This window comes from Lithobates pipiens, unplaced genomic scaffold (assembly GCF_037356315.1).
Source record: "Lithobates pipiens isolate NorthernLeopardFrog02 unplaced genomic scaffold, aLitPip1_a1.2 Scaffold_16, whole genome shotgun sequence".
Lineage (NCBI taxonomy): Eukaryota > Metazoa > Chordata > Amphibia > Anura > Ranidae > Lithobates > Lithobates pipiens.
The window spans coordinates 580463433-580535521 of record NW_027507748.1 but is presented as its reverse complement, the minus strand read 5'-3'; the positions used below and the strand labels follow the sequence as shown (position 1 = coordinate 580535521).

Below are 72089 nucleotides of genomic sequence, written 5' to 3'. Positions count from 1 at the left end.
ATGAGAAAAGTCCTGTGCCTATGGGGAGTGACTTTGAAGGGGCCGGCACCCCTCTACTCTCTTTTTACACAAATATGAGTCACCTTATTGATAGCCTGGTGAAGAATGGGCCTGGAAATGCTAATCAGAGTTATCAAAGACTTTGATTTTTCTCGGGGCAGTTGCCAACGCTTGTGAGAGAAGATGAGTTTGAAACATGGATGAGTCAAGCTTTACAGACTATGGAGGAGTGGAGTGTTTCAGAGGCTGTGAAATTACAATGATTTAGTGAGAGCCCAGTGGCCGACGTGATCCGTAACCTAAGGATTGGCAAGAAGACTTGTGTTGCCAATGACTACATTGAGGCTTTGTGTGCCGTTTTTGGAAGAGTTGAAACAATCGCTGATCTAATGTACAAGTTAAACCACACCCATCAACAGAGAGGGGAGAGTCTGTCCAAATACATACTGGTAGACTGGATGCTACACCAAATCATCCTCAAGGAAGGTCTTAACCCCAAAGACGCTGATCAGGCCCGACTGGATCGGGTGCGGCACGGGGCTCGGCCCAACCGTCTGTCACGTACCTGATGGTTGAGCCCACGGATGCAGGGAGTGCCTTCTCGTATTCCTCTGGCTCAAGAACTCCTGGTAGAGCAGACAGATGTTAAGGAGCACAGAAGGGGCACAAGTGCCTGGCAGGTCACAAATGCAAGGGCTGGTCCGGACTCTGAGTAGCAGACGGGAAACCAGATGCAGGCTGGAACAGGGATCAGTGGAGAGCAGGAGCAGCAGGAACACTGGAACAGAGAGGAAGGTGTCTTGTAGATCAGGACACTAGCAGATCTTCAAGCAGGCTGAGTTGGACGCTGGTAGGCAGGAACAGCACCAAGGCGGCAGACAAGGTATAGTCGGAGACAAGCCGGGTCATGCACATGCGGACTGGTTAGGTACCAAGGCAGCAGGCAGAAGAATCGTCAAGACAAGCCGGGGTCAGTGGAAGGCAGCAAACAGAGGATAGTCAGAGGCGAGCCAGGTAACAGGTATCAGGTAACAAGTAAAGTATAGCAGAAGGGTCTCTCAGGAACGCTGTAGACCGGACAGCAGGGAGGCAAGGTGACAGGTCCCTTTAAATAGCCCCTTTGGCAACAAGATCCATCATACTGCGCAACCGCACGCGCTCACGCGCACCCCCGCACACCTGTGCGCACGCACGCATGCTCACATTATCATTAGTGTGCGCCGACAGCGTTAGCGAGCACCCACGTGCATCCATATGCGCCCCGAGTTATTGTATGCAAACTCAGCGAGAGGTAGGAGCGAAACCCAATCATCCTGAGAGAAAGAAGAAAAACATTGCAGGTACTGCTCCAGTGTTTGGTTCGTCCTCTCTGTCTGGCCATTAGTCTGCGGATGGTAGGCTGAAGAAAAGGAGAGATTAATCTCCAGGGAACCACATAACGCCCTCCAGAATTTTGAGCTAAACTGCACCCCTCGATCGGAAACAATGTCTGCGGGCATCCCATGAAGTCTCACAATCTCTCTGATGAAGACCTTGGCTGTTTCGGCAGTACCCTTCATAGGGAGAAAATGCCCCATCTTAGAAAGTCTATCCACAACCACAAAGATTGTAAAGTGGTCTTCAGAAGGAGGCAGCTCGACGATAAAATCAATTTAAATCATCCTCCATGGCCTTTCAGGAACGGGCAGAGGCTTCGGCAGGCCCCAGGCTTTGGATATGCTGCCCTTATTCTGAGTGCAGACAGTGCAAGACTCCACGTAATTCCTGCAGTCCTTTGTTAACTGTGGACACCAAAACATACACTGGAGCAGTTCAGATGTCTTGTGCACCCCGAAATGGCCGACTAACTTGTGATCATGGCAGGCACTGAGAACAGCAACTCACACCTCCTGGGGTACAAAAATTTTATCCTGATGCCACAACAGATGCAGCGTGACATCAGATGGAGGAGAGGCACAAACAGAAACTCGTTTGATCTGGGCCAACAAGCCCTCCTGAAGCAAAAGGAAGTTTCCTGGAGACAGGATGGTGTCTGGAGATGAAGAGGCCTCGGACTCGCTGAACATTCTTGAGAGGGCATCTGGCTTGGTTTTCTTTGACCCCGGTCTGTAAGTAATGTGGAAAGAAAATTGAGTAAAGAAGAGTGCGCACCTGGCCTGACGTGGTTTCAATCTCTTTGCGACCTTCAAATACTCGAGATTCTTGTGGTCAGCGCAGATAAGGATTGGATATGCTGCTCCCTCCAGAAGGTACCGCCATTCTTCCAGTGCAGACTTGATGGCCAATCGCTCCCGGTCACCCACGTCATAGTTCCTCTCAGCTTCAGATAATTTACGGGAAAAGAATGCAACTTGGTGTAAAAGAGCCTTGGGTTCTTGTCTCTGAGAAAGTACTGCCCCTACTGCAATCTCGGAAGCGTCTACCTCTAGAATGTAAGGTAACCCCGGATCAGGATGCTTAAGGACTGATGCAGATGTAAACAGGTTCGTGAGGGCTACAAAGGCTTTCTGGGCTTTGGATGACCAACGGAAACTACTACCCTGCTTCGTGAGATTCGTGAGATCCGTGAATAAACTTCCGGTAAAAGTTTGTGAAACCCACGAAATGCTGAGCGTCCTTCTTATCCGTAGGAGCAGGCTAGTCCAAAATGGCAGAAACTTTCTGAGAGTCCATCTGGATACCCTCCATAGAGATGATTAATCTCAGGAATTGAATGCTCTGCTGCTCGAACACACATTTTTTGGGTTTGGCGTATAGGCCATGGCATCGCAGTCTTGTTAACACTTTCTTAACGTGTTCATGGTGCTCGGGCCGAGAAGGAGAGAAGATCAGAATATCGTCTAGGTAAACGATAATGAACAGGTAGGCTCTGAAAATATTGTTCACAAAGTGCTGGAATGTGGCGGGAGCATTACACAGTCCAAAGGGCATGACCAGATACTCAAAATGTCCGAACCGGGTGCGAAAGGCAGTCTTCCACTTGTCGCCACTCCGGAATGCGGACTAAGTTGTAGGCCCTGCGAAGATCCAATTTGGTGAATATTGCTGCTGTCTCCAGTCTTTGGAATAGTTCAGGTACCAAGGGAAGAGGATACCGATTCTTGATTGTGATTTTGTTGAGCTCCCGATAATCCACGCAAGGACGCAGGGAATGGTCCTTCTTCTCTACAAAAAAGATTCCTGCTCCTGCAGGGGAGGTAGAAGGCCGTATGAACCCCTTTTCAAGGTTCTACTCAATATAAGTCCTTAGAGTCCCCATCTCCAGCTCCGTTAAGGGAAAGATTCTCCCAAAAGGAATATCAGTTCCAGGGAGGAGCTTGATCGGGCAGTCGTATGGCCGGTGAGGAGGGAAAGTATCTGTACCCTTCTTGTTGAAGACATCCAGGAAACCGTGATAGGTTTCGGGAACAGATTGGCGGATCTCCTTGTCTGCTTCCAAACAATATAAGGATGAGGGATCTTCAGCAGTCTTTAACAGGCAATGTTGGTTACAGTAGGGAGAAGGGAAGCTGATTCTCCCAGTAGACCAGTCGATCTGTGGGTTATGGGCCTTCAGCCAGGGCATGCCAAGGATGATGGGGAATAAAGGGGATTCAATAATGTCCAGGCACAAGAGTTCTTGGTGATTCTTGGAGATGGTGGTTAAAGAGGCCTTGTTTCCTGGGTGACTGGCCCGGATTTTAGAGCCGAATCGTTGGCCAAGTGAACTGAAAGTCCTTTCGCTCTGGGCTCCGGAATCAATAATTGTGGTGACCTGGATATTCCCTCCTGGGAGCTGTAAGGCCGCGTACACACGGGCGGATTGTCTGCCCAACTAAGTTCGTCAGACAATCCGACAGACAGTCCGTTCAAAATTTGAATGAACGGACTTGACCACACACGATGAGCAGACAGTCCGCTGAAAGCGTGCGTGATGACGTGTACAGCACGTACGACGGGACTAGAAAAACGACGTCCTATACACTGCAATGCAGCCTTCGGCCGTGTAAATCCTTTCTGAGCATGCGCCATACTTAGTCCGTCCAACTTGCCTACACACGAGCGGACTGTCCGCTGAAACCAAGTTTGGACGGACAAAACCAAGTTTGAACGGACAAAATTACGGAAATTCCGTAAGACTTTGTTCGTCAGACAGTCCGCTGAAAAAGTCCGCTGAAGCCCACACACGAGCGGATTGTCCGCTGAAACACGGTTCAGCGGACTAAGTTGGACAGACAATCCGCCCGTGTGTACGCGGCCTTAGAGAGCGGAGACAGCCAGGTGAGAAGCATTGCTACACAAAGTGGAAGTAGGAACAGAGGAAGTAGCGAGGCACTTTTGGAGCTTGGCAGGACAGGTCCTCACATAGTGCTCAGGTTCTCCACAGTATAGACAGGGTTTGTTAGATCGTCTGCGTTGCCGTTCTTCCGGTGTAAGAGAAGGATGCAGAAGGCCTAGCTGCATTGGCTCGGAGGAGTCTGGAGTAGAAGTTACTGGAGCAGGGGAGGCCGACTGCGGAAAACTGGGTACACGAGGGAGCATCCAGACTGGGCGAGAAGGACCAGCAGAACGTTCAGATCTTCGCTCCCTTAGACGCCTATCTATCTGGATGGATAAGTCAATGAGGGCATCTAAAGTCTCTGGAATACCCATTCAGGCTAATTCGTCCTTCAGGAATTCTGAAAGACCCATGCGAAATTGGTAACGCAGATCGGCGTTGTTCCAGTTGGTATCGGAAACTCCAATGCCTAAACTCTGTCACATAGTCCTCCACTGGTCTGCGGCCCTGCTGTAGAGAGTGCAGAGCCACTTCCACAGTGGCTGTCAGTTGTGGGTCTTTGTAGAGCTGAGACATGGCTTGGAAAAAAGAGTTCAGATCATTAAGCGAATCGTGCTTCTGCTCCAGAAGGCGGTGGGCCGAAGACTGTGGTTCTGTGTGCCAGCAGCAACGAGATGACAAATCCTACTTTAGTGGATTCAAGCGAAAAGGTCCGGGGCTGCAAAGCAAAGAATAGTTCACAAGCTTTGCGAAAAGTCCTGAATTTGCTTTGGTCCCCTGTGAACCTCTCGGGTGTGGGGACCCTTGGCTTGGGTGGCAGCATTACTAAAGAGGAAGTCCCAGATGAAGATGGTGAAGGTGCAGACAGGGCCTGAACTCACTCCTCCAGTCGGTTGTAACCTTCTTGCAGGTTTTTCACAGCTTGGGTAAGTCCGGCAAGATGGCGGCACAGTTCATTCATTGGAGAGGCTCCCTGTGTGGGCTCGGACATGGCTGTCCGGTACTGTCACGTACCTTATGGTTGAGCCCACAGATGCAGGGAACGGCTTCTCGTATTCCTCTGGCTCAAGAACTCCTGGTAGAACAGACAGATGTTCAGGAGCACAGAAGGGGCACAAGTGCCTGGCAGGTCACAAATGCAGGTCCGGACTCCGAGTAGCAGATGGGAAACCAGATGCAGGCTGGAACCAGGATCATGTTGGAGAATACAAAGAATGATGGAAAATACAGTGGGTGATATGAGCCTGGTAGAAGTAATAGTCTACCTTTATGACATCATCGTGTTTGGCCGAGCTTTGGAAGAACATGAGGCCCGATTGGAGAAGGTTTTCCAGTGATTACACAAAGAGCTGTTGAAGCTGCCACTGGAGAAGTGTCAATTCTATCAGACCTCTGTCACCTACTTAGGACATGTGGTATATGCAGAGGGAATAGCCACTGACCCACAAAAACTAGAGGCGGTCACTTCTTGGCCTCGTCCCAATAGGTTTACCGAATTGAGATAGTTTTTGGGCTTCTGTTCTAACAGTTTGTGAAGAATTTTCTCAGATTGCTCAGATAGCCATTGAATGAGAATAAGATAACAATGTTGATATTGCAGAGTTGGGCACCTGTACACAACAGGGTGCACCCCGATATTTATTACCCTACGCGTTTTGGAGGAAAAATACACTCCTTCATGAGGGGTAAATAAAGGTTTTGTAGAACGGGATTCTAGTGAAAGACATAAATGACAGGATATTAGGGAAAAAAAACACAAGTAGTGCAAAATAAAAAGACAGAACGGCAATAGCAGTGTGATTTCCATTACTTACATAGCAAAATCAGTACAACCAAGTCGGCAGATATAGGCAAATGGTATCTTATGGATTTAAAAGCAATTAGCTCAAACAGTCAGAAGGTGTGACTCTCCAGTGTATTGGATCTCACGGATATGACTTAGTGGCTGAATACCATGATTAAGAAGATATCCATGTAATTGGAAGGCCCCGTGGGGTATACTCTACTCCTCCTCCAAGGATGGAAAAATGGCACTAGGAGGGGGTGGGAGAAACACTGAGGCGAGAAAGAGGCAGGAAACCCTAGAAAATAAAAAGAAGAAAAAGGGAAAGGTAGAATAGAAGAATTTCTTAGGGCTGGCGAGAAATAATAAAAATTATTTTTAAATAGACACAGGTGTATAGAATTGTCCTAATAAAGTCTTTTATATATCAAAATCCTTTTTTTCCCTCCTGTGTATAATCAACTATTTTAAACGAAGTATAGTATCATAAAAGAAAAAATATATATATATATAAATATATATCTGTCAAGTATATTTCTCATTTAATTATTTTTTAATGCATATTTTGTGCATATATATAAAAAAAAAAAAAAAAAAAAAAAAAAGGTAAAACCAATCTCAGGGATGAAATGGTTAGAGTAGATCTAAAATAAATAAATATTATAATGTCAGTAATATATATGAAACCCAGCAGAAAAACAGTGAAGGCATAGGAATAAGGAAAGGAATGTAGTAGGTATTTACCTCAAGATTAAGGCAGAGCAGAGCACCTCACACGTCCATTCGGCATCCCACAGCTGACAGCCGTAGAATGCCGGCGGACAATACAAGCAGGGCTTAAGACTAAGAGTCTCTCCAATCAGCTGCCGCACAGCTGATTGCGGCAGCTGCTGGAGGGAGGAGAAGAGACGGGTTAGCTGCCAACACGCCCCCTGAACGGTGGGAGCGGGGTCCCGTCCATGGCGCGCATGCGAGCCCACGTGTGCCGGAGCGGGGCCCCGCCCACTCCACCCACCGACACACCAAGCTTCCCCAGCGGACAGTGCATGTCCGCTGGAGTCGCAAAAGATGGAGTGCGGCCAACACATAATGCATCAGCCGCTGGCCCCATAGACAATGCCACGGGAGGAGGAACCTCCCTGGTGGCTTTGTGTGCCGGGTGCTCTCCCCACCCCGAATATGGCCAGAGGAGGGGGAGACACACAGAGTGCCCTAAAGCCAGGGCCAGATCACAAAAAAGTGATAATGCGAGCAAATTGGTTGATGAGTTCCTGAAGCCGCTGGTCACGTCCTTACCCTCATACATCAAAGATACATTACACTTTCTTCAAATCTTGGAACATTTACAGATTCCTGACAATGCCTTAGTGGTCACGGTTGATATAGAATCCCTTTGTAGTTGCATCCCCCATGACAAGGGTTTAGCGGCTATTCAGCACTGTATATGGAAAAAACAGCAAATTGACCCTAGATATGGGGAATTTATTGTGTCTATACTCGACTTTATCCTTCAACACAATGTCTTTGCCTTTATGGGTTCTCACTACCTCCAGGTGCAGGGGGTAGCGATGGGGACGTGCTGTGCCCCGTCATATGCCAACCTGTACCTGGGGGAGTGGGAAGTTATAGTCCTGGACGATGAGGACTTATCGATGTACTCGGAACACATTTTATGTTGGTACCGGTACATCGATGACATCTTCATCGTCTAGGATGGCCCTCCCAATCTATTGGAACAATGGTTACTAAGAATCAACAAAAATTAGTTCAATTTGAAATTTACCATGTCTTTTAATTTACAACACGTGACATTTTTGGATGTCGAGGTGTATCGAGGAGACAATGGCTCTGTTCTAAGTAAACTATACAGGAAATCCACTGCAGGCAATTCGATTCTCGAAGCCTCCAGTTTCCATCCGCAACCCCTCTTAAACTCCATTCCCTATAGTCAGTACTTAAGAATACGACGCAACTGCTCGGACGAGCTGGTCTTTAGGGAGGAGGCCAATAAGCTCTACGACAGACTTCTGTTGCGGGGCTATTCGCATGCCTCCCTTAAATGGTCATTTAAGCAGGCTTGCACACGAACTAGAGAATCCCTTCTGGACTCTGTGAAACCCACGCAAGAAACCAATATTACGAGAATAATCACCAAATACAATAACCAACACACCCATATAAGAAAAATCATTGACAAATACTGGTATTTGCTAGTCTGTGATCCGACACCATGGAGATTTGTCACCCCGACACCTCGCTTTACTTTTAATCGAGCTACGTCAATTGGTGACAAACATGTACACAGCGAATTTCGAGAAGGAAACAATAAACATTGTAAATACAGAGGAACTTTTATATGCGGAAAGTGCCATTATTATAAATTTATGTTAGTACAGAAGAATCCCACTCTACCTAATGGTCAAGTTTTCTACCCAAGGCATTTTGCCAACTGCCGCACTTCTGGTGTCATCTATTTGTTACTCTGTGAATGTCAATGTTTTTACGTTGGAAAAACTAAAATTGAATTTTGGAGAAGAGCCTACCGACACATTTCTAGTATGATGTTGTGTGACCCGGACCTCCCCCTAGGTCGACATACAACTCTAGTACATAACGGAAAATTCCCAAAAATGTAATTCTTAATTTTAGAATTTTAGACCCTAATCCTAGGGGAGGTGACTGGAACAAGTCCCTCCTCCAATTAGAGTCTCGATGGATATTTAATTTAAAAGCTACCCAACCACCTGGCCTCAACGAGAGTATTTGGTTTAGACCATTTCTCGAAGGCTTCTCCACAGGAACCATGGAAAGAGGATATTAATTACTTTTCCCATTAGCACTATTCCCCTCTTTCTTTTATTTTATTTTTTTCTGCATTAGAATTTAATTTTTTATAAGATTACTTTTTCTGTACATATTTTTATATTATGCAATGAATGTAAATTATAAATCAATTAGGTACAATATCATAATTATTTTATTTAATTTTTTCTTAATCCTACTTTGTGAATCTTTTTTTGTTCCTTGATGACTCTCCATTTTCTTGGACCTCCTCTATGTATTTTTTTATGAATTTTCTTTTTTGCTCCTTTTTGTGATCCGGCCCTGGCTTTAGGGCACTCTGTGTGTCTCCCTCTCTTCTGGCCATGTTCGGGGTAGGGAGAGCACCCGGCACACAAAGCCGCCAGGGAGGTTCCTCCTCCCGTGGCGGCGTCTATGGGGCCAGCGGCTGATGCATTATGCGTCGGCCGCACTCCATCTTGCGACTCCAGCGGACATGTGCTCGTGGGCTCGCATGCGCGCCGTGGACGGGACCCCGCTCCCACCGCTCAGGGGGCATGTTGGCAGCTAACCCGTCTCTTCTCCTCCCTCCAGCAGCTGCCGCAATCAGCTGTGCGGCAGCTGATTGGAGAGACTCTTAGTCTTAAGCCCCGCTTGTATTGTCCACCGGCATTCTGCGGCTGTCAGCTGTGGGATGCCGAATGGATGTGCGAGGTGCTCTGCTCTGCCTTAATCTTGAGGTAAATACCTACTACATTCCTTTCCTTATTCCTATGCCTTCACTGTTTTTCTGCTGGGATTCATATATATTACTGACATTATAATATGTATTTATTTTAGATCTACTCTAACCATTTCATTCCTGAGATTGGTTTTACTTTTTTTTTATTTTTTTATACATGCACAAAATATACATTAAAAAATAATTAAATGAGAAATATACTTGGTAGATATATATATATATATATATATATATATATATATATATATATATTTATTTATTTTTCTTTTGCGATACGATACTTCGTTTAGAGTAGTTGATTATACACAGGAGGGAAAAAAAGGACTTTGATATATAAAAGACTTTATTAGGACACTTCTATACATCTGTGTCTATTTAAAAATAATTGTTATTATTTCTTGCCAGCCCTAAGAAATTCTTCTATTCTACCTTTTTCTTCTTTTTATTTTCTAGGGTTTCCTGCCTCTTTCTCGCCTCAGTGTTTCTCCCACCCCCCTCCTAGTGCCATTTTTCCATCCTTGGAGGAAGAGTAGGGTATACCCCACAGGGCCTTCCAATTAGGTGGATATCTACTTAATCATGGTATTCAGCCACTAAGTCATATCCATGAGATCCAATACACTGGAGAGTCACACCTTCTGACTGTTTGAGCTAATTGCTTTTAAATCCATAAGATACCATTTGCCTATATCTGCAGACTTGGTTATACTGATTTTGCTATGTAAGTAATGGAAATCACACTGCTATTGCCGTTCTGTCTTTTTATTTTGCACTACTTGTGTTTTTTTCCTTAATATCCTGTCATGTATGTCTTTCAATAGAATCCCGTTCTACAAAACCTTTATTTACCCCTGATGAAGGAGTGTATTTTTCCTCCGAAACGTGTAGCATAATAAATATCTGGGTGTACCCTGTTGTGTACAGGTGCCCAACTCTGCAATATCAACATTGTTTTCTTATTTTTAATCATTTTGTATTACATTGTGTTTCTTCTTTTGGAATTTTGTATACTTAGATTTTGTATTAATAAAAATATAGTTTTACACTTAATTTTATAAGTGGTACGTGCCTTTAAAGTCCACCCATAGGGAATTCTCTCTTCTTTTCTGCAATCATTATAGGATGTGGCACAACTAATTTGCACAGCTATGCCTTTCTGTACCCCTGCTTAGCCATCGAATGAGATGCTACAGAAGCAAATGGATGAAGAACAACAGAAAACCCCGAAAGGAGGAGGCACAAAGCCAAGGGAATCTATCCAGGACCAGTGGACAGTGAAGTGTGAGAGGTCCTTTGAGAGGTTGAAGGGGAGCTTGGTCGAAGCTCCGGTGCTGGCCTACGCTGACCCTTCGAAACCATTTGAATTGCATATGGATGCAAGCAGAGATGGTTTTGGGGAGTGTTGTACCAAGAGTCAGAAGGTAAACTCTGCCCAGTAGCATATGTGAGCCGTAGCCTTACCCCTCTTGAGAAGAATTATCCGGTGCACAAGTTGGAGTTCCTGGCCCTCATGTGGGCTGTAGTGGACAAACTTCAAGACTACCTGCATGGAGCCACCTTTGTGGTGAAAATGGATAACAACCCTCTATAAACTTTGTGAAACAAAAAGAAACCAACCCCCTGACCTATTTGTTATTCTCTGCTGAGCTGGACGCCACTTGACATCAGTGGTTAGCCGCTTTATCGGAGTTCCAATTCAGTTTGTAATATTGGCCAGGAGTAGGAAATAGAGAAGCTGGCCCTCTTTCCCGAAGACCACACTTCACCCATAATGATCCGAGAAGGTGGGTTCGTTTACCTCCCAAAGGAGTACAAGCAGTGTGCAAAAGGGGTGGAGTATAAGCACAGGGGAGCAATAGGGGCTGAAGCTGTGGGGGTCACTCCTGGGGGAGTACCGAAAAACATTATTGCAACCTGTTCCAAGTACGCAGCCAAGAATTGCCTCAGCTGACTAAGGAGGGCATGATGAGAGATCAGCGGCAAGATCCGCTAGAAAGCATAATAAGAAAGTCACTATCATCTAAAGACCCTGGAATACCGATGGATAGTCCCATTAAGGGCGCCAAGGTGATTCATAGAGAATGGGAGAGAATAGAAATAGAAGAGGGCATCATGTATCGAAGAGGCCCCTCGGAAGAGGCCGAAAGTGTAAGCCAGCTGTTCCTTCCGGAAAAACATTGCTAAATAAAATCTATTATTATTATTACCTCTAAATTGTTGCCACAAGTGCACAATTATCTAACATTTCTTTGTAGGTTGTAAAATTAGCAGTACCCTAAAACACCTAAATTCAATAATCTGGATAGACATCAACATGATTTAAAAAAAAAAAAAAAAACAGACACTGATCCTAAAATCCTGCTGTCTTCTCCTCCCTATCGGGTGCACAACTAAAAAGGAGGTTGTTTATGCTCCCAGCATATGCAGTAAAAAGGCAAAATAAATTGGTTGCACTCCAAAGTATCCCAAGTACCGATAAATTCTTTGTTCGGGTGCACAACATGCACCTTGCAGAGACTCAATAAAATACAGTGAAGAACGATGGATCGAGGTGGAAGGTAATTGTCCAAGTTTTAATATATAGCTTACTAAGTTTCAGTATAAAAAGAGATGGAAGAATTCCTGAAGAAAAAAAAAAACATGGCCATACAAAGTATGCACATTTATATATAAGAGTTATTATTAATATATAATGTAAACATGTTGCTGTTTCCCCATATGAATTTTAACACAGAATTACATGTGTAAAGACAAATTACAAAATTCTGTGATTTTAGATGGTCCAAAATTAGAGAAAATGTATTCTTTATTCACAAGATTTATAGAGCACTCATATTTGTGAAATTTCTTGAATTCTTCTTTTGGTCTTTGAACCTTGAGCCCACATTTCTCACAAATTTGCACATTATCCTTTTTCCTTTTAAACCTGGATTGCGAGTAACTTGGTCTGCGAATGTTTTTCAAGATGACCAAAGATTTTTTAAAAATGAATTTGATAAACGACCAAGGTCTTTCAATACGTTTTGTCTGCCGAACATCACGTCACAACTGAGCTGATGGTTCTTCTCTCTCTTTCTTGCAGCGGGATTGCGGATAATCTTCTCCTGGTCTCAGACGGCCTGCCTCACTCGTATAGTCAACATCTGTACTGCAATAATGAAGATGTTTAAAATGTGAGAAAAAGTGCAACATTTTGTAGAAATCCACCACACGAATAAGGCTGTAGCAGTGAGAACAATAAATCTGTTTAACAACAATGCAATATCACATTTCCGTCAAATCCTCAAAAGGAGACAAAAACAAGTGTCATTGGATAGTCGCACTAGACAAGAGTCCAGTGAGCCAACAGATCCTGTTAGTGACAGACATCCTACACAATACATCCTAGACAATAACCCTTCTCCTCCTCTCATCTTTCTTGTCTCGTCTCCCTCACACCAGCCACAAATCTATTCAAAGGTAAAGTGCTGGTTAATTTGTTTTATTTTTTACTTTATACTGTATTTTGTATTGCTGTAATCATTTTTATATGAATAAATGGTTGTGGAATGAATCATCTGAGTTTCCATTATTTCTTATTGGAAATTTGCTTTGATACATAAGTGCTTTGGATTACAAGCATGTTTCCGGAAGAAATTATGCTCGCAATCCAAGGTTTTCCCATACTTCAGTTTTACACTGCTAGTTGACTCTTTCCTTATGTAATTTATCCCATTTTTACTCCTTCAATTAATCTGAAAAGTCAGAGTTCAGCTTTACAGCAAATCGGTCAATGCAGAGTTTCACTGCTAGCTTGCCTATTAAAATGATGGTTGCCTTTATGTATTTGGCTGCAATATTTTGAGTAACTGGCCTGTAACAGATATGCTGCAGATAAAAGTCAGAACTGATCAGTGACTTAATAGGTAATAAAGTCATCAGCATGACAGCCAGGCAATTAGTATCTTCATGAGGAAGGGTCAGCAATGGAATCGTATTTAAATCTGCAGAGATATCCTTATGTGCAGAGATTATCCATAATTTGTGTAGTGTTCACAAACTAGTTCACAGTCATGATCTTAATGTATTCTAAACTCAAAAAGCACCTTTTGCTCTCAACCTCCTGATAATTTTTTTTTGTTTGTTTTACTGCTGTGATATGACTTACTGTTAGAGGGTGGCTACATTCGTCCTCCTCTGTCCCATTGTACAGTATATACGAACATGTCCACCCTCCTTTGTTCGCTCCTGAGATGGACTAGGGACCACGGATTTGGGATTTGTAGTGTTCCTAGAGCAGTTCTCTTGACCACAACTAACATGCACTTATTATTCCAAACAAACAAAAGTGTGTAAGAAAAGGAGAGGTTTGGGAGAACACAGTACATTACAAAAGTGGCAGAAAAATACAATAAGAAACGAGTTAACAAAAAATAGATTGTAGGCCCATTATTTAGTAAATGTGTATGGATTATTTTTTGCAGAAAAAGGATATTGTTTAGTGTCACTTTAAATTGTCATGTAACACATTAACTGAAAACAAAAGATATTCATTTCTATCCTGAAGAGTTTATTTCCAAAGAAAACAATTAGAAGCCAGCTGTGACCAACATGTTGCCTTGAAGAGAACACAGTTGTGAAATGGACCCTGATTTAGCTGTTAAAACGTTTGTAGTAATTTTGCAATTAGGTATAACCTCTTAACTTCTCCATGGCAAACCACAACTTATCTCTCACAATCTGTTACCAGAACATAGTACATCCTCTTTCCATTCCAAATGCTAAAAATTTGAGATATGCCAGAATTTTTTCTTGTTTAGAGAGATGTGGAAAGATGTGGGGGACAGGTATTTAACTGAGTTTTACTTTCTGTCAAGGACTGAATGCTGTATTATCCATTAACCAACCATATAGCCAGGCATGTACTGGCCATTGGGACTACAGGGAGTTTCCCGGTGGGCCGATGGCTCAGTGGGCCGGTTTCAGTGACAAAGTAATGGCTGCGCGGCTTGCCCTCAACTTCACACAGTGATGTGAGAAAGATGAGAAAAATACACAGGAGAATAAATGAAATAATAAAAGAGGTTATTGAGGACTACTTACCGTATATACTCGAGTATAAGCCGAGATTTTCAGCCTCTTTTTTGAGGCTGAAAGTGCCCCCCTCGGCTTATACTCGAGTCATCGCCGTCTGACTGCTCGATCAGCGTATCGAGCAGACAGACGGCGGACATACTACAATTTGAAAGCCGCGCCTCCTTCTCCGCCTCCGCCTGTGATAGGCGGAACACTGAATTTCCCAGCAGCCTGTGTTCCGCCTATCACGGACATCGTCTCATCCTCGTCCGTAGTACGAGGATGAGACGATATCGGTGATAGGCGGAACACAGGCTGCTGGGAAATTCAGTGTTCCGCCTATCACAGGCGGAGGCGGAGGCGGGGCTTTTGAATTTTAGAATGGCCGCCGAGGCGATCCTGGCAAGGCACGGGACGGAGGCAAGGCAAGGCACGGCACGGGACGGGACGGAGGCAAGGCACGACACGACACGGGACGGAGGCAAGGAGGCAAGGCACGGCACGGGACGGAGGCAAGGAGGCAAGGCACGGCACGGGACGGAGGCAAGGAGGCAAGGCACGGGACGGAGGCTCGGGACACAGGTAGGCTGGACACACACACACACACACACACACACACACACACACACACACACACACACACACACGGACACACACACACAGGGATGGATGGATGGAGACACACACACACAGGGATGGATGGATGGATGGAGACACACACACACAGGGATGGATGGATGGATGGAGACACACACACACAGGGATGGATGGATGGAGACACACACACACAGGGATGGATGGATGGATGGACACACACACACACAGGGATGGATGGATGGATGGACACACACACACACAGGGATGGATGGATGGATGGACACACACACACACAGGGATGGATGGATGGATGGACACACACACACACAGGGATGGACGGACACACAGGGACGGACACACACACAGGGATGGACAGGCATGTCTCACCCTCGGCTTATACACGAGTCAATAAGTTTGCCAGTTTTTTTGGGGGTAAATTGGGGGCCTCGGCTTATATTCGGGTCGGCCTATACTCGAGTATATACGGTATGTTATGCTACTTATGTTTTTTTACACAATTACGTATAGTTTTATATACTGTTTTTGTGCTTGTTTGCAAAATTAAAGTGGGCTGGTCTGGATGAAGTCCAGGGCCAAATTTTTGTCCCAGTCCAGCCCTGCATATAGCACAACTATGCTGCAAAAGAAAAAACGTGTAATACAACAAGTATACAGCAAGTTATGACTGTACTCTGACTTGGCCTTCTGCATGCCTGTTCTTTGTCACTGACTCACAAAGCATTGAGGAGTTTGAAAATTGCACCCCAGGTTTCTTAAAGGTTTATAAAAGTGTATGTATACAAAACAAAACAAGCAAACAAATATTCAGTGCATGCATATGTATTATTGCTTTAAAAATGACGAAAGTACGGAAAATAACCGCCAAAAAACCATTATGTTTCTAACTGTTTGTTGAGGCTGATAACACAGTGCTTCTACTGAACTGAAATCATAGCTCAGTTCAACCTTATGCACTACAGAACACCACCCTCTCCCCATTTCTAGATTGTAAGCTCTAATGAGCAGGGCCCTCTGATCCCTCCTGTATTGACTTGAATTGTAATTGTACTGTCTGCCCTGACGTTGTAAAGCGCTGCACAAACTGTTGGCGCTATATAAATCCTGTATAATAATAATAATCTCATAACATAAGGAAGGGGTTTTCTGTTGCCCATATAGAAAAATTGGGCAGAGCTAATAACTACTGCTTGAAATTTCAGTGAAGCAGAGGCAGCATTGTCAGCTCACTACAAGATTGTTTACTGAATTTATGGAAGATCAGAATGTATTTTTCTGCACTTGTAACTATGGAAAACATGTGAATGTTTTTTTTGTTTGTTTTGTTTTTTTGCCTAGACATACACTTTAAAATCTTAAAAATCTTTAAAAGCTTTTTTTGGCCATACTTTGCTTGTTGGTCTCAGAAGTGCACTTACTTTTGCTGTCCTGTGACCCAGAATCAGCCGACAGGGGGCTATCACCCACTCTCAGGGGATGTAGCAGTGCCACTCCAGGCTCTGGAAGAATCCTGACAATGTTGCCTCTCAGTGAGTGGCTGAGAGTCGGAGCCAGCTGCACCTTCCCTCTCTCCTGCCCAGTGCTCCAGTGAGAGCTGAAGGGGCAGAGCATAGAGTGGTGACTGACAGTCAATACTCTTCATTCCTAACAAACTGAGGACTGAGCGATCATTGGTCATGTGATCACTCAGTTCTCAGTCTTATGCCCCATACACACGGTCGGACATTCAGAGTTTTTCAGACGGATTTTGGCCAAAACTAGTCTTGCATACACACGGTCGCACAAAGTTGTCGGAAAATCCGATCGTTCGGAACAAGGTGACGTTCGCAACGTACGACAGGACTACGTAGAGGCCAGTAGCCAATAGCTTTCCTCTCCAATTTTTTTCTGAGCATGCGTGGCACTTTGTGTGTTGGAATTCTCTACACACGATCGTAAAATTCTGTTGTCAGAAATTTTTAAATCCAGCTCTCAAACTTTTTCCGTTGGAAATTCCAACAGAAAAAGTCAGATAGAGCCCACACAGGATCGAATTTTCCAACAACATAATCAGATCAGACTTTTTCCATCAGAATTTTCGACCGTGTGTATGGGGCATTAGAGTCAATGTGGGACAGCTGCAGCATCACCTTGATGCTGCAGCATAGACATGACTATGAATTTTAATTTATTTATTTTTTAAACCACATACTTCTTAATACATGGATCCTGTAATTAAAATAATATTAATAATTATAAGTGAGAAAGGTGTGACTTGTTTTTTGCCCTGGGTTTCCACCACATTTTTTAAACTAGATATATTAAATCCTGACACTTTTCTAGCTCTTACCAAATCCTGACTCTACCTGGGCAGATTACTGGACTAGTGGGATGTGAGGTCACAAATCTAACAGAGAAAGATGTAATTGTAGTTGCTGCAAAAGAAAACAGTACGTTTTCAGAAGCCTCTTGTTTAAGGCTGGTATTTTTTATATTTGATGGTAAGTCACAGTTATGTACATGCAAAGCTATATGCCTGTGTGAAAAAGCAATGCATTGTTAAACATTTTGAAGGTGCAGGCCTGTCCAGGGGAGCTACTGCAACTGCGAGCAATAAGAGCTGATATGGCTAAAAGGTGCTGCAGAGCCTATCCCCCACTAGTAAATGCTTGGTCTTACATTTACATAAAGTTCTCAGCACCCCGGGCATCCAAAACTACAGAGTGTCATAGCATACATGTTCTGGCACTTTCTGGTAGTGCAAATTTTAATGGATTTCCCCCCACACCACACTTTATCCCCCCAACTAATTGCTAAATCTCATTAAAAAAAAGAATATAAAAGCTCCAAATTCTTATCAGTCACATTACAGACTACACTGCAGGAGGGATTTTTCTTTCAGTCTCAAAATCATTTCTTGGTAACATGGACCCTTCACATGGACACAGTCCTCACAGGGTCCTGAAGATTGGAGGGGTCCTCAAGATTGGTTGGGGCCCTCAAAGAGTCCTTATAAGGGATGAGTTTTGGATGTGTCAATATCCTGGGTTTGCAGTAACCCTACGTGGTCAGGGTTTGCAGAACTGGTATCAGGGTCATCTTTAAGGCAGGGCAAAAAGGGCAGCTGGGCCCCATAATTGTTGTGGGTCCCAAAGCAGGTGTCTTATACTTGCCAACTATCCCTTTTTAAATTCCCTTGAAGTTTTAGTCCCCGTGTTGTGTCCCGACATCTCAGTGTGAAGTTCTGTTACTAATGCTGCCCAGCTCTGCCCTATTGCTGTGTACAGACGACTAACCTGTAGACCCTGTGTTTACATGTAAATAACCTGCATTGTAAATAATAGCAGTGTCATTAATATGCAAATAGCAGCAGACCATTGGCATTGATATGTAAATAGAGGCGGAATTCAAATGTATATCATGCCCCCCCCCGAGGTCATATCCACCATCACCTCTGCTGAATTTTGGCCACTGGGGATGTAAAGGGTCATGCTTGAAATTCTTGTCTGCAACTGTGGTCATTAAGTTTACCATCAGCATGTTCGGCAAAGGTGATAAAATTGGAGGGGGGTGTGGGGTAGGCAGAGAAGAAATTACAGCTTGGGGTGCACAGGTGAGCAAGGAGGGGATGTGTAGAGGTAAGGAAGGTGGGTGCAAAGATGAGCAGAGGAGGCAGGTAGAGGTAAGGGAGAGAGTTGGAGTGGAGAGGATAGGGGAGGTTTGGGGTGCAGAGGTTAGCATCGGTTTTAGGATGCAAATGTGTACTGACCACTAATGTAATTAAGACATTTAGCCAGCGTTCACATTTGTGTGTGTTGGGAATACATGCAAAAGTGGTTTCTTGACACAACAGAAACATGCTGCCCTTTAGCAGATACACAGCAGTGCCATTGATTGTCAATGACACCCTTACACATCTGCTGACATGTACATTTTGCCTGCTGTGTATCTGCTAAAGGGCAGCATGTTTCTGTTGTGTCAGGAAACCACTTTTGCATGTATTCCCAACACACACAAATGTGAACGCTGGATAAATGTCTTAATTACATTAGTGGTCAGTGTAAATCTTCTCATTACATTGGGGCTTGGTGTAGAATCCCTTTATTCACACTAGTGGCCTGTGTGAATGCCCCCCCTTACTTGCCAAAGATTTCCAGCTTTGCTCTACATGATTCTGAATTTGCCACAGTGTACTGCCTCCTATCTAATCCGATCCCCCCCATCCCTGCCACTGATCCCATCAACCCCCCAGCACTGCCACTGATCCCAGGAGTCTTAGCATTCCTAGCAGTTTTCTGTGTATTGATGGATCCCCTCACCTTCCTAGTCCATGGTGTGCAGGCAGTGAGGAGAGGAGTGCTGTAACCTCTAGCAACCAATCAGTGAGCAGTAATGATGTGCACTAACCTCTTGTAACCAGTGAGCGGTAAGGATATGCAACCTATAGCAACCAATCAGTGAACAGTATTATTGTACAGTAATCTCTAGCAACCATACAACAAGCAGAAGTCATGTGCTGTAATTTGTGCTGTATTTTTATAACTATTAAGGACCATTCCAAATTCTCCCACTTATGAGCCAGGAAATTAGGGCTTAGTACCCCCTCCTGACCAGCATTCTCTATTAGAATAGCGCGACACCAACCACCCCTCTGTTAAAATCTGCTGGATTTGGTTTGACCCATTCCGGTGTACGCAGCAGTTCCACGGTCCACCATTCAATTAAATGCAGCGCAGGAATAACCACTTTCTCATAGATTTAGAATTAGATCAGCTGCCTTTAACCACTTAAGGACCGCCGCATGGCAATGTATGTCGGCAAAATGGCACCGACAGGCACAAGCACGTACATGTACGTGCTCGCCTTCCAGCGGGTGGGGGGTCCGATCGGACCCTCTCCCACTGGCTGCGGCGGTCCGTTTCGCTTCAGGAGCGATCCGGGATGAGGGGATGGCCATTGGTTTCTGGCCATCCCCTCGCGATCGCTCCTGGCGAATGAGAAGCTTCCCCCGCCTGTGTAGTGTAAACACAGGCAGGGAGGAAGTGATGTCATTCTCCTCGCTGCGGTCTTTTTGACCGGACTGCGAGGAGAACACAATAGTAAGTGCACCAAAACTACACTGACATGTAGGCACACACAGGCACACAAATCATCCCCCCCCCCCCCCCCCGATCACCCCCCTCCCAGTCACAGTGTCACTGATTGCAGTGATCATTTATTTACTGATGACTGCATTTAGTGTCAGTTGTGACAGTAAAAGTGTCAGGGCAGTTAGTGTTAGGTCCAGGGTAGCCCCCTACCCCCCTAATAAAGATTTAACCCCCTGATTGCCCCTAGAGTTAACCCTTTCACCCCCTTTTGCCAGTGTCACTAAGCGATCATTTTTCTGATCACTGCATTAGTGTCACTGGTGCCGCTAGGTAGCTAGTTATTTTTTTAGGTTCCCCGCCAGGTTTTTATAGCGCTAGGTACCCCCATATACTACCCAATAATGCTTTTAACCCCCTGATTGCCCCTAGAGTTAACCCTTTCACCAGCGATCACCGTATAAGTGTCACTGGTGACGCTGGATAGCCAGTTAGTTATTTAGGTTCCCCGTCAGGTTTTCATATAGCGTCTGGAACCCCCATATACTACCTAATAAAGGTTTTAACCCCCTGATTGCCCCTAGTTAACCCTTTCACCCCCTTTTGCCAGTGTCACTAAGCGATCGTTTTTCTGATCGCTGCATCAGTGTTACTGGTGCTGCTAGGTAGCTAGTTATTTTTTATGTTCACCGCCAGGTTTTTATAGCATTAGGTACCCCCATATACTACCTAATAAAGATTTTAACCCCCTGATTGCCCCTAGAGTTAACCCTTTCACCAGCGATCACCGTATAAGTGTCACTGGTGACGCTGGTTAGCCAGTTCGTTATTTAGGTTCCCCGTCAGGTTTTTATATAGCGTCAGGGACCCCCATATACTACCTAATAAAGATTTTAACCCCCTGATTGCCCCTAGTTAACCCTTTCACCAGTGATTACCGTATAAGTGTTACGGGTGACTCTGGTTAGTTAGTTTGCTATTTATAGCATCAGGGCACCCACCATTTATTACCCAATAAAGGTTTAACCCCCTGATCACCTGGCGGATGATATCAATTAGGTTTTAGGGTCAGGGTCTGCGTCGCCCCAGGCAGCGCTAGGTTAGTGCCAGTACCGCTAACACCCACGCGCAAAGCATACATCTCTCATAGTGGTATAGTATCTGAACAGATCAATATCTTTATACTTTCAATAATTTTTATTACAATCTTAAACACGATACAAAAACGTATACTTGAAAATTATTAGGTAATCATCAAAACGAGGATGCATTTATCAAAGTAATCAGATGCCCTGACTGGCTGTACAGAAGAGCTACTATAAGAAGTTTCAGACCTAGCAATCAAGGTCTACCTGTTCGCATGAGCCCTATGTATCAACCATTACGCACCCAAAGAAATAAACAGTTATAGGAATAATTATCAAATGAAATTACAGCAAGTTGTCGGCCACACATATTTCCAGAACATGATGAAATATAACATTAGCATATAGAATGGAACCTGATACCTCAACCCAAGGGATCTCGGTCCCGAGAAAATAGTACAACTGGGAAAGCTGTACAGTCCCCCCTCAGCATCTTACCAAAACATTTATCAATATGGCTACAATTGAAGAACTGGATTTCCCTCCTAGATACGGATGAGGACAGAAACTACCCTTGATCTACCCTTGAAACTACCCTGAGGACAGAAACTACCCTAACCAGGACCAAAAATTGATAAACCCGAAAATGCCACAGTTGCCACACTATGTGTTGTTCCTCCTCCCACTGATGTCTGTTTGAGATATTATGTTCAGTACAAGTTGTCTGTCCCACCCAGAATTAAAATGACTCTGTACTGACACACAATATTGTGCCTGCTTTTACTATCACTGTGTTTCACCAATCTTTCACCTAATTCTATTGCATTGTGAGAGGCAGGAAGCCAGGTCACTTCTACATTGTAGCAGGGAGCTAGCTGATAAGATTTAAAACAAGCTTATTTTTGCACCTTATTTAATAAACAGGTGGTGCAGAGCTATAATCTAAATGGACCTTTCATTTTCATAAAAAAGTATACTTAAAGTGGTTGTAAAGGCACAAGGTTTTTTTTACCTTTGTGCATTCTATGCACAGAGGTAAAAAAGAACCTTCTGTGTGCAGTAGCCCCCCTAATGCTTACCTGAGCCCCCTCTGGATCCAGCGATGTCCACGAGAGCCTTGTCTCTCTGGGGACTCGCACTCATGATTAGCTTTTGGTAGCAGCCATTGGCTTCCGTTGCTGTCAAGCACAGCCAGTGAGCCAATCAGGAGACAGAGTGGGCAGGGCAGAGCCATGGTCCAGTGTGTGTATAGACACACAGATCCATGGCTCAGAAGCACACATGCTTTGATGTCCCCACATCAATTTGCATGCTGTGGGAGCACCTGGCAGGAGGGAGGAGCCAGGAGCGCCAGCGCGGGACCCGAGAAGAGGAGGATACAGGCTGCTCTGTGCAAAACCATTACAAAGAGCAGGTAGGTATGACATGTTTGTTATTTAAAAAAACAAGGCCTTAATATGACTTTAAAGTATACTTATTCACACCATGTCTGTTGAGCTTCCCTGATATGAACTGAACAATAGAGGCTCAATGTGAGGGCAAAGGCAAATAGAAAACAATTACAGTGGTGTGAAAAAGTGTTTGCCCCCTTCCTCATTTCCTGTTCCTTTGCATGTTTGTCACACTTAAGTGATTCGGAACATCAAACCAATTTAAACAATAGTCAAGGACAACACAAGTAAACACAAAATGCAATTTGTAAATGAAGGTGTTTATTATTAAAGGTGAAAAAAAATCCAAACCATCATGGCCCTGTGTGAAAAAGTGATTGCCCCCTAAACCTAATAACTGGTTGGGCCACCCTTAGCAGCAACAACTGCAACCAAGCGTTTGCGATAACGTGCAATGAGGCTTTTACAGCATCCTGGAGGAATTTTGGCCCACTCATCTTTGCAGAATTGTCCTAATTCAGTTACATTAGAGGGTTTTCGAGCATGAACGGCCTTTTTAAGGTCATACCACAACATCTCAATAGGATTCAGGTCAGGACTTTGGCTAGGCCACTCCAAAGTCTTCATTTTGTTTTTCTTCAGCCATTCGGTGGTGGACTTGCTGGTGTGTTTAGGATCATTGTCCTGCTGCAGAACCCAAGTTCGTTTCAGCTTGAGTACACGAACAGATGGTCGGACATTCTCCTTCAGGATCTCTTGGTAGACAGCAGAATTCATAGTTCCTTTTATCACGGCAAGTCTTCCAGGTCCTGAAGCAGCAAAACAGCCCCAGACCATCACACTACCACCACCATATTTTACTGTTGGTATAATGTTCTTTTTATGAAATGCAGTGTTCCTTCTACGCCAGATATACTTGGACACACACCTTCCAAAGAGTTCCACTTTTGTCTCATCGGTCCACAGAATGTTGTCCCAAAAGTCTTGGGGATCATCAAGATGTGTTGTGGAGAAATTGAGACGAGCTTTGATGTTCTTTTTGCTCAGCAGTGGTTTTCTCCTTGGAACTCTGCCATGCAGGCCATTTTTGCCCAGTCTTTTCCTGATGGTGGAGGCATGAACGCTGACCTTAACTGAGGCAAGTGAGGCCTGCAGTTCCTTGGACGTTGTTGTGGGGTCTTTTGTGACCTCTTGGATGAGTCGTCGCTGCGCTCTTGGGGTAATTTTGGGCGGCCGGCCACTCCTGGGAAGGTTCACCACTGTTCCATGTCTTCGCCATTTGTGGATAATGGCTCTCACTTGTGGTTCGCTGGATTCCCAAAGCTTTGGAAATGGCTTTATAACCCTTTCCAGACTGATAGATCTCAATTACTTTCTTTCTCAATTGTTCCTGAATTTCTTTGGGTCTCGGCATGATGTGTAGCTTTTAAGGATCTTCTGGTGGACCTTACTGTGTCAAGCAGCTCCTATTTAAGTGATGCCTTGATTGTGAACAGGTGTGGCAATAATCAGGCCTGGGTGTGGCTAGAGAAATTGAACTCAGGTGTGGACAACCACAGTTATAGTATGTTTTAACAAGGGGGGCAATCACTTTTTCACACAGGGCCATGATGGTTTGGATTTTTTTTCACCTTTAATAATAAATACCTTCATTTACAAATTGCATTTTGTGTTTACTTGTGTTGTCCTTGACTATTGTTTAAATTGGTTTGATGTTCCGAAACACTTAAGTGTGACAAACATGCAAAGGAACAGGAAATGAGGAAGGGGGCAAACACTTTTTCACACCACTGTATTTTCTATGTGCCCTGTTCACGCCATAAGGCCAAATGCACACTGGACAAAATAAAAAAAAGCCAGTAGCATTAGCTGTAGAATGTGTTTTGCAGCATTTGTGCAGTAGTGTTTTGCAGGGTTTTTTAGCGTTTGCATTGCTTAGCTTTTTTTTTTTAAGCAAAACTATACTCTCACAAAAGTGTATGGCTCAAAAATTCTGATAAATGCAGAATAGCTGCGTTTTTCAGTGTTTTTAAGTTTTTGGCTCCAAGCACACTGAAGCTCAAAAAACAGAAAATTGTACCATACTTACCGTAATTTTCTTTTCCTGGTGCCTATCCATGGCAGCATACCTATGACAAGCTCCGCCTTGGCTCCTCCCTCAGGACTAGTGAATATTATAAAAGAAAAGGTTAGTACAACCCCCGCATTCTCGTTAATATAGAATACCATGGATACGCACCAGGAAAAGAAAATTACGGTAAGTATGGTACAATTTTCTGTTTTCCTGGTGCCTCCATGGCAGCATACCTATGACAAATAACTAGCTGAGACGGGTGGGATAATGCTTAGAGGTTTATTTTAAAGAAATTATTATTTAGAAGAAGCGAAGGCTGAAGTGACTGCCTGTCTGCCAAACTCCACCGAAGAGAGAGCTACTGGGTCCACCCTGTAATGTTTCAGGAATGTATGTTGAGATGACCAGGTCGCTGCCCGACAAATAGTTTTGATCGACACATTTGCTCTTGCCGCCCAAGAAGCAGACACCGCTCTGGTGGAGTGCGCCCTGACCGCCGAAGGGGTCTCTAGTCCCTTCGTCCTGTACACCTTGTGGATGAGTTTAAGGATCCATGAGGCGATTGTTCTGGCTGATGCCTCTTTTCCCTTGTTTTTTCTCCAGGGAATTATGAACAGTCTGACGGAGGCCCGGAATGAAGCTGTGGCTTGCAGATAGCATTTCAGAGTGGAGGCGATGTCTAGTTCATGAAGAGCGCCAGAGTCCTGTTCAGAAAAAGTTGGGAGTGCCCAAGGTTCTGACATGCTTAAGGATGATGCTACCTTAGGAATGAACCCTCGTACTGTTCTGAGTTCCACTCTGTCTGGGTAAAATATAACGTGATCATGATCTGCTCCCAAAGCTTGGAGCTCTGAAACCCGTCTGCCAGAGGTTATGGCTATCAGGAAGGCTAACTTTAAGGTTAGATTCCAGAGCGATGCCGAGTTTGAAGGGGCAAAGGGCGGATTGGCTAAGGACTCCAGGATGACCGTAAGGTCCCAAGTGGGAAAAGATTGTTTGGTTGGTGGTCGGATCTTCCTGACAGCCTTAAAGAACTGGATTAACAATGGATCCTCTGTCCATCTTTTACTGGTTGCTGCTGAGATCGCTGATACCTGCACCTTCAATGTACCTAACGCAAGACCTAGGTCCAGGCCTGTCTGCAAGAACTCAAGAATTTGAGATGATGAAGGGGAACCTGGATCACAGTTTCTGTCAAGCATGAAGGCTCTGAACTTGTTCCATACTTTATCGTATATGTTGTTCGTGGATGGTTTTCTTGCTTTGAGCAGGGTTGCGATCACTTTGTTGGAGCACCCCAGGGATTGGAACCTTTTCCTTTCAGTTGCCAGATGTGAAGGTCCAGCCTGCGGGGATCTGGGTGGGTGTGACATCCTTGCGACAAGAGGAGGGGTACTATTGGAACCTTGACTGGAGGTCTGGTGCTCAGATCCATTGCCGTAGGGAACCAAGGCCTTCTTGGCCAGTATGGTAGAATCGCTATCACCGTTGCTGTCTCCCTCACAAGTCTTGACAGGAACCTTGGTATGAGGGGCCACGGAGGAAAAGCGTAGGCCCGATTGCATGCCCAAGGGGCTGAGAGGGCATCTGTTGCCTCCGCCTGGGGGTGCGGAAACCTCGAGATAAACCTTGGAAGTTTGGTGTTGGATGCCGTCGCAAAGAGGTCTAGCTCGAGGGGGCCCCACTGGATCACTATCCAGTTGAAGATTTCCGGGTGTAAGGACCACTCGTTGGTATCTGCGAACCTGCGGGAAAGGCTGTCTGCCCTCGAGTTGAGATGACCGGGCAGATAGACTGCCCTCAGGTCCTTCAGATTCCTTTCCGCCCAGAGGAATATGGGCTCCACCTCGTTCAGGAGGGATCTGCTGCGTGTTCCCCCTTGTCGGTGCACATAGGATACTGCGGCCCTGTTGTCCATCCTGAGGAGAACTGGTTTGCCCGAAATCTCGAACTCCAGGGCTAGCAGTGCAAGGTAGGCTGCTCTGAGCTCCAGGACATTCGACACCATGCCGGCTGTATTGAAGGACCATCTTCCTTGTACTGAGGTCTGGTTGGAATGTGCTCCCCAACCAGCTGCGCTGGCATCTGTGGTAATTATGATCCAGTCGACATGCCCTAGCGGGTGAGATTTCAGAAGCGTCTGTCTCTTCATCCACCAATGTAGACTCCTGAGCATCAGGGTCGTCAGGTGTATGGGTTGGGAGAGATGTCGTCTGTTCCATAATCTTAGGAACTCCAGCTGAAAATGTCTCAAATGCCAGTGGGCCCAAGGGACCATAGGAATACATGACGACATCCGACCTATCGGGCTCAAACAATTTGAGGCTGTCAGGTAGGATCTCATGCTGACTTTCTTCATTTGCTGGATAATGGAAGATACCTTCTGCGGTGGGAGAGACACCGTTCCGTTCATTGTGTTGAACAGCGCTCCCAAATAGACCATCTCTTGAGTCGGAGAGAGGAGACTTTTCTCGTGGTTTATCTTCCATCCAAATTCCGTTAGCGTTGTCAAAAGGACGTTCCTGTGTTCCACTAACTGGGCTGGGTCCCTGGCCAGGAGTAGAAGGTCGTCCAGGTAGTGATACACCCGAAGCCCCAATTCTCTCAGAGGTGCTATGATGGCAATCAGGGTCTTTGTAAAGACTCTTGGTGACCTGCAGAGGCCAAATGGAAGGCTCTGAAATTGGAGATGTAAGTGCCCCACCGTGAATCTCAGGTATTTCTGGAACGTAGGGAGTATATGTAGGTAAGCGTCCTGCAGATCTATTGACAACATCCAATCCCCTGGTTGGACTACACGAATAATCGTCTGTAGAGACTCCATCTTGAATTTTTCCAGAAAGATATAGCGATTTAGCCTTTTTAGGTCTATCACGGGTCTCCACCCTCCGTTTCTCTTGGGGACTAGAAACAGGGTGGAATAAAAACCCGAAAATCTTTCGGATGGAGGTACTGGAACTACTGCTCGTTGCTCCTGTAGGGAAAAAAGAAAACGCTTTAGTGCTTCCACTTTTTGAGGGGATCTTGATAGCCTTGTCGGGGAAAAAAAGTCCTTGGGAGGTCTGTCTAGGAAAGACCAGAAATGACCATGTTTGACTGTGGCAACTACCCAAGGATCCCTGCATTTTTGTTCCCAGATCTTTGAGAACTGCTTTAACCTGGCCCCTACAGGGATCACTTGGGCTGGCCTGGCGTCAAAAGGATTTTGTTGGATCCTGTGGGGTGGGTACTGGCCTCTGTCTCCGGGACTTGAGAAATGTAAACTGTGTACTTTTCCAATTGTGTCTGAAGCCTTTCCCTTGGACTGGACTGTCTGGACTGTCGGTAGTCCCTATTTTTGGAGTACTGGAACCTTGGTGCAGATGATCTAAAACGCCTGGATCGCCTGTCTTGGGGAAGTAGGCTTGACTTTCCGCCAGTGACCCGAGAGATGGCCTTGTCAAGTTTCTCCCCAAACAAGGCTTTACCATCAAAAGGTATCTTGCACCAGTTTTGCTTTGAGGCAACGTCTGCTGCCCACGGTTTTAGCCACAGTGCCCTCTTGGCCATTACTGAGTGAAGCATTGCTCTTGCGGAGCAACGAATTGAGTCGATGGCGGCCTCCCCAATGAAGTCTGCTGAGAGCTTCAGCTCATCCAACGCCTTGATTATATCTTCCTTAGGAATGTCCTGTTGGATTGCCGACTCTATATTATCCGTCCAAACGTGTAATGCGTTGGATACTGATGTCAGGGCTATCACAGGTTTACAGGCATTGCCTGCCATCTGATAGGCCTTCTTAAGGTCAAGGTCCATCCTCCTGTCCAGAGGGTCCTTGAAGGAAGTTGAATCTTCCATGGGCAAAGTGACATTCTTGGCCAGCCTTACTACTGCGGCATCGACCACTGGAGGGCCATCCAGCATTGCGGAATCCGCTTCAGAGAGAGGGTATAATTTTCCCAGGCGGTTGGTGGAGAGTCTTTTTTCTGTCCTCCCCCATTCTTCCTCGATCACTTCCTTGATTTCCTCCATAAGAGGGAAGAAGGAGATCTGGCGCTTAAGAAAGGGGAAGTATGATTTGGACTTCCTGACCTCCATGTTGGACTCCTCCCAACCGATCGCTTGTTTGACGGCTTGCACATAAGGCTGGACCAAGGCAAAGGCAAAATCAGAGGCATCTGGGTCATCTGAAGAATCCTCTGAAATGGCCATTTCGTCCTGATGCTTAGAGGAGGAGGCAGGGAACGGACGAAAACTTCCACTCGTGGACGGCCCGGGCATGGAGGCCTCAGCCACCTGCTCCTGAGAAGGGGATGCCAGTTGTTGCATCGGCATTGTGGCGACCAATTCCGCAAGGGAGTCCTTTACTGCCTTTTTAAGGAGATCTGCCACTTGTAGGCCCTCAGACTCTCTGTCTGCTGCATAGTCTCTAAGGCAATCTTGACAAATTAGTTTGTCTGGAAGCGGGGTGCCTCCGCAGGCCTGACATCGAGTAGGTCTAGGTCTCGGGGAACGTGAGTGACGGCGCCTCTTGGCCGAAGCTTTTCTGCCACTTCTGTAAGTCCCATGTCTGGGCGACCTGTCTCTACTGTGACAGGAGTCATCATCATCATCTTCGTATCGCCTTGAGGTCTTCTTAGATCTTCTGGCGTACAGGACTGAAATACAAAAGTACCGTCCTTAGTGCACTCTTTTTTTTTTTAAACTTACCTGGGCGTAGGTCCTTACCTTGGGAGTAGAGTAGGATCTTGAGCGGGCGGCGAAAGGCTCATATTAGGCGGCTTAGCAGAGGTAACGGCTAGGAAAGAGTCAGAGGAGAGGCGTCAACTGGTCATGCACTAATTCACGAGGAAAAAGAAGGGAATTTGCCTACAGAAGTAACGATTTCCCCCCCCTTACTACTGTGTGCTGTTTTTTTTTTTTTTTTTTTTACACGTCCATTTTATTTTTATTTTTTGGAAATTCCAATGACAAAATAAAATTTATTATTATTATTATTATTTTTTAAATAACTTAATAAATTAATAAATCATCAATTAAAAAATTATTCCTCCACATTATTTAGAGCAATATATATATATATAACCATATGCTCACAAATATATAAGACAAAATGCATCTACAAGCATTAAGGCATGCCTTACCTTTAACAGAGGTGGGAATAGCCTGGAACTCTAGAGTGTAGTTCTCTTGTCAGCCACAGGCATTTCACTTATGCTGCCAGAGGAATAAATAGGAGGGGGAGTGGAGGGACGCCTGTGCTCCACCCCTGCCGCTCTGAGGGCAAAGTGGACATTTCGCCCTCAGTAAAAATGGCCGCCGAAGCTACCGCGCATGCGCTGAGCGTCGAGACGAACCGTCGAAACATACGACCCGCCGGCGCATGCGCAGACGATGGCGGAGAACGCCGATCGACAATAAAGCACCAGAGGCTCGCCGCACGCGGCCCCTAGTGAGTGGGAATGACAGACGCAAGGGGGAAGGAAGGGGGGCCTCTTAAAGGAATGGGAGCCAGGAAACAACCAGGGTGCTGGAGAGGAAAGAGAGAGAGAGGGAGACAGGGGAGACCAGAAACGAAAATCAAGTCTCAAGAACAGGGAAAAAGCTGCCACCTCTGCTGCCATGAACTAAAGCCTGAATGCCCGTACTGCAGGTAAAGCTCTAACTTAAGAGACAAACTGCTTGTCCCAAAAGATCCTACAGAAGGGACTTCCAACCTTATTAGCGCATTTAGCTGCCCAAGAGAAGGAACTGCGCTTGAACAAGGCTTGAACCCGGACGGACGCTGCCGAATGCAGAAGGTAAGGACGCCGACCAGAATTCACTGCCATGAGGTATGAGGAAAAAAAGGACATAGAGTGGAGTTTATGGGTTTTTAAAAAAAACGCCCAAACTCCAATAAACTGCAGTTTATGAGCTCCAGTGTCCATGGAGCCTAAATCAGAGTAATGCTGCGTACACACGACCGGACTTTTTAAGGGACAAGGTCCGACAGACTTTCGACGGAGTTCTGACAGAGTTCTGATGGACTTTCCGAATGAACGGACTTGGCCACACACAATCACACCAAAGTCCGACGGATTTGAGCGTGATGACGTACGACCGGACTAGAATAAGGAAGTTCATAGCCAGTAGCCAATAGCTGCCCTCGTTTAGGTTTTTGTCCGTCGGACTATCATACACACGAGCGGATTTCTCAGTAGGAACTGGGTCCGGCGGAGTTCCGGCGGAAAAATTTGAAACATGTTCCATTTCTAAAGTCTGTCGGATTTTTGCAAATCAAATGTCCGCTGCAGCCCACACACGATCGAATGGTCTGCCGGAATTGTTCCGTCGGACCTTTGATGTTGAAAAGTCTGGTAGTGTGTACGCGGCATTAGAGTTTTTTTAAAACACCAAAATACTTAAAGACTCCTCTACAAAACCCACTAGTTCTGGGTGTTTTTTACCAGCAAGAAAACGCCCCTGCCAAAAAACACTGATAACAGCCCATGTGTGCATGGACACATAGGATAACATGCTGGGGATTTTACTGGCTGCAGAAAAAAATGCCTGAAGCCAAAAACAGCAGCTGTAAAAACATCCAGTCTTCATGAGGCCTAATGCTTTGTTGAGACGCATTGAGGTACACTGCATTAAAATGTAGTATGTCTAATTTTTTTCAGTTTCAATGTATTTATTGGTTTTATGCCAAAATTTAAGAAATCAGAAGCAAGCATATAGGTCGCCCATGCAGGGGCTAAAGAATGATCAGGTATTACAGAAGAATCCAAAAGGAAAACACACACAACAATGTATGTCTGCATTTTTTAAGCAGTGGCACAGCATAAAACATGCTGCAATGCCAAGAATTTGAATGAAATGTAATTTTGTCGCTTTTAAAAAAAGTAAGTGATGCATAGTAACAAGTCCCCACTACATTATTACAGGACGCAATGATGACATTGGGCCTGCGGGATGATCTAAAATGCATAATGAGGAACACGCTATATGTAAATGCTTGGTAATACCAGCCTGCATACTAAGATATGTATGCACGCTGGTGTCTCTGTGATGCATTGTTACAACACATTGTACTCTTTTACTTCTTTTTACAAAACCAATTCGGCTCCCGAGCAATTTTTTCTTTATTGGTCGCATACATGTAAAAATCGTACTTTTTGGAAATAAAATGACTTAAACTCCCAGAACATTATATATTTTCTGAATGCAGAGGCCCTGTAGAATAAAAATGTGACAGTTGCAAATTTTGTATGTCACATAATATTTGCGCAACTGTTTATTGAATGGAGATTTTTAGGAAAAATATAATAAAATGAATTTTAGTGCAAAAACACACTATATAATACCCATTTTGTTTAAAATATAAAAGATGAGGTTGCATCGAACAAATTGATACCAAACATTAAATGTGTAGCATCCTGGTCTTAGGCAGGCTGCTGACAAATTTAGTTTTCTAGGTGGTGACCAGCCTGGTTGATTGTTAGGGAGATACACTGATCTTATTCCTAAATCTGGGTTTGATGCACCTCTCTGTTCTGACACTAGTTGGCATTGTTACCTGTGGCATTAGATGGACACGGGCATAGTAAATACAGGCTAGGAGTGGATGGGTTGTCTCAGCCAATTGGCAGGGGTTTCTTTGCCCTTGGCCTGTTGGGAGAGCCTATTTATTTGGGTGGAGTCAGGTGATCGGGGGTTCTGTGCCAACTGGATGGCTGTCTGGGTGGATGTGTGTTGAAAAGCTCCTGGCTGCTACTGTAGGCCAGAGGCCTATCTGGGAGCACCTGGCTGATAGGTGGTCTGAGGCCTATCCAGGTTTGAAGCAAGCAGCACGGGGTTGGGGCTTCAGGCTTGGAGACCAATCAAGTTGCAGGAATTCTGCCGGCCAGAGAACCAAGTAGTTACCATAGGTGAAGGAAAGCAGTCGCTGTCAGAGACGACCACTACTGTCGCCAGAGGCAAACAAGAACCAGTGCTTTGTTCTCACAAATAGAGCTTTCTTTTGGTGGTATTTTATCACCTCTGCAATTTTTATTTTCTGCTAAACAAATAAAAAAAGACCAAAAATTTTGAAACAAAAATAGTTTTTTTTGTTTCAGTTACAAAACTTTGTAAATAAGTTTGTTTTCTCCTTCACTGATGGGCGCTGATGGGGCTGCACTGATAAGGTGGCACTGATGAGATGGCCCCAATGAAGTGGCACTGATAAGGTGGCATTGATGGGCACTGATAGGTGGCACTGTAGGGGGGCCTGCACTGTAGGGGGGTCTGTACTGTAGAGGGGGTTCAGAGGTACAAGGGCTCTGTAATGTAAAGGGGTCCACAGGTGCAGGGTGCTGTGTAATGTAAAGAGGTCCTTAGGTGCAAGGTCCTGTGTAATGTAAAGGGATCCAGAGGTGCAGGGTGCTGTGTAATGTAAAGGGGTCCAGAGATGCAGGGTGCTCTGTAATGTAAAAGGGTCCAGAGGTGCAGGGTGCTGTGTAATTTAAAGGAGTCCAGAGGTGCAGTTGTGGAGAGGGGGTACACAGTAGTGACAAAAAGATATTGAAGGATGCAGAGGCATGCAGGGAGCACAGTGTGGTGTTTTTACATTTTAAGGTGGGGGTTGTCAGATATAGGATCCGCCCCGGTTGCCAAATGCTCTAGGTACGCCCCTGGGTATTCTTTAACCTGGAATTTTTCTATAAGCAGTTACCCCTGTATATGATAGTCCTCATCTTTGGCGCAATTGTGATGAATTTTATGAATTTGACTCCTTTTTAAAAAAAAGAAAAAAAAATGTTTAAATCACTGTTTCAGTGTTTTTTTCACAGTGCTTCTTGGGAAGGGGGTTGGGGGTATGTGACAGTTAATGGCGTTTTTTGGCACGGGAGAGTGGTGTCAGTACTAGAGCTGCACGATTAATCAAGAATCGTTTTTTTCTTCCTGTTGCGATCTTGACAAAGTATTTCCATTGTTTTTTGCATGTAAAAAAACCCAACGTGACATCAACATTGGTGTGAACAGGGCACATAACTGACATGCATAAAAACGGAGGTAAACGGATGTCTCTTCAAGTGAAATTTGCTCTGTTTCCATGCATGTATGGCGGGAATGAGCCCGTCCTTGGTATTGTAATGTGAAGGCGTCCTCAGAGAGACACAGCACCATCTCCTGTCATTTCTCTATTACCACATACTGCCTCTATCTGAGTTCTGTCTCTTCCTGACTCTACAGAGTGCTGAGTGGGAATACTATCCGTCATAATCATCCACACTACAGGAAGCCACGTCCGCAGTCTACCAGTTACCATAGCAACAGAATTAACCCCTCCATTGGTAGGCAGGTTGTTCCACAAAGGTCCAATCAGATAACGCAAAAAGCCCGAGATACCCACGCCCATAGAAAGCTGAGGTGGAAGTGACCAAAGAGGTAATGATGTGTCCACCAATCCGTGAGGGTTACAGCATCCTTCACAGAACAAGGCTAGCCAATAGCAGACACTTCCACTTACAAATGCGTGCAGACGAGCGTCCTACTGGCGGCGCTAGATGACGTTGACCAATAGTAGGCTTCGGAGCGCGATGGCTCAGCCTGCCACCTGCTGCAACCAATGAGCTCGGAGTGTGGGCGGTGCGACTTTTGCGGATTGACAGCTCCAGTGGCCAACCTGAGTGTTCCTCCACGTCGGCAGGATTGAGGAAGATGGACGCGGTGTTACTGGTGAGTGAGGCCGCAGAATTGAGTAGAAGAGAGGTCGGTGTGTGCTGAGAGGAGAGGCGGGTGTTCTGTGTGCGGCTACATGGCCTGCCATATGCCGGCTCTGTGAGTGTGTGGTGGGGCCAGCGGCTGCTGTCTTCCTGTAGCGGACATATGGTCACCATATAGCAGCCATCAGTCACAGGTTACACTGGGCTGTGTGTTCTATGAATGTACGGGGCGGTGACACATAATGCAATGCAATGTCATGTGTGACTGATGAGGGGACACCCCTCCATAGAGGTCTTCTCTATTACCTTCCCGCAGAGACCTTCATCTCCTCCTCATACAGTCCATCAATGCCATAGACTCCCTATGGCAAACCTTGGCACCCCTTATGTTTTGGAACTACATTTCCCATGATGCTCAATTACAGTGCAGAGTGCAGGAGCATCATGGGAAATGTAGTTCCAAAACATCTGGAGTGCCCAGGTTTTCCATCACTGCCCCATGGAATCACCAATTCTTACATTCTGTCACCCAGCCATGGGGCTTCTGTGGTGAAAATCACCCCTAATGTGTTTCTATGGGACCTTTATTTCACTGATCACATTATTTTTTTAACTTTATTGAAATGTCACAAATGACAATTAATTGAAGCAGTATTAACCTGCCCCCCCCCCCCTCCTCCGGAATGGGGACACTCTCTCATACAGGAGGTATGTTACTGGCCAGGTCACCAAGTGTAAAAAGAAACCTAATGCAGCCATCACATCTAATGATCGATAAGCTGCAAGATATTACATTTTTGGGTTCAATTCCACTTCAATGTGGCACTTTGCCCATAACAACTTTAGAAAAACAATATCCTTTAGCAAGGAACATACACTCCACATTATTAATTATGCTACCAAAATTAGTTGTAACTTGCCTCCAGCATTGCTCCTGTTTCTTCTTCCTGGAGGCAGACATTTTGCTGCAGTCCAAAGCCCCTGAACAGCAGTAAGTCATACTTGTGTCCTCAACCAAACTGTCAAACCATCCAATGTTCAGTGTCATAACTGATCATGTGCAGCATCATGGCAGTTTCAGATCAAACAGAAGCAGCTTCCTTTGCTGTAAAGTATAGGATGTTTAATTCCACTGTAAGACTGTCAGAGTGGCCTCTACAAATTTGGTAGTGCCTAAAAATAGAGAGCAACTGAGCATGTGCAGAGCAAGGCGAGATAGTGTATTACTGGATATTAAAGTAGTTGTAAAGGCTACCCTTCTTCATTCTATGCATGAAGGTAAAAAAAAAAAAAACTACAATGTGCAGCTTCCTCTTCCTTCCTCCTTTCTTCACCAAGGCTCTCCTAGAGCTCCTCATTGGCTGAGATTCAGCAGCAGGAGCGATTGGCTCAAGAACAGCCAGTGAGGTGGGGGCAGGGCCAAGCCACGCTCTCTGTGTCTTATGGACACAGAGTGCCAACTTGGGAGTGAGCACGCACAAGTGCCCCTATAGCAAGCTTCTTGCTATGGGGCAAGACGGAGGGCCCCAGAGAAGAGGATGATCGGGGCTGCTCTGTGCACAACCATTGAACAGAGCAGGTAAGTATAACGTGTGTGTGTATAATTTTTTTTTTTTTTTTGTTTGTAACAATATATATCTTTACAAACACTGTAACCCCTTCTCCCACCTAGCCCTTTAAGAGCTTCTTATTTCTGGGGCTGGCATACAGGTCATGTATTTGCTGTGATTGGCTCTTAACAGTTAAGTACATTTTAACCAAAAACAGATGTGTATACAGATAACCTGTGATCAACTGTTAACTTGACGCAACCTGAGCTCTAGCACACAGCCTGTGACTGATATCCGCAGCTCTGCATGTTCTCCCTGTACTGTGTGTAAAGGGGGGTATGCTCCTTCACTCCAATCAGCATTGTGATCTGCACTGTGAAGTCAGAAGGCCAGTCACTTCACTAGCTACTTTAAAGTGCTTGCTGTGATGGATGAATAGTAAAAGTGTGGGTAAATTGCTTCCCTCGGCTGGAGGACCTCAAAGGTTAGTCACACAAGGACAAGCCTAGACATTTGAAAATGTGATCTGTTGATCAGCCAACCTGAACTCAGATCTTTTCCTTCAGCACAGTATTTCAGACTTCTTTCATCAACTTGTATCTATGAGATTGTTAATATGGTTTTTGAGTAACATTTGAGCACGAGTCCAGCTGAACGAATAACTTCACTTTGTGAGCACCATATATGGACCTTCTTGGATTCTCCATCCAACTTCCCTAAAGCTGTACAGAGTTCAGACTCACACTGCTGAAGTATGTGTGTACCCCTTGGTACCTGGTATCCTATGAAGTCCTAGAGACTAGGGGTCATGTCTGCCTTCTGCTTGGTGCATGAAGACCCGCACAACCATGCTAGGGTCCGATAACGTGCAAATATTCCATAGGATGCCAGAAAATACACGGACAAAGCCTGGTGTTGGTTAAGACAAAGGGGACAAAAATTCCCATTGACTCTTTCTATCACAGTGTTATATTAAACATGTATATATTTAAACATTGTTTTTGTGTTGTGCCAGACTCTTATATCAGGACTTCAGTGAGCTCAGACCTGCTCATTACCAAATGGGCCTGGTCAGGACTATCTAGACCTCCCGTTCTGAAACATTCTCCTTCATATCATCTCGCCATCTCCTCGTGAAGCTTGCGTTATCAATTAAGGTTTCTCATCTGTGAAGTGTTAGAACTGGCAGCTTTAAATAGGGATATCTCAACCAATAGAAGGAAGACACTCCAGACACTGGCAGATCTCCAGCTTCACCTCCTGTCTAAAGTCAAAGATATATGGAGCTTGCTTAATACCATAATACAAATTGCTTCATTGAAGTATACAGCAGCCTTTTCAGTTATATAAGTAACATATTTTTATAAGTTGTTTCTATGTGAAACGTTAGACCATGATGTTGTTGATGGGTCGGAGAGAAGGTATATATTGCCAGCTTCAATTGTAATTTTGTTGCTTGCTGTCACTGATATGAAGATAAAAAGTTCTCATTCAAAGGTAATCGAGGTATTCCTTCAGTCACCTTTGTGTTACATTAAAAGTGGCTAGGAGGAGCTGCCTAACTGATAAAAGTAAAATGTGCCATATTCATTAATCAATAAATAGTACTATTTTTATTGAATACAATGTCTGTATTACATATTCTCATGTGGCTGCCCTCTCGCCTCATCTCCAGTCTCCTGACATTTCTGTCACCCTAGAAGGTTGGTATTGGCCCACGTATTGACACCTTATTGTTTGAGCAAAATCAAACTTTTATTGCAGATGACTGCTTTATTTAAAGACTTTTTACTATCACAACAGATTAAAGGATAAGTTCCCCTTTCTACAGAAAATAATAAATGCAGATCCACGTCATTCATTTACAGAGATTTGTGAATTGATAAACTACAAGTCCCCTCTTCTGCCGCAGCAGACAGGTTTGTAGCTTCAATGAACTGCAGGTGTGCTGATCAGCGCGATTGTAGTCCATTCACTCTCCCTTTTTAAGCTGAAAGCCCAATAATGAGATACGGGCAGAAAGCTGAAGGGAGAGTGTGCAGAAGCCTGGCATTGCACCCATGATCAACTAATCACAGCTGCAATACTTTGTGTCATCCTGGTTGTGCTGTGTAAATCTCAGGAGTAAATGGCTAGAAATACACATATTTAGAAGGAAAAAACTCTCTTATGTATATAAACCATGTATTTAGCCAACCAATTAGAAACACTTGTGAGTGGGTCATAAATATGGTAGAGAAATGCACAGAGGTGGAGCTGAAATAGATGAAATTTGTTAAAAGCAGAGACAATTGTATAAACACCTGTCCTGTTTTTTTTTTTTTTTTTTACAATATGTTTGGAGCAGACACTAAGTCATTCTGTCATTCAGCAGACTTGAAACTTTTTTTTTTTTGTGTATGAGTTTGATTTTAATAGGGCAATGTAACAAAACACTCGGCCACAGGCCAGGGGAAGCACAATACAATAATTGTAGTATATATGTATTGAAGTGATAGATACATTGTTGGAAAACCTGCATTCTTCAAACAATGTATGGAATCCAAGGGATAGAAGAAGTCTCTTGGGGGAGATAGAAGAGTAGCCTAGCCTGTGTAAAGTGGTTGTAAAGTTACTAAATGTAAAATACATTTTTATATACATCCATTTAAGGCTACCACAAATCAATTTTTTGTTCTAACTTGCCTACATTGACCTGCCCGCTTCTAAAGTGCAGGTCACATTATCGCTATAGCTTCCCAAGGGATTCACGGACCTACTAGACGTTTACAGACTGGAGGCATACGTCATTGCTGGGAATGAGGTTGCTGCTGTTCTGCTCCAAGAGGAGGAGCGGCAGAAGGGATGGGCAGGGATCAGTGGCTGGAGGCAGAAGGTATGGGCGAGGAAAAATGGACGGGGAGGAATGGCTGGAGATGAGAAGGATGAGTGGGGAGGAGAGGCTGGCGGCAAAATGATTGGATGGGGAGGAGCGGCTGGAGGCAGGACAAGTCACCGAGGGAGGGGCGAGGCTTTGCACAGACTACGGAAGTTACAGACACACAACGTACTAGGGTTGCCACATCATCCCTTTATTCCAGGACACATATGAATTACACGGGTTCTGAGGCCAATTTAATGCAGATAAGGCACCAAGTTCGTTTAATTACACAGTTTCTGTGGCTGACTAAGGTGGTAATTAACGTGTCTCCTGGATTAAAGGGAAGATGTGGCAACCCTACAACTTACACAGCGTGCCTGTACGGGGGGAGGGCTAGCAGGAGAAAGGGAGGTAGTGAGAAAGGGATAAGGTACAGGGGAGACAGGCAGTCTGTCAGACAACAGCAGCTCTAATCTACATCCCTAGATGTGTTTGCAGCAATCTGGGAATATACTAATCAAGGTATCGGTGTTTGAAAATCGGAACCATCACGGAAGAGAATCTAGGGACACTTAGCTCTTTTATTCACATAAAGGGTACGGAGTTTATCAACCCATCCCTTAGTGGTGGAGAAGGTGCTTGTGTTCCAATGCCTAGGAATCACAGCTCTTGCCACTAAATATGGGTCATTATGCCTGGGTCGAATAAACCAGCACCAACATATATCGGGGCACTTGGAAAGAAGTTAGCTAGTAAGCGAGGGCACGGGTATCATCTGGGGAGAATATTGAAGTTCTTTTCCTGGGCTACACTAGCTATCCAGAGTTTGTGCGTCAGTATGTAAGATCTGGATTTACAGCAGACTTTTTTTTTTTTTAAGTTTTGGATAAAGTGGGGGTGGATTCGTTTTTATTGCTGTCTGCTCCCCAGTTAGAGAGATACAGCTTCTCTATTTGTCCTGTTTTACCATTATCAGTGAAAGTAAAAGCAAATCCTAAATGTTGGGTTGTCCACAGAAAAGTAATTGAGAGAACATCTTCCAATGAAGACACTAGTACTGGTAACCTGGGGGGTCCCCAAGAAATTCTCTTGATTTGCAGGGATTTCTGATTACTTCCTGTTGGGCTATGGAACAGGAAGTGAATGGAATTCTCCGTAATGGGACACAGGTTGCGGAAAAAAATCTGACGTGGTTTATAACCCTCCCTTGCTCTATCCAAAATGGGGGGGGGGGGGGGGGGGAGTTTTGCCTATAGTTCTATTTTTAAATCTTGGTGTTGATGAGATTGGTTGTCTAGAATACATTCTTGGGTTAATGTTAGGAACAAAGTATGGCTAGTCCCTTTTGATTAGGAACATTTTGATTGGATGGATGTTATTAAATCCCATAAACAATTAGCTCCATGTCATATAGCAATGTCACAGCCAGTCCAGTGTTTAATGGCTGGGTCAGTATTTATTTACATCAGCCTTTGAGAGGTAATTGAACTACTAGTAAATAATGTGCGCATAAGAATTAATTACTTTTCACCTTAGAGCAGCCACAGCAGCATAACAATCCGATCCAAATCACTCATCTTCCATCTCGAGAGTGAGATTAATCAAACCCTGGAGCGCCTTGTAGCTATTTTTGTCTAGTAGCAATAGATTTGTGAAATGATTAAAAGAGCTCTTTAAATGTACTCTGTTTATTAATAATGAGTTGTTTTCTGATTTAATACAAAGCATCCAGATAATGAATGGGGTTAGAAGTGGCTTTAATTTGGCCTAGTAATATGCTTTAGCTGGTCCTCTGGCTGCAGTTGTCTCTACAAAACAAGTTTACCAAAGGATTTAACAGGACTTCACTCATGCTGGGTTCACAATATCTTCACATGCAGCTCACAGCAGGGGTCCGGTGCGTCCCCGTTCACAGCTTCAGATCCGATTCCAGCCGAAATTTTTGGCTGAATGCAGACCTGAAACGGACCAAGAGACGCACAGGACTCCTGTGCAAATTGTCACCGGAGCCGCAGCAGAGATGTGTGAACCGGCTCCATAGAGAGCCGGTCAAAATCTCCTGCTATTGCGAATTGGATGCGCAATAGTGTGAACCCAGCCTTAAACTGCTGCAATTAAAGCTTTGGTCGTTCATTAGCACCACAGATCACTACAAACTTGGTCATCTCCCAGGTTATTGCTGCAAATGCTGGAAGAAAAAAATAAGGCTTTGTATTTTGTAATAGTGAAAAATGAAAATTGCTACCCGAGATGATTATTATTATTATTATTATTATTATTATTATATTTTTCTGCTGATAACTGTGTCCTGTTTGCTACAGCAGAGAAGGAAATGTAAAGCTAAGTTTTTGCTCCCCCCAAAATAATAAACATATTTATTCTTACCTGCTCTGTGCATTGGTATAGTAGAGGCCCCAATCCTCCAATTCTGGGGTTCCCTGCCAGGGCTCTCAGCTCCTTCTGTTTTGTGTTTGCCCCTATAGCATGTGGGCTCACTTCTGAACACACACACACTGTGGCTCGGATATCTGTTATTGTTTTAGGTGCGTTACCTACTTGGCTCACCTGATATGAATATGTTTTTACTACTGATTTCCAATAGCGTTTGGTAACCTCTCCCTACCTGCTGAGCTCTGTCTACCATTTGTATCAAATAAAATATTGATCTTTGTAAATTAATCCTTTGAAAAATATATTGGTGAACTTTGCAGTTTTTATTTTTTGCAGATTTTGCATGCTAAAATTTGTGTAATATACTGTATTTTTTTTTATTTTATTTTTTTATTCAGATGTTCATATATATACATGTAAAGTATAACATTGGTTTTGAATAATCCGCCAAATATTTTGAACCGGTGAACAAGACCGGAATGCAAACCTCCAGCCAGACATGTGTGAATCGAGCCTTAATAATGTTAGATTCTATGTTTAAAAAAAAAAAAAGAAAAATGTGCTTAAAGAGCAACTAAACTCTCTCGCAACTATTTTCATCCTTATGCTGCTAACATTAATAAATAGGAAGGTTTATTATATTTACTTGTTTTAAACTTTAACATTTCTTCATTTGGTTTCTGGCCTAGGCCAAAATATTGTCATACATTCCAGGAGTCTTCGGGAGGGGAGTTTTCTCAACTTACCACACCCTCCTGCCTGCATGTCTGAGCTAAGGGCAGGTGGATTCCAGGGAGTAGCATGAATAATCTACCCATACTCAAGATGGCCACGGCTAGAAATGCTAGGGTGGTGTGATTTTTGCAGCAAAATAAATTGTGGAGACATGGATAGGCAAGTTTGCTTTGAATATGTAAAATGAATTGGTGCTCTGGTGTAGTTTAGTTCCCCTTTAAAGCTGAACTCCGGTCAGAACTCTTAAAGCACTTTTGTGTCTTGCTATACATCAATAAGGAGTTTTTTACAGATAATGCTGCTACCCCTGAATAATGGCTCATTCCTGTTAATCTCCTTTTTGTAGAGTTGGCCTCTATGCCATCTCCTTCCCCAGGGCCATTTGTCTTGTAACTACCCCCGTATAGTTAATTTACATGAGCAGTAAAACTATATCACAGCTGACTGCCATGGGCAAACCTGCTCAGTCTGTTGCCTATCCTTGCTTGCATCAGGTAATTAAGGAGTGAGGGAACTCTCAGGTTTGATGGTTAAGAAAATGCTCCTGAGCACGCTGCCAGTGCCAAGAATCCCTCCTATTACATTGCTAATATCCCAAAGCATCATGGGATTTGTAGTTTACTCGGCTGCACCAAATAAGCAGTGAAGGCCACGTTGGGCACCTGAGTGATCCCTCAAAAGCTAGATGTATGCTAAGAGAAATAAATGTTTTTGTTGTACTCGTGGAGCAAATCTATAAGAGCAAGTGTATAAAAGTGTAATGGTCACAGCAACAATTCTCATCAAGGTAAATACTGCGACATGACGGAAAATACAGCATTCCTCTCCCTTCAAGTAAGATGGTATACATAGCTGATGGAACCTTGTGGTCAGTGTTTGAGGTGAAGTTCTGTTATACACTCAGGCTGTGAGTATGTGGAAGTCAGTGCATCACAGAACTTTGTCTCGAGGGCTCCGATGCAGCAGGGAAATTGGATCCTTTGAAGCGGTAGCTACTGGTTTAGATGGTTAACTGATTTTTGAATTCCTGTACTACTTTCCAATTGTTCCCAATGGCACTTTATTACATTTTGCCAGACGCAGACATTAACTGCTGCAAGGTACAGATGGTAAGTTTGGACTCTACTGGCATTTTGTGAAATGCAGCCTGTTGATTTACCAGAAACGAGTGACATCACTGTGGAATGGTACGCTTTGATAAGGGTTAATATAAGTTTAGTAAGAGCGTGGCTTCTTTTCTTGGGTAATAAAGGTTTACTATTTTTAGGCCTCATGCAAACTGGACATTTTTTTTACAGTCGCTGTTTTTGGCTTCAAGCATTTATTTTCTGCAGCCAGTAAACTCCCCATCTAGTATATTATGTGTGCATGCACACATAGGCTTTTATCAGCATTTTTTGGCAGGGGTGTATCCCCCCCCCCCATACTAGCAGGTTTGAGGAGTTTTTAAGCTGTAAAAACTCTAATACTCTAAAATGCTGAACAATGCAGCTATTTGGCATATATGAGCATTTTTGAACCATAAAGATGTTTTGTGGGGGTATAGTTTTGCTAAAAAACGCTGATGCAAAAAAGCTGCAGAGCGCGGAATTCTAAAGCTGTTGCCTTTTTTTTGAATTTTCTGCAGTATGTATGAGGCCTAGAGGTTTATATAGAATTGTATAGGAACAGATCCTCAAAGTGGAGTCATTGATATGCTCAAGTTACAAGCCACAATGTGGTATAAATGTGAATCTATTCTGTATCTATCTCTTTTCTAACACATTTCCTACATTTTATAGAGGGAGGGAGGTGGGGAGTGCTTGTGGAATGATGGTGACTTTTTTTTTTCTTTTGCTTTTTCTTCTGACAGGACCCCTCGTTGTACACAGTGAAAGCTGTTCTCATATTAGACAATGATGGCGAGAGGCTCTTTGCAAAGGTATGCTTGAAAAAAATCACACAGTATCATTAATCTTGGAAAATGTGTCAACAGTGGCTTGGACACAGGCTGGATATATCATTAGTCATTTCCTAATAAATAAATAAATATATATATATATATATATATATATATATATATATATATATATATATATATATATATATATATATATATATATATATAAATATAAATTTTTTTTTTTTTTTTTTTTTTACGCTTGCCATTCACTATACTATTTGATTGTATAATGTTTGTAAAATTGCCAAAATTAGGTGATATGAAGACAAACCTGAGCAACCTATTCAGTTAGTATCTAATTGGACAGGCCCTTGCACTACATAGTTGATGGTAAATCTAAAGTAGATTTTCTAGATGGGCTGCATAGTGTATGGTCAGCCCTGATACAAAGTACTGTCGTTTTAGCAGCCAATCCACAATTTTCCTTTTATTCCAGTAAATTGTAATGTTCTTGTTTTGGGTTACTACTCTCTGCACATCTTATTGTGTCAGTGTGCATGTACATGGTCTGATATTGTAGGTTTAGAGCTTCCTGCTCTTGAAAATTATTCATGTCAAGGATTACATGTCATTGCCGCTCAACTTTTTGAGGCTTACCACTGGTACTTCTTGCTTGATGTACAAAACGTTGGTTTTTGGAGTTTTGTTGTGAACTCATGCTCAACCACACTGACCTGTTATATTGCTTTGGTGCTGCTAAAAGTACAGGTGAAAGAATATCCACGTGTTCCAGAGCATGGGGCTCAAGCTTATCCTGATACCAATCTAGAGGGCTAGTAAATGTAAAGAGGGATGGATCGCCACTACTCCCGTCCAGCCCAGGTGAACAAATGATAAGGAGCGGCCTCAGTCTATATGAATCCACCCCACCACACACTCTGATGCATTTTGCCCCGCCCACCAGGGCTTAGTCATAGGGTCCAAGCCTCTGTGGGTGGGGTTAATTGTAGTAAGCTGTGTGGTTTGGTGGCAATATGTAGGCTGAGACCTCTCCTTATCGCTTGTTCACCTTGGTTGGTCGGACGTAGTGACGATCCTTTCCTCTTCATGCTCAACCACTGTCTAATGTCTATGAGCAGTTCAGTGAAAGAATCCAAGAGGTGTTGGCATCAATTCAGGACTCATCTCTTTTTGTTCTTTACTTTCGACATTTGGTTTTAATAATTTTCCAGCTTGAAAACCGCCTCCGTAAAACGGTCTTGCGCATACAGTTCAGTTTGTATCCCAGACCTAAAATTTACCTCCCCAACATGCAATGCAATGTCTTCCAGATCCTTTGGAAGCTTAAGGATAGTAAGATACAGATTTGTACCATGGATAATCTTGGGCCAGCTGAATGGAGGGAAAGCATGTCAACTGTGGGAATGTAGGAGACTTGTCTATGCTCCTAACAACCGCCATTCAAAGTTTCTAAGCAAAATAAACCACTTAATTGCCTGTATAGTTTTAAAGATCAGATACTCTAAATGAGATGTTTATGGCATTTTGGTATTTTCCCCCAGTTTTTAAAGTGTACCTTCAGCCTAACCCCTCCCCTCCTCATGCCCCCACCATTTCTTTTTTTTCTATACCCCCGCTTACCAGGTGGTGTTGCAGGCACAGTTTGGTTACTGAAGCCACTGAATCTAGCATTGTCCTGCTGACATGATTCTGTCAACAGACACCATTCAGTCCTGCACCACCTTCATAGATGTGACATCACTAAGAGGCTCGCCGTCTCTTCCAAGTTCAGCCGACGGGGCCTCCAGATGATGCACCACTAGGCCCCCTCCCCCTTCTACTTACTGAATAAAAGCCTAAGGGTCTCCTGGAATATGTGACGTGCATATCCAAGGAGACCCAACAAGCACTGTGCACGTCATTTACCTAGGCGAATAACAACATGCATGGAGGGGTAGTGCCATGCTGGTAAACAAAGGTAAAATAACACTGCCTTGTTCGTGTAGAGAGGGGGGAGCTTTACATAGAGGGTGAAGTTTGGCTTTAAATTTTGAAGGCTTTAGGGTATGTTGAAAATCTGTTATTAAAGGCTAAGTTAAAGTGCTGTAAAGGCTTAAAGAGGGGGCGGGCCGGTCCTGCTCCATTGCCCCCATTGCAAACTGCTTGCTCTGCGGGCACTTTGCAGGATGGAGGGCCAGGAGTGTCCTCGGGGGACCCAAGAAGAGGAGGGTTGGAGCTGCTCTGTGCAAAACCACTGCATACAGCAGGTAAGTATAATAGTTGTGTTTTATTTATTTATTTAACCAGTTGCCGACCGCCGCACGCCGATGTACGTCGGTAGAATGGCACGGGCAGGCATAAGGACATACATGTATCGTATACATGCCCCCGCCCGGTGCCTGCGGCGGTCGGTTTTCGTCCGGGAGCGATCCGGGACGAGGGGGCGGCCATTCATTCATGGCCACCCCCTCGCGATCGCTCCCGACGAATAGAAATCCCCGGTGACATCACTTCCTCTCCTGTAATGTAAACACAGGAGAGGAAGTGATGTATTCTCTCCTCCGTGTCGGTATTTTTCGTTCCGACACGGAGGAGAGCGGATCGGTGAGTTGCACCAACACTCTACACACACAGTAGAACATGCCAGGCACACTCACACCCCCCCTTTACCCCCCGATCACCCCCCCAATTACCCCTGCCCCCCAGTCACAGTGACACCAATGTCATTTTTTTTTTTTTTTTTTTTTTTGCATTGGTGTCATTTGTGACTGTAATAACTGTTAGGGCAGTTAGAGTTAGCCCCCTTTAGTTCTAATGTACCCCCCTAACCCCCCCAATAAAGGTTTAACCCCGTGATCACCCCCCCGTCGCCAGTGTCACTAAGGCTGGGTTCACATTGCAGCGGTTTATGAGAACGAATGTGATTCGCACCGCACTGCAGTGCAAATCACATCCGATCTCTGTGCGATTCGAGTTCAGCCATTCGCCGCACCCGCCGCAAATTCGCACGGGACCCTTTTTTTGGCCCGCAGCAGAATCGGATCGCATGGGTGTTCACACCATGCGATCCGAGTTTGCAGATCGCACTGCGATATGCGAACTGATCTGGGGGTGTCAGTAACATTTCACTGACACTCCCAGCAGTTCGCATAGGGCAGTGTGAACTGCCGCCGGGAGGCATGCGATGCGGGAACCCGCCGCGGATTTGCGGCGTTTCCGCATCGCTCCAGTGTGAACCCAGCCTAATAAGCGATCATTTTTCTGATCGCCGTATTAGTGTCACAGGTGACGCTAGTTAGGCAGGTAGGTATTTAGGTTCGCCGCAGCTTTTTATAGCGCCAGGGACCCCCATATACTACCGCATAAAGCCCCCTGATTGCCCCCTAGTTAACCCTTTCACCAGTGATCACCATATAACTGTTACAGGTGACGCTGGTTGGTTAGTTATTTTTTTATAGTTTCAGGGCACCCGCCATTTATTACCTAATAAAGGTTTAACCCCCTGATCACCCGGCGGGTGTCATTTGTGACTAATAACTGTTAGGGCAGTTAGGGTTAGCCCCCTTTAGTTCTAAGGTACCCCCCTAACCCCCCCAATAAAGGTTTAACCCCGTGATCACCCCCCGTCGCCAGTGTCACTAAGGCTGGGTTCACATTGCAGCGGTTTATGAGAACTGATGTGATTCGCACCGCACTGCAGTGCAAATCGCATCCGATCTCTGTGCGATTCGAGTTCAGCCATTCGCCGCACCCGCCGCAAATTCGCACGGGACCCTTTTTTTGGCCCGCAGCAGAATCGGATCGCATGGGTGTTCACACCATGCGATCCGAGTTTGCAGATCGCACTGCGATATGCGAACTGATCTGGGGGTGTCAGTAACATTTCACTGACACTCCCAGCAGTTCGCATAGGGCAGTGTGAACTGCCGCCGGGAGGCATGCGATGCGGGAACCCGCCGCGCAATCGTGGCGTTCCCGCATCGCTCCAGTGTGAACCCAGCCTAATAAGCGATCGTTTTTCTGATCGCTGTATTAGTGTCACAGGTGACGCTAGTTAGGCAGGTAGGTATTTAGGTTCGCTGCAGCTTTTTATAGCGCCAGGGACCCCCATATACTACCGCATAAAGCCCCCTAATTGCCCCCTAGTTAACCCTTTCACCAGTGATCACCATATAACTGTTACAGGTGACGCTGGTTGGTTAGTTATTTTTTTATAGTTTCAGGGCACCCGCCATTTATTACCTAGTCTCACTAGTGTACCCCTAAATTTAGGGGTGTCTACTTTCCAAAATGGGGTCATTTGGGGGGGGTTTGTGCCATCTTGGCATTTTATGGCCTTCAAAACTGTAACGCCCTTAGAAAGCCTGAAGGCGGTGCTTGGTTTTCGGGGCCCCGTACGCGGCTAGGCTCCCAAAAAGTCCCACATATGTGGTATCCCCGTACTCAGGAGAAGCAGCAGAATTTATTTTGGGGTGTCATTTCACATATGCCCATGGCATGCGTGAGCAATATATCATTTAGTGACAACTTTGTGAAAAAAAAAAAAAAAAAAAAAAAAAAGTTTGTAATTTTCCCGCAACTTGTGGCAAAATATAAAATATTCCATGGACTCAACATGCCTCTCAGCAAATAGCTTGGGGTGTCTACTTTCTAAAATGGGGTCATTTGTGGGGGTTTTGTGCCATCTTGGCATTTTATGGCCTTCAAAACTGTAATAGGTAGTGAGAAGTGAACTCAAAAATTTACGCCCTTAGAAAGCCTGAAGGCGGTGCTTGGTTTTCGGGGGCCCCGTACGCGGCTAGGCTCCCAAAAAGTCCCACATATGTGGTATCCCCGTACTCAGGAGAAGCAGCAGAATTTATTTTGGGGTGTCATTTCACATATGCCCATAGCATGTGTGAGCAATATATCATTTAGTGACAACTTTGTGTAAAAAAAAAAAAAAAAAATTTTTTTTTTTGTCATTATTCAATCGCTTGAGGCAAAAAAATAAAATATTCAATGGGCTCAACATGCCTCTTATCAATTTCCTTAGGAGGTCTACTTTCCAAAATGGGGTCATTTGGGGGGGTTTTGTACTGCCCTGCCATTTTAGCACCTCAAGAAATGAGATAGGCAGTCGTAAACTAAAAGCTGCGTAAATTCCAGAAAACGTACCTTAGTTTGTAGATGTGACAACTTTTGCGCAAACCAATAAATATACAATTATTGACTTTTTTTTTACCAAAGACATGTGGCTGAATACATTTTGGCCTAAATGTATGACTAAAATTGAGTTTATTGGATTTTTCTAATAACAAAAAGTAGAAAATATCATTTTTTTTCAAAATTTGCGGTCTTTTTACGTTTATATCGCAAAAAATAAAAATCGCAGAGGCAATCAAATACCATCAAAAGAAAGCTCTATTTGTGGGAAGAAAAGGACGCAAATTTTGTTTGGGTACAACATTGCATGACCGCGCAATTACCAGTTAAAGCAGCGCAGTGCCAAAGTGTAAAAAGACCTCTGGTCATTTACCAGCAAAATGGTCCGGTCTGAAAGTGGTTAATTTATTTTTTTTTGACTTTAAGATACCTTTTTTTAAAAAAAATAATATAAATGCACATTTTTGCAGGAAAAAGATGTGCATTTTTATTTTCACAGGTGGCTGCAAATCATTGCACCCATGATCATTAGATAGTGTGTGCAATGTCGTGCTCCTGCACACACTGCCTTCAGCTCTGTTGTCCATTTAAAGAAATCTATGAACTTGATTATAACTTTTTCTGTTGTTATTATTGACAGTACTATGATGAAACATATCCCACTGTGAAGGAGCAAAAGTGCTTTGAGAAGAATATCTTTAATAAAACGCACAGGACAGACAGTAAGTGGTGGTCTTCTTTTATTTTTGTACCATTGCTGAAGATCTCATGGATGTGAGTACTGTAGACATACCATTCTGCCATTTTTATTTTACAGACAAATGCAAAAGGGAATGCATTTATTTTGGATTTTATATGTGCACATTACTGTGTACTGGGAAATGGGAAACAGTATATACACTTTTTATTCACCTATCAAGAGTAACTATATCAGATAAGAGGTTTTTGAATTAATCTGACACTTACATAAAATGTACTGTTGCTCCTCGTCGTAGGACATACTGAGTCATCTTATCCAAAACCATGCTTGGGGGGGGGGGGGGGGGGGAGTTATTTTGAACAAAGAATGTTTGCTTATAAACCTAAGTCACACTGAACACAAATCGAATTTTCCAATACCTATGATCATTTACTCTTCATTTCATTTATTCTTCACCCGATTGGCCACAAATACATCAGTGTTTGATAGATTGAATCAGAATATTGATTCGATTCTAATTTGTGTGGACATGAATCGATTTGTGAGATCTCCAAGTAGAAGTCTTGGCTCCACTTCCCATTGGCTTAATTTTTTGGTCTGTTTGGATTTTACATGATCAAAAAAGCTAGAAATGCAAGAGGTGGGCAGTGTTTTTATTTTTTTAAATTTATTTTCCCTCTACAGTACTCGCCAATACTAATTGCTGATACCTGCGGCAACTGTTTTGTTTACACGTCAGCTGCCAGCAATGGTACAAAGCATTGAAAATATTAAAGCGGTCCTCCACCCTGAAGTGGAAGTTCCACTCATCTGATCCCCCCCCCCCCCCTCCGGTGCCACAATCGGCACCTTTCAGGGGGGAGGGGGGGGTGCAGTTACCTGGATAATCCAGGTATCTGCACACACTTCCGGAACAAGACCCCCGCAGACCGCCAAAGATGCCCCGCGCCCCCCCCGTTGTGTTCTGGGAAACACACAGTTCCCAGGACACAGCGGGGACCAGCAGAGATGCGCAGCGCGACTCGCGCATGCGCAGTAGGGAACTGGGCAGTGATGCCGCAATGCTTCACTTCCCGATTCCCTGACAGAGGATGGCGGCGGGGGCAGCAGAGAGATGAGCGATCGCTCGTCATCTGCCGCAGACATTGCTGGACCCTGGGACAGGTAAGTGTGAATTTATTAAAAGTCAGCAGCTGCAATATTTGTAGCTGCTGGCTTTTAATATTTATTTATTTATTTTTAAAGCTGCAGAATCACTTTAATGGACAAAGCAAACACAAAAAGTTTTAATTGTTAATAGTTTATGAAATAGAAGCGAACAAAAAAATAAATCAGCAGAAACATAATAATTAAATTGAGCAGAATAAGGAGTTAATTTGGGCTGATTAGAGTAAATTGAGGGTCAATTAGGGGGTAAACAAAGGAACAGTTAATAAAAAATAAATAAAAAAGGTTTTACTTGATAGGTCGCTTTAAACTGACTTCATCTGCTGATCGAATGTCGTCCCTTTGATCTGCAGAAGAATAAACGGATAGATACAATGGGGGTTATTTACTAAAAAATCCACTTTGCACTGCATGTGCAGTTGAAAGTAAAGTCCCTCTAGATTTGAGGGGGACATGCAAGGAAAATAGCATTTTAGCTTCCACATGATTGGATGATAAAATCAGCAGAGCTTCCACTCATTTCAGATCCCCATATATATATATATATATATATATATATATATATATATATATATATATATATATATATATATATATATATATATATATATATATATTTATACTTTACCTTTGTTTCCACTTCTTCAGCTGTCAACAGGGGATTATCATTGACAGCTGAATCAGTCATCGGTTGTTGAGGATGCGGCGGGCTTGCTCTTTAATCACTTGCTGACTGTCTCACACCAGTATACGTCAGCAAAGTGGCACGTTGCCGCTAATCGCCGAACAGGTACTTCTGCTCCTTTAAGAGCCACTGGAGTCACGCCCACAGCACAGCAGGGGACCCGATTTATGTGGCCGGCGGGTGCGATCGCAGCCGGTCACCCGCGATTTTGTGATCACGAGCTAGAATGGTGATTTGTGTGTGTAAACGCACAAATCCATGTTCTATCAGGGGAGACGAGAGATCTTTTGTTCCTAGTAAGTAGGAACAACGATATGTCTCCTCCCCCAGTCAGTCCAATCCCCATACAGTTAGAAACACTAACTAGAGAACATATTTAACTCCTTCCCTACCAGTGACATTTACACAGTAATCGGTGCATTTTTATAGTTCCGATCGTTGTATAAATGTCAGTGGTCCGGAAAATGTGTCAAAAGTGTCCGATCTGTCGGCTACAATGTCGTAGTAGTAAAATAAATAAATAATAAAAATGCCATAAATCTTTCCCATAGTTTGTCAACGCTATAACTTTTGCACAAACCAATCATTATACGCTAATGGCCCCTCCCCCTCAAATAGATAGATATATGTATATCTGCCTAAACTGATGAAGAAACGTCTTTTTAAAAAACATTTTTGTGAGGATATTTATTATAGCAAAAAGTAAAAATTTTTTAATTTTTTTTTTCAAAATCGTCGCTCTTTTTTTGTTTATAGCGCAAAAAATAAAAAATGCAGAGGTGATTACCACCATAAGAAAGGATGTCAACTCTGTTTGGGTATAATGTCGCACGACCCCCCAATTGTCAGTTAAAGTGAAGTGACGCAGTGCCGTATCGCAAACAAATGGCCTGGTCATTAAGTAGCCAAATCTTCCGGTCTGTAAGCGCTTAACTGTTAATTGGCAGCTTTTTTTTTTTTTTTTTTTGCTTACATTTTAGCTGTTAGTGGGGGAATCCCACAGACAGCTGAAAGAACTAACGAGTACCGATACTCATGCAAATGCTTGGTATCGCCACAGATATCGGTATCAGTGCAACCCTAGTTTAAAGTAAACCCATGCCTTTTGCCAGTTAAGAGGAAGTATCGGGTTCTATTTTTCCCACCTTCTCTTACTGCTCTTTCATGCTTCCTCTCTGTCCGATTCACCAGCTGCAGTCTTTGGAAGTATATACTGATGGTAGGGGCGCTTAAACAAATATACGGTAAGTAACAATCAAAAAATGTGAAACTTTGATGATCATATAACATCTAAAGTGATAAACACCATATCACAACACTACAATAAACAAAAAAAAAAAAAAAATTTACAATCAAAATATATAATAAGAACAGTAATAAATGAATGAAGTGCCCAATTGGGTGGTGACACCCAAAAAAGAAAACAAAAAAACAACTTATATAGATATAAATCCAAAGTCCAAAGCAGTGATTTTTTTTTTTTTCAGTGAAAACTCCTTCTGAATCCATAAATCAGAAAAAAACTGGAATCTTCTATAACGTAATGACACGTCCCTTCACCAAAAACTTATGGACATAGAAAAAACACCCCACTTGTGAAGATAAAGATGTCTTCTTACCAGATGCTGTTGACTATTTAATTAAAAAGATAGTCAAATAGGCTTATGCAGGTTGATTCCCTGCTCACATGGAATAGAGTGGACCTTGTATGGACAGCAGCTTCTCCTCATAGACTCAGAAAGGTCATACAAAAAAAGCCAAACAAAAATCCATAGCGTGACACCGTTTAATAATAAAAATAAATTTTAAAAAACATAAGGCCAAATGGCTGCTTACATATGCCGGTGCCCGACCTTGCACTGGGGCTGCTTGCTTGAAACAAACTTTTCGTAATGAATACGTAGTTCCTCGTGGTGTAGGGCGTGCGTTCCACCAAGGAGCAGCCGATGACCAAGGACGACCGGAACTATACTTAAACGAACGTGACTGGATACCGCCTCGACGTACGTTTCGTTTGACACGTCATCAGGAAGCGTACCCAGTCACAAAGTCAGCGTTCTTTATGGTGTCTCGATCAATCCATAGACCAATCGAGAGACACTTAATTTAATGCGCAGCCTCAGTCCCACTTAAGGCTAACAACAATACATGGTTCAATTGTTGTTAGCCTTAAGTGGGACTGAGGCTGCGCATTAAATTAAGTGTCTCTCGATTGGTCTATGGATTGATCGAGACACCATAAAGAACGCTGACTTTGTGACTGGGTACGCTTCCTGATGACGTGTCAAACGAAACGTACGTCGAGGCGGTATCCAGTCACGTTCGTTTACGTATAGTTCCGGTCGTCCTTGGTCATCGGCTGCTCCTTGGTGGAACGCACGCCCTACACCACGAGGAACTACGTATTCATTACGAAAAGTTTGTTTCAAGCAAGCAGTGCCAGGTCGGATACGGGCATATGTAAGCAGCCATTTGGCCTTATGTTTTTTAAAATGTATTTTTATTAAACGGTGTCGCGCTATGGATTTTTGTTTGGCTTTTTTTGTATGACCTTTCTGAGTCTATGAGGAGAAGCTTCTGTCCATAGGAGGTCCACTCTATTCCATGTGAGCAGGGAATCAACCTGCATAAGCCTATTTGACTATCTTTTTAATTAAAGTAGTCAACAGCATCTGGTAAGAAGACATCTTTATCTTCACAAGTGGGGTGTTTTTTCTATGTCCATAAGTTTTTGGTGAAGGGACGTGTCATTACGTTATAGAAGATTCCAGTTTTTTTCTGATTTATGGATTCAGAAGGAGTTTTCACTGAAAAAAAATCACTGCTTTGGACTTTGGATTTATATCTATATAAGTTGTTTTTTGTTTTCTTTTTTGGGTGTCACCACCCAATTGGGCACTTCATTCATTTATTACTGTTCTTATTATATATTTTGATTGTAATTTTTTGTTTTTTTTGTTTATTGTAGTGTTGTGATATGGTGTTTATCACTTTAGATGTTATATGATCATCAAAGTTTCACATTTTTTGATTGTTACTTATATTTGTTTAAGCGCCCCTACCATCAGTATATTCTTAGCACGACAAGTTGTTTTTCTTGTTTTTTTTTAGGGAGCAGCTATCCAGTGTTTTATTTTATTTGATTCACTGAGTATTGGTTAAATCTTTTAGTTTTAGTGGCGCAGAGTTTACTAGTCGCTGTTTTTTCAGCTACTTTTTTTCACAGTCTTTGGAAGTACCCGATATTTGTGAAAAGCAGGACTATTCGTCCTTTTTTGTAAAATAATTTTTCAATACAATGCTATCTGCGGTTTAGATGGTCTCTTGTGAATTGCCATAGATTGGATTTGTCATTCTCTTCTTGTCTCTGCAGGTGAAATAGCTCTTCTTGAGGGTCTGACTGTGGTATATAAGAGCAGCATTGACCTGTACTTCTATGTTATTGGAAGTTCTCATGAGAATGAGGTAATTAAAACAGTGTATTCTGCTTGTAAATCCTTTTATTTTTTTTCCTCATCTTTACATATCACTTTGTGTAATGAGTTACGTTCTTTGCTTTTTTTTTATTTTTTTATTTTATTATTTTTTTTTTATTTATTTTTTTGTAAGGAATAAAGCAAATTCTATTTTTTTTTTTTTTTAAATGTGAAAATGAACTACCTATGATTTTGTTGCATGTCTTGACATTAGGTTATCATTCATTTAACTATCCCAGTATGGCTGAGCCCCTGCTTTTTGTTTAGTCTATGCATGCTTTGCAATACAAGTAAATCAAAACTGAATATTAGGAAAACTGCTAAATACACAGATTAAATTAATATTTGGAAGTTGTTTTACTTGCTGTTGGATTCATTTCTTTGTCCATCCAGTTTTGAGCTCTACACATAGCGTATCCCTGTCTGTAAGTGCACTTTTAGCCTGTTTAAAGGAAAGGCAGAAGACTGAGTTCATATTTCTATTCTCTTAAAGTGAGCCTGTGCACAGACTATTCACATTAAGAAGTAAAAGCACTTAAAAACAACAAGCCTTCAATCACCTCTGTAGCTATAGGAACTTTATCTTCAATGTTCACAACAGATACACTCTCTTTTCCTATTCTCTCTGCACCTTGGCAATCTCTATGCTTTCTGACTTGGGATCCATTCACTGTTTCACAACTATGAAGGTGTGACACTGCACACCCCATTTTTCATGATGCGTTTAAGGCAACCCATTAATTTCAGTGGGCTGCCCTACCTGCAAAAATTGAAATTTAAAAAAAAAAAATAATTTATTTTGCGCTGCACTAAAACGCTTGGTAAGATGCAGATAGTCAAATACCTGTGTGGTCCATCTGCTGGTGCTTCTGTTTGTTTACAAGCAGCCACTAAATAGATCACACAGCCCCTGCCAGTGCTGAATGTTCATTCACAAGTGTAAAAGATCCTTCAGTGCCAGAAGGGCTGTGTGATTTTATCTGCCAGTTGCTTGTAAACATACACAACACCATCTGATGGATCACAAAGCTAATACAGCTTTGAATTATCTTTTAATAATGCTTCTGTGGTGAGTGGAGTGGTCCCAGTCCCCTCCTGTGCCAAATGGTGGCGCTACTCTCCAGTATGTGCCTTCTGCCAGTGACTTGTGCTGTCAGTCGGCCCTGATTTTGTTAATTGTTTCCTTGCTAGATCAGAACCTGAGCCACAGATAGGAATGGAACCATGTGCATGGAGTTAACTCATGGATCACCTGGGGGATTTAATAATAATTTTAATATGTGGTGGTAATTTACTACTTTTAATATTGGACTAGTTCTGGGCCATTGACTGACTGTACTGGAGCAAATAAGTAAATTACATTTTTGGAACATGTGCCTTCAAAAACATGTCCGCATTGAAAGATCCCATTTTTGTATCCCGATACTTGAGCTTTATTCTGATTGGTGGTCTTAACGGCTAGTAGGGAAACTCGGGAGATTAAATGAGAGCCCAGGCAAAACTTACATTAGAATATAATTTTAGCTATCCTATGTACAGATCACTATGACGTTCACTTTTCACGTTACCGTCATATGTCTCCAGTATGCTCGATATGCTCAGTTTGACTTGCCCATCCGGCAGTCTCTTCTGGAGGGTGCTCCTGGCAGTAGCAGGCACTCTGATGTCATCAAGTACAGTGCAGGATGAATAGCCCTGCTTTGTATGTGAGGACACCAAAGGGTTGCCAAAAAGCAAGAGCATCAGGTACAAGAGGAAAGCCTTGTAACTACTTATAGTGCCGCTCCAGGTGCTCTGCTGGTAAATAATTCCAGTATCTCACAGCAATGTAAGGGCGTAAAACTGTCTTGTGCTCAATCCAGAAAGCCGTGGAGCATGAGGGGATGAGACGCAGCACACTACTAGCTCAACAGGTGGAGAAGAAGAATGTGAACAGCCTCAGCCTGGATCTACTCATGCCCCTCTGATATATTTCACTACGCCCACCGGGGGCCTTAGTCATAGAGGTCTATAACCTCTTTGTGTCATTAAGGCACCTATTGTGTTTTCGGACTATCCCCATCCTGAAAAGGGTCACAGATTATCAGACTGCCATAAAGCAGTGAGTTCGTGTAAAACATCTAAGTATGGGTTTCATGAATTCCGTAGATTTTGCACTAAATGTTGTCTTTGTGTGTAATTTTTCCTCTTCCTGCTCTCATTAAATTAGGATATTGAAAAAGAGGAATAGCATTTAAGTGATTGAACTCAGCCATTAACTGGTTTTGGTAGAGGTAAATACTGACACCCCTGAACCTCTCTAATGGCTTTCAAATAACTATTAAGTCATCTTGCATAAGCCATTATGACTTATTGGTTTTAGGGTCACTTTAAATTGTTTGTTCAACCTGATATAGTTCAGTAAATGATTCTGAATAGCACTTAATTTTGAACTCTGTGGCCTACATTCACACTGCATTAAATATAGATTTATGTTACAAGAAATTACCCTACTGCTGTTCTAGATTGTAGCTTGATATCTCTGCAGCAGCTAAAATCCTGTCTTGGAAAAGGTATATTGGGTCTTGGTTTATGAACCACTTAAGCCCCGGATTAAAAATTGACGTCCTTTTTTTCTCCACAAATAGCTTTCTTTTGGTGGTATTTGATCACCTCTGCAGCTTTTAAACAAACAATTGCGACAATTTAAAAAAAAATTATATATATATATATAACTATTTTTTCCCTCAGTTTAGGCCGAAACATATTTTGGGTAAAAAAAAAATTGCAGTAATTGTTTGGTTTGCACAAAAGTTATAGCGTCTACAAAATAGGGAATAGTTTTATGGCATTTTTATACATTTTTTTTTTTTTTTTTTTTTTTTTTTTACTAGTAATGGCGGCGATCAGTGATTCTTATCATGTCTGCGACATGCTGGACAGATCGGACACTTTTGGCGCTATTTTGGGACCATTTACATTTATACAGCGATCAGTGCGATTAAAAATGCATTGATTACTGTGTAAATGTGACTGGCAGTGAAGTGGTGTGTGTGTGTATATATGTATGTATATATATATATATATATATATATATATATATATATATATATATATATATATATATATATATATATATATATATATATATAATTTACATATACACACACCTGTAATGTGTGTGTTTGTTTTTTAAATTACGATTAAGCTTAATATCCATGGTGACAGTGAAGAAGTGGGCAGCTGAATATATTTATTCCCCATTGCTTATCATTGCTTTTGTTCAGTGTTGCCATTATGTACGATTACATAACCATTGCTATGGTTTGCATGTCATTTTTTTAATTATGATCTCTATTTAAAAAAAAAAAAAAATGTATAATTTGTGGCTTTATAACACAGAGCAGGGGTATCTCAGTCTTCTTTTTTTTTTTTTTTTTTTTTTTGTTTTGTTTTCCAGACAGACCTTAGCTACTTTTCAGGTCACTGTTTTTGGTTCTGTCACTGCTCTACCTCTTAATCCTGTGCAGCAGCACACGCAGTGCAGCATGAGAGGGAAGTTGCACTTGAATCGTGATTTAGTCCTGTGACAGTGACAATTTCCACGATCTGTGTGGCTGGTAATGAGCCATTTGACAGTTCAGTTTTAGTTAAATCATACTAGCTTTTCTGAAAATAATGCTTGTCGTTTGCTAGAGTGGTCTCCCTTTCCATTTTGTAGTCAATTGTCTGATCTGCATGTTAAGTTGATGGCTGCTGGTGTAATCTCACATCCTGCATTTCTTTTCATCTCCCATACAGCTCATGTTGATGGCTGTTCTGAATTGCCTTTTCGATTCATTAAGTCAGATGCTCAGGTATGTGATAAGATATTTGCCATGTAACCAAAACATTTTTGTCCTGTGCTTCCTTTTGGTGACACCAATTTCCATTATATCATACATGCGTTGTTGGCTGTATTTATGTAGTTAGAGACATATACTCACAGTTTACACATATCCTCATATAAACACAAAGACTGTTTTTGCAGGTGCTTGCTCCCACTTGCCATTTCCTAGCCTAGATGAGCATGATGGATCGTTTAAATATGTGTTTAGCTATTTTAAGACCTATTTTAGGAATTGTGACAATGTAGAGGGTTATCGCCTCAAAGTAGTAGTTGCTAACTGTGTTCCTGTATCTCTTGTGGACACCTGTGGCTGGATGTTTCTAAGAAGAGGTCTGCCCCATTATGGCAGATGTACAGGTCTGGAGAACGAATAGCAGAGAATCGCAAAAGTCCCATAGAGATGAGAGACTGTTAGGAGGTTTGCGCTATATCATTTCCACAAACTGCATTATTCGTTTTGGTGGAATAACCCCTTTAAAGAAGCAGCATTGTGAATTATATTAAATATAAGATTTAGAACTGAGAAGAGTTTTTAATGTCAAGTTCCAATCACAGCACAGGGTTAAAACAGGACATCACCTACCATGTTTACTTTTAGTTTATGCATGTTCCGTGGACTTTCAGTGCTGGTGGGGAACTTTGTTAGAATTATTGTGATCAGAGACCGGCATACTGGTCCCCTCAGACTAATGAGATGGGATCGACAAGCATCCTGTGTCTGGTAGGTATTTGGTACAAAAGGGTATGCAGACACTCTATTTTCCTGCAAAGGCTCTCCCTTCTCTTGACTTTAGTTTCAAAGGAGTCCTGGGATGCTACAGAGTGGGGCTGAATATTTTTTGTCATGCATAAATCGTACTCCTTTGCGTTGCTCTGCACATTAAAATCCCCCCAAACATGGTGTTGCCACTGTGGTCTTAGGAGATCTCTGGGTCCATGACGCACCATCGCTATCTTTACTCTTCCCTCATTCTACATCCATATAGAAAATATGGGAGGGACATCTGAATGACCAGAATGTTGAGTTTAAATTAAGATGTGAAAAATACTTTTTGAAGGGAAAAACATTCCCTTAGTTGTATGGCTGGAGTTCTGTTTTAATTGTGAAATATTTGTTTTTATTGGCCTGAAGTCAAATATATTTTTTATTTTTTATTTTGATAGAAAAAACGTAGAGAAACGAACACTCCTGGAGAACATGGAAGGGCTGTTCCTTGCAGCTGATGAAATTATAGATGGAGGGTAAGCGACGTCTTGATGTCTGTCCTGACTTTTCATGTGTGACAGCTAATATTCAGTGACATCTGTGCTTTCAACTAAGCGTTGAGTGTCATCAATAAGGAAATCTATGGAGTATTGCCGTACCCCATAGTGCTGCTGTTTCTAGTTTGGTATTATGCCATCTAAACCAAAACTGCTTTTCACTTCTACTTTCCAGGTTATAAAGTCTTTAACATAAAATACTGCATTGATTTCTTGTCTCTTAAAAAGCCGGAATGTTTTCTGCCAAAATAACTGCCAGCAGCTTAGTAGTTAAACATCCAACATGAACATCCAAGCAATTCACATTCACAAATGAAGACAGTAAAATCCTCCTGTGATTGTAAATAGAAGTGTTAATCTGGAAGTTGTACATTTTCCGTCTGTGCTTGTTTTTGTTTGAATTGTGAGAGAGCAGCCGTTACCACCATAGAGACTCTACAAGGAGAACAGCTCCTAACAATGTCATTACAGCATAAGTGCTGCTATGTAGCCGTGTAATGACATCATTAGGATTGATTCCATCATAGACTTCTGCAGATTGAGCTTCCGTGCTTCAGCTATAATGGAATGTAAGAAGAGGCTCTCTTTAACTCTTCTTTGTCTGGAAGGATTTGGTTGCTGTTAATCAGTCTTTCTTTTTCTCTCTGTACAGAGTCATTTTGGAGAGTGACCCCCAGCAAGTGGTTCATCGTGTTGCACTGAGGGTATGTTGAAACAGTGTATAAAACAAGAACTTTGTAGAGCAAAAAATGCTGGTGTTCACCCTGTCTTACTCTACACTGCACTAGATACATGAGGCAGAATCAAAATGGTTGTTCTATATTAAATGCTTAACTTGTATAGAATAGACCAGTGTTTCTCAACTCCAGTCCTCAAGAGCCCCAACAGGTCATGTTTTCAGGATTTCCTGCAGATGAAATGGCTGTGGTAATTGCTAAGGCAGTGAAACTGATTAAATCACCTTTGCAAAATAATGGAAAACCTGAAAACATGACCTGTTGGTGCGCCTTGAGGACTGGAGTTGAGAAACACTGGAATAGACATTGCCTGGAGTTCATAAAGACTGGCACAGGCAGATTTTGTGAAAGTGTCTCTCATGCATTCTTAAAGTGGTGCAGCATGAGCCAAATCCAAGTACAAATTCTAGACGGGTGTATGAATTTAGCGCTTTCTTCACAACTTTTAGAATGCATGAATGCACTAAATTCATACACCTGTCTAGAACTTGTACTTGGATTTGGCTCATGCTGCGCTACTTTAAGAATGCATGAGAAAGACTTTCGTAAAATCTGTCTGAGCCAAGTTTTCTCTCTGTAGACCAAAAGAGTTGGTCTTAATTAGCTCCACTTTGACATTTGGCACAATAGATGTGACACAAGGTAAAAGTGGCTCATTTTATAACAACCTGAATTGGTGCAAAAGTCGCTGTCGGAACCAAAAGTATTGCAAATGCTTCATGAATTTGGTGCAATATATTAACAAAACACTCATTCCCGTCTCATGAGTTTGCACAGACTGTTAGACTGGGTTCACATATATGCAATTTGAATGCGTTTTGAACCAACTTCTTATGGAGCTGGTTCACATATCTGCTGGCCGCGGTGCGTTTTTTTTTTGTTTAGTTTTTTTAAGAGTTTTTTAAAGAGTTCTGTGCAGATTTCAATCCAGTTCAGGTGCAATTTCAAGTAAAAATTTGCACTGGACTCCTTTTAAAAATTGTGCTGAAGCATCGGCCGGACATGTGTGAACTGAGTCTAAAGAAGACTTGCATATGCACTGATTGTTGAAAGCAATAAAGAATCAGATTTTTGAACTGGTTTCAAACTCCTTCTTTCCCAAGCCTGTTGCAAGTATTAACTGTTTTTTAGGATTACCTTTAGATACCACAGAGCTTAGAGAGACAAAACTGGTTTTACATTTTTTTTTTTTTTTTTTTTTTTTTTTAGTCTGTGTTCGTCAAAAAAAAAAAAAAAAAGAAGAAATAATAACTTCCATTTTGCGCAACCTCCTCCAAATCTTAAATATTTATTTTTACTACTGAGATCCAACTTCCTGTTAGAGAGTTTCTGTTCATTCTCCATAGTCCGACTGTATTCATGAACGTAGCCAACTTCTCTTGCTGGCTCCAGAGCTAAACTGGAGAATATGAGGACCCCCCACCAACGTGTACTGCTTATTCCATAAATGGAAGTGAGGTGTAAAAGGAGAGGTTTTGGATCTAAAGGAGAACATTACAAGGAGGCAGAAAAACACAGTAGGGATTAAGTTCATGAAAAATAGGTTACAGGGCAAATATGTAAGTGATGTATATAGATTATTTTTTAGCAAAAGGATACTTTGTCACTCTTTCTCAGCATGTCAAAGAAGAAAGCTACACAGAATCTAGTTTTACTAGCAGTGCCCATTTCTGATACTTTACCTGGAAATGTCCTAATATTTTTCCCACCATACTCTTCAAGATTACATTGAGGACATTGGCCTGAACACATTGTTGCCCTACGTCATTCAGGGAGCCATTTTAAATAAATATCATTGTAGATTGTGTACATTAGTAGTAAAAGCCTTTTACTCTTGTAAAGAACTCTTTGTTGAGTAATATAGGAACTGTTGGATGCGCTTTTGAGCGTGCCGTTAGATTTGCCAGTGGTGAAGTGGTTAAGTGCCGTATCACCATATGCTGTTTCTCTTACTAGCATCTGTCCCATGGGCCCTCCACACAGCTCACAGTGAACGGCCTGCTGAGAAGGCAGATTTATGAACCCCCATTAGCATGCTGTTACACTGTTTGCTGTGCTCTCATAGGGATCTGTGCCCAGCTACTGGCAGAGCCACCTGCAGAGCTACCAAATGATGGAAGAGTTGTCATTGGCACTGTAGCAGAGCAAAGATCGGTGGGGTGTCTGGAAGTCTGGAGGTTAATATGGAGAAAGGCATAGCGGGGGATGAAGGGGGTGCTTGGGGTGCCGTCTGAGTGTTTGGTGGAATGGTTTTAAAATTGTATTCCTGGTACTATTATTGTAGCATATGAAGTCATTTTCTAATTCTATTTTTAGGGTGATGATGTTCCTCTCACAGAACAAACTGTCTCTCAGGTAAGCATCCCTAACTCCAGTACATCAGACTTCCATGATGACATTACTTACTGTGTTTTCGGGAAGAGTGGGGTAGGGATTTAAATGTGCTACAAGAAGCTCACATCCCTCACCCTTACGCAAGTAAATATGTAAGTGGTGTCTGATATGTAAGAATGACAGTTTGGCATTTAGTGATGCCTTTCCATTATCATTGGCTGGCAATGGCAACAGTTTACATTTTTTTTATTTGCATGTGTGATCAGTATTGTGTCTGCTTGGATTCTAACATTCCCAAAGGTATACATTGATTGACCTGGGCTTTGAAATGGGGCTCAATAAAATATTTGGAGTAAAGGAAACCAAACCTAATTGTTTTAAAAAAGAAGAAAAAACTGCAATGCCACCATACATCTAGACAGCTTCTTGTAGCAAATTTTGGTGTGTGTTTTTTTTTTTATTTTTTTATTATTTATTATATAGACTAGCGTGATTGTGTACATTCAGGACAAGAGTACATATGCCAACTAGGCTAGGGCTTAAAAGTGATTATGATACAAATATGTTCTTGAAATCAAATCTTTATTATTTTGTGGAAATAACATGGTGTGGGCAGATATATATTTTTTTGCCAGACACAGGTTATGTCATGCCCCGCCAAGCCTGTGCGTGTACAATAATTTAGAGGTGAAGCCTCTATTAATCTACATGTAATACCCCCCCCCCATTGTGTTTTGCTGGTTAGAGGGCATGGAGGAGAAGCGAGGGAGTGGGCTGTAATTTACCACTGTGCTGCTCAGATGTGATGGGGTGGAAATGCTCAGCATAGAAACTCACTGAAAACTAAGCATGTGCAGAGTTGCCACCACAGCTGCCAAGTCCTTAGCTGAATTGGGGACATGAACAAAAGGAGGAGATAGAGAGCAGCAGGATCAACCAGTTTTTTTGCAGAATACAAAAAACTAATCTCATAGTGACTGAGTGAGTAAACGGCATGTACTACACAATTTATAGATGGGTTTTTTTTTTTTTTAGAATGTGGGTTTAGTAACATTTTAACCTGTGTATATTTATTGGTCTACTTGGAGAAATACAGACTATATGCAAATGAAACAAAAAAAAAAAAAAGGTCAGTTAATGAATATCTGGGTACCGTGTCCATGTTGACTTTGTGTATTAATATTATCTGTTCCCTTTTTTTTTTTTTTTTTTTTTTTTTTTTTTTTTTTAGGTTCTGCAGTCTGCAAAAGAGCAAATCAAGTGGTCACTTCTCCGATAGCAACTTCATCTGTTCCAGGACATATCCATTCCATCTTATTGGGACCTCCTGTATAGTTCCCAGTTCCTACCCTTTGACTGTTTATATTCCTATGGTTTAGAGCAGTGGCACTGATGTCTACCACAGCAGCAAGAGGCAATAACTCATTGCATTGAAGTGCATTACAAATGTTTGCCTTCTTGTTAAAATCTTTATTTTATGTATCCAACTTTACATTTGGCTACTGGTATGTGGGAACAGTGTGTAATTGGTTTCCTATCCTGCTGATGGTGACAGCATAGATGAAGTACATATGACAGCCCTAACGTTTAAAAATGATCATTGTGTCAAGTTGCAATTTTTATTGTAGAGATTACAAACAAATTCATGCTTTACATTCTTGCTGTCACTCAGTAAATTAGTTTACTGAGGGCCACAATTAGTTATAAATGTGATTTATTATTGGAAATGGCATTGTAAATTTATATAATGGACAGAAAATAGTTCACACTATCTCCATCCCTCTCAGCTTCATGGGAGATTATTCACATACTGCCTTACCCATTTGAACAGTTAGAAATTTATTTGCTCATCTAGGGATATTTGGATTTTTATATCCACAGCACACAGGTTAAAGATGGCCACATGCATTACAATTGGACTACATAGCTCTTGGTAAACACAAAAGAAGATTGTAAAATAATAATGTCATATGTGTGGCCAGCTTAAGACGCATGATGCATGGATCAAAGGGAGGCATTTCTTTTTTAACAAACTGAAATTGTGTATTATAATTTTGAGGACCAATGTAGAGTATGCCATGTATACTTGTACTATGTACTTCACCTTGAAAGCACAACTTTAATACTAAAACTTGCTTCTGTATTTGATAGTAGGATCATAAATCCTTATACTGAAGTCCAGAAGCAGCTGCTTTGTACTGAAGTTGTGGCCTTCTATTGCTATCCAAAGTGCTGTACAAATTTGAGACCTTTATAATGATTAATAAATGACATACAAATATTAATATTTTGGTTACATTGCTCATTTCGAATTTGACAGCAAGTTATCTCCAACCACTTAAAGACTAGTCCTATTTTTAATTTGTAATCAGAATTGAACACACAGGATCTGCGTTACTAAAATGTAAGTTTGTAAAAATACCGGTTTATGTGACCCCACTTTCCACTACTGTAAATCGGGCCCAAGTTTCATGCACATGTGAATAAATCAGTCCCCTAGTTTATATACAAATTTCAGTGTTTTCTGCATCTCTGTCCTAAACAGAAAAGACTTAGATCATTGTTTCTGTTTTTACATTATTGGTATTTAGAATCCCAAAAGTTTAATCCTAAAGTCCAAAGACAGGTGGCACAGCCACAGGACAGGTAAGTGTCCTTATATTAAAAGTCAGCAGCTACAAATACTTTTTTTTTTTTTACCCAGGCAGAACTCCTCTTTAATGCAGAGCATGCATTTAAGGTAAACAAAAAAAAAAAAAAACATTTTGCCTTTTTATAATCGCTTTAATGTACAAGTCATACAGAGAGGAAGTGAAGGGGCTAATATACTGATCAAATATAGTGCCTTCATTGCGATGAAGGGGTTCTGATGTGCAGGAGAAAGGAGGTGGAAGGGTTGGTATACAGGTCACATTAGGCAGCATGGAGATAGAAAGTGTGTAGGAGAGGAACTGGGCATAAAAGGGTTAAAAAAACAAATGCCTGTGTCACTGAAGCCGCTTCCCATGGGGGCACTGGACAGCAGGGAGGAGCCAGGAACATCTGCAGGGGACTCGAAGCATAGATTTGCGACCACTCTGTGCAATTTCATTGCACAGAGCAGGTAAGTATATAGACATCCATTAGGGCGCATATGATGGCCGCCACCCACTATCCATGCATCCGGCCTCTTTCAGGGTGCTAGGTGTATGCATATCCAATGTTTTCTTGAAGCACCTGATTAGAGGCAGAGGCTCTTATAGGCTTTAAAATGGGGTGGGCTCGGGGTGCAGAGCAATGTGCTACGAGCCCACCCAGGTCTGTGACATTAGCGAATGAATATTTGCTATTCTTCCTCATTCTCCTCCTGGCCAATCAAGAAGCCCCTATTGGCCAGGGAGTCTTAGGACTCCCTGGCCAATCGTGTCTCAGGACACATGTCTCCTGTGTGTTCGCTGGAGCAGCCCGGCTCTACCTTCTCCCTGCCTCCCTCAAGGTAAGGCAGCCTCTTGGGTGACCGCCACTGGGCTGGGCTCTACATGATCGCCGCCATCTGCGTCTCCCGTGGGTGGTTGCTGTTTTGAATGACTCTCCATCCGTCTCCCGCAAGGAGGGGGGGAGGGGTTAATGATCGCCAAAGTCTGTGTCTCTCGTGGGGGGGAGGGTTGCTGTTTTTGATGACCTGTCTATCTCCCGCGTGGGGGGGGGGGGATTGTGAGTGTTGTGCCCCCCCCCCCCCCAAAAAAAGTGAGCACCAGCCGCTACTGAGACATGTTTGTTTAAGTGATATTTAATTTACCTTTTTACAAAGAAAAACCCCTTCCAATTTCATGCTGTCAGCAATGGCACCACATGTCACAAGGCCTGAGAAAGAGAAAATAATTTATTTACACGAGAAAGGTGAAGGCTACAAGAAGATTAGCGAAGCTTTACTTGTCAGTCAGAATACTGTAGCAAACGTGATACAAAAATTTAATAAGGATGAAACTGCAATCATCTCACAGATGTCCAGGCTGTCTACGGAAGTTAACACCTCGACAGGAGCTTCTTCTGATAAGAAGGATTGAAGAAAATTGCCATGCAAGTTCACTGCGATTAGCTAAAGAAGTAGAAAGCCAAACTGGGGTGATTGTTTCCCATGACACAATACAGTGTACACTGAAGAGGAATGGCATGCATGGGTGTCATCCAGGAAGGAAGACTCTCTTAAAACACATGCACAAACAAGCCTGCCTAGAATCTGCCAGGACTCTGCTAAAAAAGAAGGTGACTACTGGGACTGTATTCTGGAGTGATGGGACCAAGTTTAATGCTTTCATAACCGATGGCTTCAAAATTGTACAGCGTTGTAAAGGTGTTTATATATATATATATATATAAATTTTTTTTTTTTTTTAATCTTCATGCAAAAGTAAAAACTTTTAGCCTTTACAGCCCCTTTAATTGTCTAGTTAATACAAATAGATTTAAAATGGAAAGTTCAGTTGGATTTGAATTTGATAAATGCAACAGGGATGCAAAGTCTCACAGCTCATATTATTATTATTAATATACAGGATCTATATGGTGCAAAAAGTGTGCTTTACAATATATGAAGTAATACAAAATACAAGGGGGTTAAGTGGGCTCTGCTCACAAGAGCTTACAATCTAATAGGGTAGCGGGGGCAAGTAGTACAAATGATCATAGAGGGCACTGGGGGAGGGGGGGCACAAATATATTACAAGCTTGGTTTTAGAGATAATTTGGTTTAAGAAAGTGGGGCATCATCCACTCTGATGTCAGTAATGCGAGAGGAGACTGAAGGCCTGAGGTGAGGAGTAGAGCGAGAGATTTGGGTGTCACCTGCATGGAGATAGTGTTGGGGAGGTTATCCAAGTGACCAAGAGAAGTGTAGATAGAAGGGGCCCAAGAACAGAGCCTTGGGGGGGGCCCCTACAGAAAAAGGAAATGGAGAGGAGACAGAGTTACAGGTGTCCCTGATGGAGGGCTGTGATAGGTGGGAGAACTAGGAAAGAGCTGAATCTGAGACCAAGGGAGTAGTTTGAGTCTAGTAGTAAGTGTAGTGACTGATGGTTTTAACAGTTAGTAAAAAGTTTGCATTAGAAAGCAGTCACATCCTTAGTTGAAAAGGTTATTCACAATCGGCATTCTGCAGAGCAGAACCCTTGCTTTGTGTTGAAGCCGTGGTCTCTGCAAAGGTCTGGAACACATTGTTGTGTGTTAGAACAAGAGTTCTTCAATCAGTAAGGAGCATGTTTTTTGCTGATTGCAGAGCTATAGATCTGACTCAACATGGGGGGTTGGACCTTTGCAGGGAGATTTGGATTCTTTCTAAAGAAAATAAACCTAAGATGGCACCCTTTTTTGTTTTTGATGCATCTCAATGTATTTAGCTGATTTTAACCTGAAGGTTCAATTAGGCTTTGATACCCTTGCCTGCCATGTATGTTAGATTAAATTAGTTGTCAAATCTCAGCCTTAAACTGCCATTATACCTTCTCTTTTATGGCAATGGTAATGGCACTTTTTATTACAATGCTAAATACCTTTTTTTTTTTTTTTAAGCACAGTTTCTGTGATTCTCTTTGGAGCAGAGACTCCAGTGGGAGGGGAAGCTTTACACTTTGATCTTGTGTGCTGATTGGCTGCGCTGGTCACGTGTTGGATTGAATGAATGACTATTCCCCTGCAGCTGCTCCTTCCCTCTCAACAGGGAGGGGAGCAGCTTTACACATATAACAGAAATAACAGGATTACATGCAAGGTCAGGATGCAGTTTATCATGTCTTAAATACAGGAACATTTTTTATCTATTTTTTGGAAACACTTTAAGGGAAACTTACTATTGGCAGCTGGGCATATCACACTTAATTGCTTATAGAATATTGGATACATGGCTTAGATTATTAAAAATTTAATCTTTTCTCGGGACCGGACGGGCTCCCCTACGAGTATTACAAGACGTTCTTACCCCTTCTGAGCCCACATATGACCAAAATTTTCAACTCCTTTCTCCACCAAACCCCGGTCCCGACCGACATGCTGGGTTCATTTATTTCCCTCATTCCCAAGCCAGACAAAGACCCGACCTCTTGCGCTAGCTACCGGCTTATAGCTCTGCTGAATGCTGACCTTAAAATCTTCACGAAGCTCCTCGCAAACCACCTAAACACGATCCTCCCTTCCCTAATACATAAGGATCAAGTGGGCTTTGTCCCCTTGCGACAGGTGGGGGACAACACCAGGAAGATCATTGATCTTATCGACGTGGCGAACAGAGACAACGTGGCGTCTCTGGTATTAAGTTTAGACGCCGAGAAGGCGTTTGACCGCCTCAGTTGGCCCTTCATGGAGGCCACGTTGCACCGTATGGGCTTTCGGGGCCCATTTCTGCGCGCGGTACAACACCTCTACACCACACCCTCCTCACAAGTTAGGACCCCCTTCGCCACATCTTCCACCTTCTCTATCGCTAATGGCACCCGCCAGGGCTGTCCGCTTTCTCCTCTTCTTTTTGCCCTGTGCGTGGAGCCTCTGGCGGCTGCCATTAGAAGTAACCCTGATGTCCGAGGGATCCCAGTCAGGGGTAGGGAATTCAAGATTTCGCTTTTCACAGATGACATTATCCTTACCCTGACTCAGCCTAGGATCTCACTACCCAATCTCCATTCAGAGCTCGACCGCTATGGAGGGCTCTCGGGCTATAAAATTAACTCTTCCAAATCGGTGGCCCTCCCACTAAACATGGCTACGGCTGAGACGACCCACATACGTTCCGCGTTCCCATATAAATGGGAAAGCTCCTCCCTTAAATATTTAGGGGTCTTCCTTACACCGTCATTTCATACCCTGTACCAAGCCAACTTCCCCCCCCTCTATCGGGCGATTAGGGATCTGATTCGTAAATGGAAGACCCACCATATCTCTCTCCTGGGACGGATTACGTCCATTAAGATGGTGGTCCTCCCCAAGCTCCTATACTTGTTTCAGACATTGCCAATCCCGGTCCCATATGCTCAGTTACGCGCACTCCAGAGGGACCTGTTGAAATTTGTTTGGAACTACAAGAAACACCGAGTCCCGAGCTCTGTTATGACGGCCTCACGCTTAGACGGCGGCCTGGCGTTTCCTGATTTGGTTCGTTACTACCAGCCACTCAGCTGCGGGCCATAGCCTCCTGGTTCCCACAGAGATCGTTTAATAGGTGGTCGGAGATCGAAAAAATCTGGTTAGCCCCGGTACATCCGAACAGTTTTCTCTGGGGTGCGAGTGTTGAGATAGATTCGGGTCGGCTTCTAGGGCCGATGGCTCAGCTCCGTCTGCTCTGGCGGAAGCTCTCCCGCGAGCACAGTCTCCATTCGGAGTTCTCCCCACTGCCATCCTTTCTGTGTAACCCGCTCCTGCCGGCTGGCCTGACTCATCAGATGTCCTGGCCCTGGGCTTCACGCGACCTGTTTCACCTAGGGCACCTGGTAGACCCCAGAACAAGAAAGCTTTTGTCCTTCTCGGAGCTCCAGGACAAGCACGACCTCCCCAGACAAATGTTCTACAGCTACTTACAAATTCGACATTTTGTGCAGTCTAAAGCCCCTCACCTACGTCTCTCCCCGCCCTCTCCTTTTGAACAGATAATTCTGGAAGGCAGACATCGCAGAGGCTTGATCTCGGACATCTATCGCATTCTTAACACATACCATTTCCAAACGAGGGGCAAACATTCCTATATGAGACGCTGGGGGTTGGGTGAGAGGGAGTTGGGTGAGGAGCTCTCCCTCGAGACTTGGCAGGGGGTGTGGGGCCAGGCGGCCAAGTCCTCTTTGTGCACGTTGTACAAGGAGAACTCCTACAAAATTATTTTTTTCTGATATCAGACCCCGGACATACTCCACAAAATATACCCCTCCACCTCAGACCGCTGCTGGCGATGCCTGAAGGAGCGGGGCTCCCTGTTCCACATTTACTGGGCCTGTCCCTTGATCGCCCCGTACTGGCTAATGATCCGAAGGCTGCTCCAGCGCTTATTTGACGTTCCAGTACCCCACTCCCCTAAATTATTTTTACTAGGCTTGTCCCAACCCACACTGGCCAGGTCTAGCCGGAAGCTCCTCAGACATGTCCTGACAGCGGCCCGTTGTTTGATAGCCTTACACTGGAAAAGCCCAGTGCCCCCATCTAGGGAGGCCTTATACGCCAGGATCAAAGATGTTGAGCTCATGGAGAAGATGACTGCCAGAATGAGGGATAGGCTTGAGGAACATGACCTGGTCTGGGGGAGATGGCGGCTGCTGGAGGATTGATGGCGAACCGGTATGGGTGTGGTGATGTAGACTGCTAGCGCTCTAGTTCCTTTTCTTTTTCAGTTTCTTCTTCCTTGTTTCTCTCCCTTCTTCTCTCTTCCACCTTTTTTGCGTATGCTATTGATGGTCCCTGTCCTGTTTTCCGTGTGGCATATGAGCTAAGCAGTAGACCCTGGGTGACTTTGTGGTTTCCTATACGGATGTTTGACTCTCTGTGTCTCTCATCCCGCTCTGCACCCCTGGTCGAACTGCCTGTTTTGGCTGTACCACCTTATACTATGTTATTTTGTGCTGTTTCTTTGCAATGGGCCCTCCAAATTTTGGGAGCCTTACTGCTTTGGCTGTATGCCTGTACTAATATCTCTGTTTTACGACCACGAAAAATAAATAAAAAATTGTTATTTGAAAAAAAAAAAAAAAAAAAATGTAATCTTTGACTACTGCATTGTACAACAGTGTCAACCTGGAATTTTCTAAGCAAAGAAAAGCGAAGTGA

The 72089-nt window shown here is 43.1% G+C and overlaps 1 protein-coding gene across 1 annotated transcript; it reads left to right on the top strand.

The window, feature by feature from the left end:
• Positions 1-34384: 34384 nt before the first annotated feature.
• Positions 34385-65599, top strand: COPZ1 (coat protein complex I subunit zeta 1). The gene is made up of 9 exons (XM_077483789.1): positions 34385-34534; positions 43910-43978; positions 49725-49806; positions 55010-55101; positions 58893-58948; positions 60145-60222; positions 60896-60947; positions 63297-63335; positions 64546-65599. Exons 1-9 carry the CDS (start codon positions 34517-34519, stop codon positions 64591-64593), a joined length of 534 nt encoding a protein of 177 aa, XP_077339915.1. The 5' UTR covers positions 34385-34516; the 3' UTR covers positions 64594-65599.
• Positions 65600-72089: the final 6490 nt, after the last annotated feature.

Bases quoted from the DNA above. Each gene is read 5' to 3' on its own strand.
- COPZ1 (XM_077483789.1), top strand. The intron at 49,807-55,009 runs GTAAGTGGTGGT...TTGTCTCTGCAG, and splicing joins TAAAACGCACAGGACAGACA to GTGAAATAGCTCTTCTTGAG. The intron at 60,223-60,895 runs GTAAGCGACGTC...CTCTCTGTACAG, and splicing joins GATGAAATTATAGATGGAGG to AGTCATTTTGGAGAGTGACC.